At 29.8% G+C, this 71334-nt stretch overlaps 8 protein-coding genes across 12 annotated transcripts; 3 read left to right on the forward strand and 5 right to left on the reverse strand.

Annotated features, from left to right (window-relative positions):
* Window positions 1-1958: 1958 nt before the first annotated feature.
* Window positions 1959-6377, forward strand: LOC112707055 (actin-depolymerizing factor 1). Of its 2 annotated transcripts, none has more exons than XM_025758613.3 (7): window positions 1959-2401; window positions 2885-3150; window positions 4244-4280; window positions 5342-5512; window positions 5679-5815; window positions 5885-6027; window positions 6149-6377. In XM_025758613.3, the coding sequence occupies exons 1-5, from the start codon at window positions 2399-2401 to the stop codon at window positions 5691-5693; spliced, it is 492 nt and encodes a 163-aa protein (XP_025614398.1). In that variant the 5' UTR covers window positions 1959-2398; the 3' UTR covers window positions 5694-5815; window positions 5885-6027; window positions 6149-6377. The 2 variants fall into 2 exon arrangements, with proteins under 2 accessions (XP_025614398.1, XP_072057800.1); XM_072201699.1 differs by having other exon boundaries at window positions 1977-2406.
* A 13749-nt stretch (window positions 6378-20126) lies between these two features.
* On the reverse strand, window positions 20127-22656 carry LOC112707057 (putative cyclin-D6-1). Its single transcript, XM_025758616.3, has 6 exons — window positions 22130-22656; window positions 21964-22044; window positions 21717-21812; window positions 21425-21644; window positions 21212-21342; window positions 20127-20898 (listed from the first exon to the last, which is right to left on the reverse strand). Exons 1-6 carry the CDS (start codon window positions 22307-22309, stop codon window positions 20641-20643), a joined length of 966 nt encoding a protein of 321 aa, XP_025614401.1. The 5' UTR covers window positions 22310-22656; the 3' UTR covers window positions 20127-20640.
* A 7486-nt stretch (window positions 22657-30142) lies between these two features.
* On the forward strand, window positions 30143-31921 carry LOC112707058 (cytochrome b6-f complex iron-sulfur subunit, chloroplastic). The gene is made up of 5 exons (XM_025758617.3): window positions 30143-30820; window positions 30901-31133; window positions 31224-31341; window positions 31414-31596; window positions 31683-31921. Exons 1-5 carry the CDS (start codon window positions 30590-30592, stop codon window positions 31782-31784), a joined length of 867 nt encoding a protein of 288 aa, XP_025614402.2. The 5' UTR covers window positions 30143-30589; the 3' UTR covers window positions 31785-31921.
* Window positions 31922-33327: 1406 nt separating this feature from the next.
* LOC112707060 (equilibrative nucleotide transporter 3) lies at window positions 33328-36483 on the forward strand. 4 transcript variants are annotated; one of them, XM_025758618.3, is made up of 10 exons: window positions 33328-33493; window positions 34170-34231; window positions 34330-34434; window positions 34607-34762; window positions 34849-34992; window positions 35077-35182; window positions 35277-35449; window positions 35532-35692; window positions 35787-36045; window positions 36132-36483. In XM_025758618.3, the coding sequence occupies exons 2-10, from the start codon at window positions 34196-34198 to the stop codon at window positions 36237-36239; spliced, it is 1248 nt and encodes a 415-aa protein (XP_025614403.1). In that variant the 5' UTR covers window positions 33328-33493; window positions 34170-34195; the 3' UTR covers window positions 36240-36483. The 4 variants fall into 4 exon arrangements, with proteins under 4 accessions (XP_025614403.1, XP_025614404.1, XP_072057801.1 ...); XM_025758619.3 differs by having other exon boundaries at window positions 34395-34434; XM_072201700.1 differs by having other exon boundaries at window positions 33484-33627.
* Window positions 36484-37664: 1181 nt separating this feature from the next.
* Window positions 37665-39044, reverse strand: LOC112707061 (uncharacterized GPI-anchored protein At4g28100). The gene is made up of 2 exons (XM_025758620.3): window positions 38180-39044; window positions 37665-38086 (listed from the first exon to the last, which is right to left on the reverse strand). Exons 1-2 carry the CDS (start codon window positions 38753-38755, stop codon window positions 37772-37774), a joined length of 891 nt encoding a protein of 296 aa, XP_025614405.1. The 5' UTR covers window positions 38756-39044; the 3' UTR covers window positions 37665-37771.
* Window positions 39045-42009: 2965 nt separating this feature from the next.
* LOC112705273 (uncharacterized) lies at window positions 42010-43883 on the reverse strand. Its single transcript, XM_025756108.2, has 4 exons — window positions 43578-43883; window positions 42775-42952; window positions 42358-42642; window positions 42010-42275 (listed from the first exon to the last, which is right to left on the reverse strand). Exons 1-4 carry the CDS (start codon window positions 43881-43883, stop codon window positions 42010-42012), a joined length of 1035 nt encoding a protein of 344 aa, XP_025611893.2.
* A 5701-nt stretch (window positions 43884-49584) lies between these two features.
* LOC112707062 (transcription factor MYB102-like) lies at window positions 49585-50978 on the reverse strand. The gene is made up of 3 exons (XM_025758622.3): window positions 50741-50978; window positions 50517-50646; window positions 49585-50441 (listed from the first exon to the last, which is right to left on the reverse strand). Exons 1-3 carry the CDS (start codon window positions 50874-50876, stop codon window positions 49763-49765), a joined length of 945 nt encoding a protein of 314 aa, XP_025614407.1. The 5' UTR covers window positions 50877-50978; the 3' UTR covers window positions 49585-49762.
* Window positions 50979-55740: 4762 nt separating this feature from the next.
* On the reverse strand, window positions 55741-57642 carry LOC112707063 (coumaroyl-CoA:anthocyanidin 3-O-glucoside-6''-O-coumaroyltransferase 2). Its single transcript, XM_025758623.3, has 2 exons — window positions 56893-57642; window positions 55741-56761 (listed from the first exon to the last, which is right to left on the reverse strand). Exons 1-2 carry the CDS (start codon window positions 57585-57587, stop codon window positions 55966-55968), a joined length of 1491 nt encoding a protein of 496 aa, XP_025614408.1. The 5' UTR covers window positions 57588-57642; the 3' UTR covers window positions 55741-55965.
* Window positions 57643-71334: the final 13692 nt, after the last annotated feature.

Genomic DNA, 71334 nt, shown 5'->3' on the forward strand with positions numbered 1-71334 from the left:
TTTATCATTTTGACTAATTTTATTTTTATTATTATTATTATTTAAATTATAAAAAATTATATTAATAAACATATTACTGCCTATTACGTTAGTGTAATATAAATAAGGTAATAGGAAGTTGTATTTTTTTTTTACGAGAAATAACAGAAAATTGGTGCAAACCTATTTATAAATGGAATAGTCATATATATAAATCCGTAAAAATAGGAGTGGATATGATCGTCATAATGTTTTAATTTAACATAAAACTCGTCTACGAATATTTTACTATTGTTTTATTAATTTCAAGTTGTAGCTTAATATTTCGTATTATGTAACAGATTATAATTCAGATGTGAATATAAGATTGTTAAAAATAAAATAGAAAAGATAACAAATATTTATTCTTTGATTACTACTAAAGAATTTATTTTAGAAAAACACAGACTTTTAGTCAAAGTGCCTTTCGTAAATATTTACATTGCATGAAAAATTTGACCGAATTATCGAGAGATCAGACTGTAGATTGCCGAAGTTGCAATAACAGGAGTAATTAAAATTATTTTTATTAATCGAAGCTTAAACAAGAATTAACGTGTTTCTCATCGAGTCGTTTTTATTCGGAGTGATAGAGGTAGTTGTATGTTAATTAAAAGCCGGATGTGGTCATTATTAAAAATGAAAACATATTAAATATTATTATACGTAGTATTGTGGTTGGTGGACTTAGACACTAATATTAATATATGGTTCTCTCTCTAGAGGTTATGAATGCATCAAATACGTTCAAAGTTAGGTATAAATATTTGATATTTCGGTTTCATAGAAGACTAACTAGTAGTGAAGTCAATTTCAATTAATTAGTTAAAAAATAAATTTATTATATAAAAAAAATTATCATTCTAATTTTTAGAATTTCAAAATAAAAAATAAAAGAAAGTATGAGAAATTAATATAATTAGTGTACAATGTGTATAATAATGTGTATAATGAGAATATTTTAAAAATTAACATTAAATAATAATTAAATTAATTAATTATAAAGTTATTTCCAATTTTAAATACAAAGCAAATAAGGATTACAAACAGTTACGAACATCTCCAACCGATCTTTCTCTCTCTCTCCATCCTCTCTCATCAATGATGCACCGCCACAGACACCGGCCTTCGTAGCTCATAACTCCGGCTGACACCGACATGCGCACCACGAACGCCCATCAGCACCGTCGTCGTCCTCCGCTAATGCCGTTCAGATGCAGTTGGAACCTCGCCGCCTGTGCACGCCGCCACATCCGCACCTTGTGTTGCTGTCCACCCCGCAATCGAAGCCGACGCCGCCACATCCGCATCCCCATCCCGCATTTGCATTTGATTGGATCATGCATGAATCTCGTCTTAAAACCGATCAAACTGTGGCTGCTACTCCTCACAAAGAAGAAGGATGAGTTGTGTGTAAAGTGTTCAAGAATAAAGTGACTTCCATTATGTGTAAGATTAGTGATCATGATTTTCCTTTCTGCACTTGGTATAATGACTCCTCTTTCATGCACCAACAACCAAATCACTTTAACAACTCTTGTTCTTCTTCATCAAAGCACCAACTAATCCCTAATAGTAATAATAATAACAACTCTTTGCTAAGGGAGCTTGGTCATGGTTGCTTCTTCTCACTACTAGAAAATTTGTTATTACAGACGAATATTTCCGACGGATTTTATCCCACGAAAATACAGATGGAATTTCAAAGGAATTTTTTTGTCGGAAAATAAAAGAATGAATTAGCATAAATTACAGACGGAAAAGAGAATCCATCGATAATTCTGTCGAAAAAATTAATTTAATTTTGTAGAAAATAATTACAGATAAAAATTCATCTGTAATTAAATAGACAAAAACACTACGTTTTATTAAATTATCACAGACAAAAGATTTATCTGTAATTTAAAATTTTCCGTCGTAAATAATAAGCTAAACCTACCATTGCCCGAGCTCCATTTACAGCACACAAATCAAACTAGATAAATCAGTATTCCTCACCCTTCTTCTCCGTCAACACTGATAAACCAGCTACTTCTTCTCCTTTCCTCACCCACAGCGCCACCGCCGGCCTCCCTAACCGCCATAGATACCTTATCCTTCTTCTCCTCTTTTTTAAACACTGAATCCGTAGAACACAGCCCGTCTCTCTCGTTCTTTATCGTTCGCAGAACAAAGCAAGCTCAAGCTCCACCACCACCGTCCTTCAAGCTCGCATATCTTCTCAGAGCTACAGCCATCATCTCCTCCAGTCAATGCCGCGGCTACCTTCGCGCAAGCCCTAGCTTCTCAAATACATTCCTATATCTTCTCCTTCCTTTACTTCCCTCTCTTCAAGTTTCAGCCACACAAGTCAAGTTTCAAAGGCAACGCGAACGCAACCATGGTATGGTCTGGCCTCTTCGTTTCTCCTCTATTTCCACTTCTTATCTCTTTTCATAGTGCTTCAATTTTCTAGCTAGCTCCTTATTATTTATTTGTTAGTTTCGAAATTCGTAAATATTTTGATCATCGGTTTAGGCACTTTGCATTTGTGTTGCTGATCTTATCGACTTCTTCCACATCCTCGATCTGATCATTGTATCATTCCCTTTCAGATCTGATTACTGATTTTCGTTCCTAATTTTAGTCTTGCTAACCCTAAAATTCATAACATGCTTTGGGATCTCATCCACGGAATCTTCCCCTCTAATTTGTTGAATGGATATCAAATTAGGGGTGAAGATCGAAATCACTTGATTTTATTTTTTATTGAGAAACTATTAGCTACTCAAGTGGCAACAAGATTAAAGTATGCATGAGTAATGATTCATGTGGGTATCTGCTTGATCATAATTACTTTGCTTTGGTGTGCCTTTCAATCTCTCAGGCAAATGCAGCTTCCGGAATGGCGATCCATGATGACTGCAAGTTGAGGTTTTTGGAGCTCAAGACAAAAAGGACTCACAGGTTCATAGTTTTCAAGATTGAGGAGAATCAGAAGCAAGTCATTGTGGAGAAGCTTGGTGAGCCAGCTCAAGGCTACGAAGATTTCGTGGCTTGCCTCCCTCCTAGTGAGTGCTGCTATGCTATATATGATTTCAAGTTCTTGACCGAAGGCAATGTCCCCAAGAGCAGGATTTTCTTCATTGCTTGGTAATTAGATGTTTTATTGTTTGTTTGTTCATATGCCTGCTGGTTACTTTTGCTGTTGATTGATATTAATTTGATTTTCGTGTGCCTTTGTGCTTTTGTGATATTAATTTGATTTTCTAGTTATAAATTAATCTCTAAATAGTTGCATTGTGTTACTTATTCCAATTTTTCTTGTGTACTACTTGAATAGCATGATGAGATTCAAAATTTTAATTTTCTTAACCTTGTGCGTTTCTTCTTTTTGACAATTTTGTATAGGAATAATACATCTAATGTGATAGCTAGTTTGGCCACAGATCTGCTGGTAAGTTATTTTTTTATTTTAATTTACAATGTTCTCTTTGCCTCGTGCTCTCTCCTACCAGGGAGCTAGCTCAACAAGTATGCTTCTTATCCTTTAATGCATAGGTTGTTGTTTCATTGATTTTAGGCTCTTTATTTTTCAAAACCAGTGTCGCACTTTGCCTATTGCGTAGTTCATTGAGATGCAGCATTACATTCAAATATGTTTTGACAATAATAGATATTTCAATGCGTGTGGTAGCTTTGATTAAGTGTCTGCCTAAATGGAGTTATTCCTACTTAGTCAAAGGACTATAATGAACATTACCTCCTTGTTATTCACATATAATTTTATATATTTGTACACAAACACAGAAACCATGAGGCGTGATGGACTTCAACCTCCTATTTCAATAGTGTGCAAAGTACACGTCCTTAGATATTAGCATATATCCCTCTTTCAATAGTGTGCAAATTCAATATCAATTCATTAATTTTTTTTTCTCCATACAATGACTCAATATTCTTATTTATATTTCTAACAAACTCTAATAGACTAATAAACTAATTAAGCAACTTAATATTGATTAGAATTTAGAATAGAAGCTTCTCTATTCAATTAAGTTACTCAACTTCCCTTGAAATTTGACTATGCAAGGTCCATTCCTAAGCAAAGTGGGCACTACTGTTTCTTTTATCTAGTGATGGTGCTACTGTTTCTTTTATCTCTTTCCCGTTCTTATCTTTTCGGTGGGTTTGGTCTGAATGTGAATCTGATCTTTGCTTCTTTTTTTCTCTCTTGGTTCTTCAGGAATCCGACAATATCAGAGGGTGAAGACCAACGAGAGGTACTCTGCAGTTCTAATCTGATCAATTTTAGTAATGCAGAAACCTTAAAAATGTTTTTGTTTCAATTCTTATAGAGAAGGAGTTCTATGATGCATTGGATAATTTGCTTGAGGTGTTGGGGGTCAAATCTCCATTTTTCCTAGTTGTTCAGGTATCTAAATTAAGCATGGATACTATACATCATTTGAAAGTTACATTGAATTCAGTGAAATACTATGATGCTATTTAAAGAATGAGAGCGATACAAAACAGACAAAATCTCTCGGTCATGGAAGAAAATATGCTTATTCATACTTTTTTCTAGTCTACAAAACTTTTTCCTTTAGCTGCACTAGTATATAGAACTTCTAATCAATGATTAGTAGCTAAGAACTCATTTTCTAACACCAGAACTTCTAATCAATGACTAGCTGATGTATCCTTGAATTATTTTAATGAATATTTAGAAATAAATATAAATAATAGTTGGACTGTTAAGTTATCCAAGATAGTGTGCTTATAGGCCTTTATGTTGGATTCAGAGTATGAAGCTCATGTTTTAGATTTTGGGGCTGCTAAGTTTCTCAAGCCTGGTTCATATAGTTGGACAACATTTACTGGTACTTTTGGCGATGTTGCTCCAAGTTACACCTTTTCCCTTATAACTTGAAATGATAGTGATCACATCATTATTCACTTGTTCTGTTGTTTTAGTTTATATTTCACTTTTCTCTATTAAGATAATAAGATCTTTATATGGTAAATCTTTAAAATGGATTAAGCTTATGCAATACCTACTATCTATTCTATATCAATGCTCTACACAGTGGAGTAAAACTTGATTGTGCTTGTACTATGGTTACTAAGTTATTAGTATCCCCTGATTTTGCAAATACACTTCATAGGCCAGTAATTCATAAATACACAAGAACCATGTTATATCTAATTGGAATTAGCTTTTTGAATGATGGCGAAGTTGCTCAAGATACCAGTTCCGATACAACTTAATCTGACTTCGCTAATAAAAACGGAGCTGCTACTTCACTTTTTGTTTTGATCTGGTGCTGTTGGTTTTCTTCAGATTCAACACTACTACTTGTATCCTTTTCGAGGGTGCTTCCAAACAGCTTCTTTCTGGAGGATGTTGAATAAGAATTGCGACAGATTGGTGCCTCAATTCTTCCAGAGATCACCCACTGCTGTCAATTTTGCAGCTACATGTGCCAAGGCATTTCCTTCTTTAGGAATCCAGGTAATGCCACATTTTTTATGCCCCCTAATAGCTCCCACATGTCTTGAAGAATTTGTTGACTTAATTGTTTGGCATAACTTTTGATTATCAATCTCTATAATTACCTATTCTATCTGAAAGTATTTTGCCACTAATGGTGCATTCCTGACTACTTCTACTTCTGCAGCGAGATTTGTGTTAACGAATACTCTTGCTGCCAAATTAGTGAGAAATCTTTTCATGTGATTCCTGAAGACTGCTGCAATTGCACCTAATGATGCATCCACATTAGCTTTAACCCAATTTGTAGGTGGCGGTCTCCAGGTAACTGCTCTTACTCTTCTCATTGTAATGCTCTGAACTTCACTAATTAGCTGATATTTTCTTTAATAGAACTCTTGCTTTAAATGTTGAAACTGAATGCTCGTTTGGACAATATTGAATTTGTGTTCCAAACCATGCTGCTCTTGTCCATGGACAAAATAGAAGAGCATGCTCTATGGTTTTCAGTACCTGCAAGCAAAATGGACATAAAGGTGAATTAATTATTCTCTTTTTATATAGATTTGAAAAAATTGGAATAATGTCATACGATGCTTTCCAAAAAAATATCTTTATGATTGTATGATTAACTTAATAAGTATTTGATTTTTTCAGAAGAATTTGAAAGAGGAAAGAGAAGAAGAGTTGACACCGAAGGAGAAGAATAAGAGTTGACACTGATAGTGATCTTGGGATATTTTTTTACTATTTTTTTTCATTATGGTTTAGTAACTTTGGAGCTTACTTAGCTTCCACTAGTAATTACTTCTCATGTAATGTATTCTATTTGTATTATTGCATGGAAATAATTGCTTCTTATTATAAAGAAAGTATTTTGTACTTACTGGTGTGTTTTTCTATTTGTACCATCAATAAAAATTTGTATTTATTAAATTTATATTTATTTTGTATGAAAACAAGTTTATTTTACAATGAAAAAATCTAAAAAAAAAATATTTTACTTTACTGATGAATTTATCTGTCTGTATTCAAAGTTTGGGATGATTTTCCAAGGTTTCATCTACCGATGAAAAATCTATCGAAAAATTTGTCTGTAATTAGAGACGGAAAATCTGTCAAAAAATTTGTGTGTAATTACCAACGAAAAATCCGTCTGTAACTACTGATGAAAAATCTGTTTATAATTAAAGACGAAAAATCTGTCAGAAAATTTATCTGTAATTACCGACGAAAAATCCGTCAGAAAGTTCAAGGTTTTAGGGAAATGGATGGAGAATTTACAGAGGGAAAATCCGTCTGTAACTGATAAAAATCCGTCGGTAATTTTTCAACGGAAAAAAATTTGTCGGTAAATAATTTCCGAAGAGGCCTTAAATGAGGGACAAAATCCGACGGTAATTTCATCGGTAACCAAAAATCCGTCTATAATAAAGACTAAATCTGTCTGTAAATCTGTCTGTATTAATCCATTTTCTAGTTGTGTCTGTTCATTTATTTCTTTTTTCTTCTATTTTAATGGTCAATTTAGTATGATTATTTTAGTAGGTATACAGATGGTTATTGTAATTTTTATGTAGATGATTATTTTGACTGGATTGGGTTTAGTTATATATAATTAAAATAAGTTGGATGTTCAATTCATTAGATATGCGGATGATTATTTTTATTCTTAAGTGGATGGTTATTTTTTATAAGGGTGAGTGGCATGTGAAAAGCCAAACAGCAAAGGTGAAGTGGGATGATTATTGATGAAGGTGGGGTGGCTGTCGGTTGAAAAAAAAAAAAGAGGGTATTGGAGTGAAATATTTTGGTAAATTATAATTTTTAGATAGTTAATTTTTTGAAATAATTAATTGAATTTTTTAAAAATTTGAAATTTAAAATTTGATATAAAATAACTAAATGAGAATTTTTAAATTTAGAGTAATCTGTGGAATGATTTTTATTATTTATTCTAGGCCAAATAAACAGCTCATTGTACATGTTGTACAAATACTAAAATCCCAAAGAAAGTTGACTTGTAATTGACACCTAAATTTTTTCTTAATATTTGTATCGTCGTAAGTATTTTTTTTTTTTTTTTTGTGGTTATAGTTTGGCCATGAATATTGCTTTCATCCAATTAGGTCAGCCAAAACGTAACAAGTTCTAGTGTTCTACTAGGATTGTTTTCCTTCGGACCTCAAGTTTTAGATTTTGGGTAGTTTTTCAAGATTTTTCTGGTTGAGCCAGGATCCCATATCCACATCTTTGAAGTTTCGTTATTTGAAGCCCGGCAAGCAACATTTCAATATCACTGGACACTGGGTGCCAACCTAATTGAATGATGTGATATGTGAATAAGTTAAGTGGTCCAGCTTATAGTTTTCTTAGTGTGTTCATGTTAAAGGAAATAAAATAGACAAAGAAAAAAGAAGATCGTATACTTAACAAAGGATTTGAATAAATTTGATTTTGCAAACTTAATTTCGATGAAAAGTAAGTTTGTGTTAACATGATTTATGTTTAGCAATTTTTATATCAAAATGGATTATAGTAAAATAAATGTTGTTTAGATTATATTACTTAAAATCACTTTTAGATGAAAAATTACTAAAAGATACATTAATTTAAATAATATTTTATATTATACTATTATTTTATTTTATATTTGAATAGATGTTATTAAGAAACATTATTTTATAATAAAATTAATATTTACTTATTAAATTAAAATAACATATAAAAATTGACAAAATATATTTTAATACATAAAAATACTAATAAATGTAAAATTAAAAGATAAAACATTAATAAAATACATAAAAATAATAAAAAATATCATAAAAAGTTTCATATAATAAAAAAATTAGATAAACTAAAAAACAATAAGAAATAATAATATACATGAAAAAACAAAACACTTAAAAAATATTTATTATATAAATAAAATAAATATAATAAAAAATAAAAAATATGAAAAAGAGAAGTATATATTTTATAATATCGAACAAAAAAAATATTCTATCATTTTTTTAATATCGTTAGTATTCTTTAATTTAGTATTATTTTGGACTATAAATTTTTATTAGTTATGAATTTTTGTTACTTATAATTAGTATATAATAAAAACGAAGATAAAGTACAGTAAAAAGTACAATAAAAAAACAAAAAAAATTTATACAAACATAGTATATAATAATTACAACCAACAACATATATTATATGAACAAAAAAATTATAATAAGTAAATAAAATTTATATGAATAAAATCAAATAAAAAAATTTATATACAACATAAATATATATAGTATAATAAAAGATAAAAAAAATTTATATAAACAAAATATAATAAAAATATCATAAAAATTAATAAAAATAAGAATTTATATTAACAATAGTTGTCATATGAATAAAAAATACAATAAAAATATAACATTAGAACACTAAAAAAATAATATAAAAATATTTATCATGTAAATAAAAAAATACAATAAAAAACATAAAAATCAAAAAATGAAAGAGAGTATTAAAAATAATAAAAAATTAAAATATTTACCTTAGCGTGTGATTGAAATAAATTTAAAAGATTTTGATGAAAAAAATTAAAACAAAGAAAATACACAAAGAATTACTGTGGAAATTATATGGTTACTTGCATCATTTTTATAGAATAAAATGAAGGGTAAAATTGGTAAAAAAAAAGAATGAATTTCTAATCTAATTTCTCAACTATAATCAATTTTTTCTAACGTAAATACAGAAACTAGAATTTTTTGCTTTACATAAATGTACGTTAAAAAATGAAAGTAATTTTGGATTTAAAATTTTACAAAATTTTAAACATAAAAATATAGGACGTTCAAACCAACTTTTTTCTCCTCCAACGTGAATTCTAAACGGCCATAGTAGTTCAATAAAAGTTACTACATTCTTAGCAAGCTCTCATTTTGATGGCTATATATCAAATAGCTAATACACCAAAAAAAATGTCCCTCAAAATCCAAAATATTAGTTCCATATACTTGACAAGTTTAACCCACCAAAAAAAAAAAATTGGAAGCAAACTAATATTTTGAAAATGAAATTGCTGTTTACTATTTTGTTTATAATAGTTTATAGCTAGCTTATTATAACATAGTATCAATTTAAGTTTATAAGAGAAATAATATTATAACATAGTATCAATTTAAATTTAAAAAAAAATAAAATGGTATTATAACAAATCTTATTTAGCTTTAAGGGACTATTTCATAAATGAATCAATCTTTTATCATCAAGAAAATTAACATGGTAGTAATTATAAACTCAAATCACTACCAGAAATGCGGTGATTAGCCACGGAAAAAACCGTGGCTAAAATCAAGAAATTCCGTGGCAATTAAGCTTTAGCAACGAATACATTTCTGTGGCTAACAAGGGCGACGCCTTTTCAGTTAGCCACGGTTTTCGGCCGGTTAGCCACAGTTTTATGATCCGTGGAGACATCTGACTGGCCACGGTTTTTATGTTATTGGCCACACTCTAAACCGTGGCTAAATGACAACATTGTAACCAACAAGTATAGCTTTGCCACAATTTTTCCGTGGTTAATATTGGTAAGCTGGGCTTTTTTGCCACATTTTTTCTATGGCTAAACATTATTGGGTTATTTAGCCACGGTTTTTCCGTGGCTAATCATAAAAGATAAATTAAAAAAAATATAATAATAATAATAATAATAATAATAATAATAATAATAATAATAATAATAATTAGAACAAAATTATATCATACAAAATTAAAAAGATTAGCCATATCCATATAAGTAGTATTTTTAGTAATAAAAATATGAAATTTAAGTAACAATGTTAAAAAACAAATATTCTGAACTAAATGAGTTTAAACTATTACAAAATCAAGTATCGGAATGTATCATTATTAGATCTCTAACATTTTCATTGGAATACCTGCAAAAACATTCAAATAAGATTGTGTTATCTCTTAATTCATGAAAAAAAAGTCCCAAGACATTATTTAAAATAATATTTTAATGTACTTAAATAAAAAAGTAGGAATGCATACCCAATAATGCTGAGTTTTCATTTTCACAACATAAAACATCTTATTGAACTCGTCATCAATCAATATATATATTACTAGAATAAGCAAGCCTGTCAAGAATAAAGGTAAAATAGAGAGTGATATTAATGATATTTTCTCATATTAAAACCTAACTATAGTATTATTTAACGAGACAAAAGAATACTATTAACCAGATATTGAATTGCAATCAAAACCATTTAGAGACAAAGAACTTAAAGTAAAAATAAAAATGTGTTAGAAATTACCAAGGTCAATATTTTAAAATAGAAAGTTGAGCTTACCAGGTAACTATCGAATAAAACTTTCATGCGGACCTCCTAGGGAAGTGTACCTTGTTCCCCAGCAACATGCATCTATTACTCTAAGTTACCATTATTAACATATTTATCCATTAGCAGCTTAAATATTGAAACAAACACTAAAACAAAAATGCTATTGATAATACAAAGAAATAGATAATTAGATACTATGTACTCGGGAGTTTGAACAATTTAAAAGAAAACACAAACTTGTATGGAGATCCCAGCATGGACAAGAATCAAAGTTGCAGCATTGATACACGCAGATCTAAATCTAGTTCCTATACAGGAATATTGGAGAAAAGTTAGTGAATAGTCAAAAAAATAGTCTTTTAAATAAAAAAAAAGAATAAAGATTCGAGAGAATATTAGATAAACATAAAAAGGGGCTGCTTAGGGTTTCTTCCATTCTTCTTTGTAATTCAGGATTGCTTGCAAAATCTTGATTTTCGCTATTTTGGAAACTTCTTTGGTGACTCAACGCTGAATTTACTAAAGATACAGAGAAACTGAACAATAGTATGAACCTGTGAGGGAGTTCTTCCGATTTTCTAGTGAGTGGGCTTTACTTTGATGCTGAGTGAAAATTACTTTTAAGTTTTCCGCCCAAAATTTCACTTGTATTATTATAAAAGTTCATTTGAATTTATTTCAGCAATTGAGATTTTTAATTTAAATTAATAGTTAACTATAAAAAATATAAATTATAATATATACCATATTTCAAAGACGGTACATACTACTTATTGTTTCAAAAATAAACTTACGTTAATTTATGTTGGATATTTTTTTTACTAAATTGATAAAAAGATAATGAAAAAAATAAAAAATAAAATTTAGGAAAACTAATGCATATTGTGAATTAAAGACAAAAAAAAGAGTACTCTTTTTTATCATGAATTTTATATATACTTTTAACGTTTATTCTCAATTAATTAAAGCAATAAATATGTACTCTTTTTATGCTATTTCAACTAATGCATCTTCCGGTCACAAAAAAAAATTAATGCATCTTCGGTTACTCAATGCTAAATTTACTAAAGATACGGAAAAACTGAACAATAGTCTGAACATGTGAAAGAGTTCTTCCGATTTTTTAGTGAGTAGACTTTACTTTAGTGCTAAGTGAAAGTTATTTTTTTTCCGTCCAAAATTTCACTTGTGTTATTGTAAACGTTCATTTGAATTTATTTCAGTCACTTAATTAAAATTTTTAATTTAAATTAATAGTTAACTATAATAAAAAAATATAAAATTATAATTATATATCATATTTCAAAGACAGTATATACCAATTAGGATTATGAATTTTGACTCAAATTTAAAAAAATAAAAAAAATTGCCGGAGAAAAAAAATTAAAATTTTGTAACTATTTCAAAAATAAACCTACGTTAACTTATGTCGGATATTTTTTTATTAAGTTAATTAAAAAAATAAAAAAATAGAAAAATAAAATTTAAAAAATTAATACATATTGTGAATTAGGGACAAAAAAATATACTTTTTTTTTATCATGAATTTTATACTTTTATTATTCATTCTCAATTAATTAGAGTTATAAGTATGTACTCTTTTTATATTATTCCAACTAATGCATATCTTATCAATTGAAAATGGCTGAGAATGAGAGAGAAAAAATTATCGACAAACTAGATAAGTTTGCACCCTTAAAAATTAAAATTTATTATTAAGGTTTAAATTTAGAAAAAGGAGGAACTGCATATAAATTTTTTGAAAGGGATGGAAAGAAACACTAGAAGCGCGTAATTTGAAAGTAAAAATCGTTTGATTTCGCCACGGTGAGCATTGGTTTTGTGGCAATTGAGAGAATCCAATTCAAATTGGCCACAGATAAACAAGAACGTGGGAAACTTTCGCACAATTTAACCACGAAAAAGCAAAACGTTGCAAGTAATTACGACGATCATGGAGATTTGCCACTGTTTCTTGTTCGTGAGTATTTTTCCGTGGTAAACTACCGTGTTTCTGGTAGTGAATGTTAAACTTTTTTTAATCATCTCAATTAATCTTGTCTAGTTTTTCGCACCATTAAATGTTAAAGTAGGACAAAAAATAAAAAATGTAAAAAATATTTTATATAATAAGAAATTACACTTAACAAGATTAATTAAAAAATCAATCAAGAGAATTTATTTTCTAAAGTTAATACGCTTTTTTTTTGGTATAGTCCAGAGTTAATACTTAATACCAACTTTTGCATCATGTTAATTCAAGAATATATTTAGCCTTGAATATCTTAGCAGGTTAATCTGATTTGGGTTCGTACTTTGTGCTCGGGCCTGGCCTAGTTGCATTGTTCTACACTTTTACTACTGGATTATTATTATTATTATATTCAAAATTTGTGGATGAACTTCGTTTGTCCGACTTGGGTCCTCACAAAAACGTGCTACTACTAATAAGAACCACCTAAAAAAACAAAGCAAAACTCTTTCTATTATTGTCCGAAAACATTTTTTTGTTTTTGTTTTTTAAAATTTAGCTGAGAATAACACATGTTAACATTATTATTAAGAAATCAATTTGGATAATTAGTCGAGTTATTAGTTTACCTATCCACTTCGTTGAGAGTTTAAATTTTATCTTCTATATCACTACAATGAAAATAAAATTTAGCGACAGTTTTTTAAGAGATTTGTCACAGTTTTAAGACACTGATAAATAAATTTACGATAATTTTTAATAGCTACTGATATAACTACTGCTAAATAAGTAGTTATTTTGCAGTGATTTTTAAGTGTCGCAAAATTATGCGAGCTTTTTTAAAAATTTATAGTTTCATATGAGATTTAAAAAAAAATTGATAAATTATAGGGTTTCTTAGGAATATATTTTTTACTACTATAACCTATTTTTTATATATCAAATTTATTAAACTTGAGACATTTGTATAAAAAATACTAAATAGACAATACTAATTAATAATATATAAACTCATAGGAAGTTAAAAAAAAGTTGAAATACATGTTAACTATTTTTGTCCTTAATTAAGATTGAGAGTGGATTTTTTTCAGTGAAAAAAAAAATTGAATGGTGTCTAGTGTTTGATCTCACCTTTTATTATTATTTCTCTCTTATTTAATTTTGGTCTTATTTATAGAATTAAAGGTAAAAGATCACACTTTATTCTCTTAACAAGTATTAAAAAAATGGAGATGATCCATTTCCCTTTAAGATTCTAGGATATATTGGCACAATAATCTCATTTTCCAGATTATTATCTATCTTCTCTCCTTGCAAAATAACGGTACATGTACCTTATCATTGTTAACAATAATGTTATTATAAAGTTCTTTGTCAACAAATAAAGAGATTTTTCATCAAAATTATTCATATTCTTTCTATTCATATCTCTCATAATTTGACCTTACATAACTATGACCGATATATTGGATTTCTATGCTCATCAAGGTCATTGTGAATATTACAAAACCCCTATATTATCAGTCAATAATTCATATATAATAAACTCTTATTTCCCCAATTAATTTCCCACACTACGAATAATGTAACATCTACAAGGAGATCGATTACTTAGGGGCGCTTGATGCGTATATATATAGCTTATGAAACTTGTGCAACGAAAAATTCGATCATACCATTCTAACTAAACAAAATTAGTGCAATATATGGCCATGTTTTTTTATAGTAGTTTTGTTATATTATGTGTATTACACACACACACACACACATATATAATGTCAAACATTGGATGAATTCACATGTATCTAACTCGTTGAATATATATACATAAACAAAACATTTTTTCCCCGGGTCTTAATAAACGCTGATGATAATCATGGTTGAGCACAACATGCATGGAGACAAGGATAGAACACAGCTCGTATTTATTGAGGTTGGAGGCTTATCATAATGTGGCCACGATGTCAAGTATCAAATACATACATATATATATCTCTAGTCTTGCGGTTCATGTGACTTGAGGCAGGTGCTGGGTTCCACGACTTTAATTGCCACTGAATTTTTGCATGCATGTTGCCCTAGCAAGACAACTCAATACCAACAAATTCTGAAAAGCTTATACATACAAATAAACCTTTCATCACCCATATGCTTCTCCCACTGCATTCATTTTATGTCTATATATGCGTGTATGCTTCCCAATTGACCAATGGATTTCCAGTTTTACCTTCTAATAATAATAGGTTGACTCAGACTGTAAAGAGATGTAATATTAGTCAACTCAATTATGATAAGTTAGTTATTTTGGATTCGGGTTAGTTAGGTAGTTTTTCCTTTTTCTAATTAACTCTAGTTTGTTATAGATATTAACCCTAGTTTTTATTTTTCATACATTGTTCATCATTCACTTGAGTTTGTTGTAGAAACCTTTACACAGATATATGTGAAATAATGTTGGCATGGTGTTTGGTAGAAATTAAATACACCGTAATAATTAAAAATAATTAGTTAAAAACTTATAAATTTAACTAAACCTAATATGTATTTTAAGGACATATTAAAATTATTAATTAAAAAAATTTATATAAAAATTTATAATAAAATTTAAATCTTCAATATATTTGTTTTGTATTTATTATTAGAGTAATTACTCAAATCAGTCTCCAAAAATTTTAAAAATGGACATTTTAGTTTTAAAAAAAATTAATACACATATCAGTTTCTAAAGTTTTACTCTGGTAGACAAATTAGCCTCCAGTTCATTTTTCGGTAGAGTAATTATCCAAATCAGTCTCCAAAAATTTTAAAAATAAACATTTTAATCCCAAAAAAATTAATACATAGATCAATTTCAAAATTTTATTCCGACAGATAAATCAATCCTCATATAACATATTTGGTATTACTTTTTAAATTTTAAAAGTTTTATTATTTAAATTATATTTATGTTTGTGATAAAAAGATGATGTGAATGTCTATTTATTATGGGCGGTTAACATTTTCTAAAGTGAATGACATTAAAGAGTTATTGAAAAGCAAGCATGTTAGATGTTACCTTTATAATAGTGGAATGTAGTTTCACATTTGTTCACACAATCAATAACAAAATCTTCTCTTTCTTTATACTATTAATACTCTCTTTTCTCTCTTGTTTATATATACGATACTGCATATATTAAAGATATATATATATATGAATCACTTCTATTAAAATATTGAGATAATTATATGGGTGAATATTAATATTGGAGTATTCTATTTATACTTTTTTATTATATCTTTCGTATTTATTTATTTTATAATAATTTATTTATATTTAAGTACAAATCGAATAGAAATTTTGACGATCCAATCTACAATAATTCTTATTTGCATGTAATACAATTCTTATCTATTTAATAAATCATCTTTTTACTTTATTAAAATTTGTCAAAGATAAATCTCACAAAAAACTCCTATTACTTATAGCGGTTTATGTATTATCACACTTTTTTAGAAACGGCTGCTTGCATATAAACTATGAAGAGTGTTAGGAGTTAGTAATTTTTGTGATTTGTAGCCATCAAATAGTCATCAATGATAATTTTAATAATATGAAATTAGTGTGAAATTTTATCTAATAATTCACTTTTTTTTTCTAGTTATAAAGTTACTGATCATAGACTTTTTCACAAACTATTACTATTTATAGCGATTTTTATATGCACCATTTTAAATGTAAACCGCAATTATCAGTAATAGTTTACGGTAATTTTGAAACCACTAATACTAATAGCGTAGATATATAAAAAATTATAATTGCGTCTTGAGTTTGAGAAAGTTATAATCTAATAATATTAATTTGTAATTATTTTATTCAAGTAACTATCAAATATATATCTCATATATATACTTCTTTTAGAATGGGGGAGGTTGAGGAGACTAGCAAAGCCACTACTTGTCCCTCTTTAGATCCATCTCTGGCACAGCAATTAAATAATAAAATCTTACAGAATTTTTACTTTAATAATAACCTTAACATATATTTTTAAACACGTGTTAACTAAATTCAAAACATAATTAGATCCGTTAATAATTTAATTTAAAAAGTTAATTAGTATGCAGGCCCATGGACGTGAACATGTCTATTTGTTAAAAGCTAATCAATCTCATCGCTATGTCGTCTTGTAGCTACTATTCTTTCTTGCTTTTGTTGGTTGGTGCTTATACAACACAAATTTATTTGGTTTGGGCTTGTAGCTACTATTTTTCAAGTTTGTTATCCTTTAAGATAGGATAGGACAGGAAATGACTCAAATGAGTGAATCAATTTAAGGTATCACTTTTTACATTATTCTTGGTAGTTCTTTAGTTCTTTTCATGTCTAGATATGCTTGTACCTCACATCGTAGTTTGTAAATCGGTAAATCCTATAGCTTGTTATGTTTCACCAAACAATATATCGTGTGTTATGCACTCATTAGTAAGTGTTATGTAGATTTTTTAGCAAATTTAAATTGGTTCGATATCTACTTATCCGAAAGCAAAACTTACTCAATTTTAAGAATTTTAGTTTTTAATTGTGCATTAAATATTTTTATTGGACTAGTGGTAAAAAAAGGACGTAGAAACAAAAGATAAAAACTACAAAATATAGAATGAAAAGATATAAGAGAAACGAAATAAATGACTAAATTTAAAGAAAGTAATAAATTGCTTTTGACATGATGAAATGACTTTAAAATTCAAATATAAATGCAGGAATGTTAAAAGAAAAAAAAAGAAAAACTTAGTAAAAAAATAAATTTACAAAAAGAAAAATATTACAAGAAGTTTAAAAGAAGTGTAAAAGACATGGAAGGAATCTAATCCTACAGAAAAAAAAGCTCTTTGCAAATTTAGAAAGTCACTGGAGATCTGAATGCATAAGAGTGTTTTTTGAAAATAAATTCCAACCCTTATTCTTTTCAAGTTATGTCTATTTAGCATTTCAACCAATTAAAAATGGTGCTCCACATACAAAGAAACTAAACATAACTGCTCCCGCAACAACAATAATGTGATAACCATCTTCAACTGTCTCGATTATTTGTCTTCTCATTGCTTTGATCATAGATCCTCATTTTCGATATGCATTTTCGATCACCCTTCGATGATCCTCATATAAATTTTTTAAAATATTTTTATATTTAGCGGGTATATCTGATATATGATCCGATCCGATTCGAGAATACGCGAATTAAATAGGATCCAAGTTTAAAAAATGCAGATAATAAATCTGATGAATTTAGTGCAGATCGAGTCAAAATTTTGGCCATATTTAATCCGCGTTCATCCTGATCAAGACCTAACTGAATCTAGAAAAAACTTTACGTGAAGAAACTAAGTTTAATCACCCTATTATAAAGTTCTTATCTAGAAGGAAGAATAGTTGTGGCTATCAGTCATACATATCTTATTTGGACAACCCAATAAAAAAATTCCTTTTGTTATCTTGGCTCAAATAACTCCTATTAGAGATATAATTATTTATATTGTTTTTTTTATCACTTTAAATTTTTTAAAGAAATTATTTTAGAATATAATATTAGAATTATATATCTGAAACGTTTAAAATTTAATTATTAGTGAATCTTAAAAATAAAAAATAATAATATAATATAAATAAAAAAAAATTATACAAAAATTAAACAAATAAAAAAAATCTCTTACTTAAAAAAATGTTAAAATATAACTATTTATATTGCTTCCTTAGTTTACTACTTTTTTTAATATAATAATATTAATGATGTATACTCATGATACAATGGTTCGTTGAGTTAGAAACTTTAGCAAGGTCAGTTGCATGCAAGGTACTACGTATAGTTTCATTTAATATAGTGGGTGAAAATTTAGCTACAACCTAACGACGAAAAAAACAAGGTTTTGATGAGATAAGAATGCATTGACCTAATAATTTGGATTATCCATATATATAGAATTAATTTCCTTTCTTTGTGTGATATAATTATAACAAATTGAATAATTGATGAAGCTAATGATAACACCAAACAACTCTTGACTATTTTGGTGAAGCAAGTACAGAGAGGGAGGGAAAAAAAACAGAAGTGTGTGTGAAACATACATCAATATTATTACCCGCGAATTGAACCCCAGCTTTTAATAAATACACATGCTGAATCAAAAAACTTTACCTTCATTAGTCAAACTAGGATTTCAATTCAACAAACACCGCTTTCATGTTAGCTAGGAACCTGACAATGGTATTCAAAAGTAGAAAAAGTATGGCATTATAATCATCAAACTTTTTCTTTTTTAAATTTTCCATCGCAGGGGATACCTAATTTAAGTAGTAGTAACAGGTAAGAAAACTGCGCCAACAGTAAGAATCTTTTCGGTGAGAGCAGTTTTATTTTTAATTTCTTTCATCATTTGAATTGACAAAGCTGCTACCTACTATATATATAGGTGAAAGTGATAAAATAACCTCAGACCCAAAATCAAACTCATGTCGACTTGTTTAAAGGATTCTTTCTAAATAATTTCTTTTTTTAATCTCATTTACACCAAAAATACGCACTTATCTTGTTTATAACCTTTCATGTGCAAACGAGATGTTTAGAAGGATTTTTTTTTTTTAAATCTCGTTAACATAGTAGAAGTGATATATATACATATAGTTTTTGTGTGCAATGTAAAAATGAATTAAAAAATAAAATATAAAAATATAAATACCTATAAAAATACAGACATCAGCAAATAGATATTTACTTTAGCTATTTAAAAAACCTTTGTTTATATGATGTGTGGAACATTTATTAATTATCACATCCATAGTATTCATGCTAGATCGATTCAGATATATATATATATATATATATATATATATACACAATAATATATTTACATTTTATAAAATCACACTAATTTTTCCTTACTAATTCAAAGAGATTAATGTAAGTATAACATGTATATAGTTAAAACTTAAAAGTGCGTGTAATTTAGCCATAGACAAAATAAAAGCAAGAGAGAACAAAACTTTTATTAAAGGGCAAAATTATTCGGTAGAAACCAACGCACAGTGGTCCCTCACGTCTATGTGAAGTTGCTATCAACTCGCAGGTACTATAACAGAGTTCTCATAAAAGAAAAGCTCCGAAACAAATATGTTTGACAAAAAAAAAAAAAATTGAGTCACCGGGACCATCCAAGTTATCACTAACACCTAATTCTCATAAATGAAACGGTCCTAATCTCTTGTTAATCACCTGCATAATTAATTAATTAATAACGGTTTTGGTCTCTCAAAATAACAATATTTATATAGGCAAGTAGGAATAACATATATAGTAATACTAAATAGTATTAATTAATTAAGGTACTACTGCGGCATATACATTTTTATTTTGTTCCTTCACTATGATACTGTATATTATTTATTTATTCCTTTACCAGAAGCAAATAGACAGAACCACCACCACACTTAACTACAAAACAGACACACAAAAATTCAACCCCTACAATTCAAAGTTATGTTTTGTCTTTTTGTTTGGTCTCCAAGAAAACCCAAAGAAAAAAAAAAAGAAAAAAAGAAACTTAGATATCTTATCTTCCCATAGCTCTCCTTTTTGTTTGAAGCAGCAGAGATTTAAATGAAGGGCCGTACCAAGATCACGTTACAGTGATTCTGTCCATCAAACTATTTACTCATGGATCAGTACATTGCTCTCTCAATATCTCACCCTATTATATATCTTGTCCTTAAAGACATTAATTAATCACTCTCAGAATGGACCAGAAAGAGGAGGATTAATTAATAAGTGATGATGTTATCTTCTTGTTGTGTTATAATTTTTCAGCTAGCATTGATGGTGAGAATGGAGGGAGTGGTTGTTGTTGTTGTTGTTACCATAAGCAGTGAACTTTGATCTTCTTTTGAGGTCCTTATTGTGTGTGGTGGGAGCAATGTTGGTTTTTTCACTTTCTTCCAAGCTCAGAAAATGTTCATCCAATACATTAACCGGTGTGTCTGAACTTGAATTCACATTCAACACAGATGATTCGTACTCCTCTCTACCCATTTCCTGTATCACATTATAGCACTGCAACATGCTCTCCTGCATTTTCAGTAAATTCAACAGTATCATACCATTTAATGTTACATTTGATTCTAAACTAATCACACACAACATGTTATGTCTCATGCCACATTATTATTGATTGACGAGTCAGAAAAAAAAAATTGACTTTAAAATTTTTTACTTGCAATTCATTTAAGTGAACAAACAGAAACTTTTATAAAAGAAAGCAAAGAAACATTCTTTTTACTCCACTGATATTAACCCCGGGTGATTCCATTAATAATAATAATAAAAAAAAGAACATAGAGAAACTAAAAGAAAAAGGAGCATTAAGTAGTAGAGAATGTACTTTATTTACATATGAAGAATCAGATATTGCTCGAAAGAAGCATGGATACTGAAAGGGAAACAACTCATGTGAAGCAGACAGTAGAGCTGATGCTGCAATTACAGATGGCTTGAATTCTAAAACCTTTATCTCTGCCAATCACACACAAAAACATTCATTTATTCACTAATTGTTTAAACAATAATTGGTTAAGTTAATTATATGATTATGTACCTGTTTGTGACTTCAATATGATCTGGGAGGCCCTATCTTTGAGTACCTGGTTGAATGAAGGGTCATTGATGCCCAACAAGTTGATGAAGAAAGGGATGAATGAGAATGGTGTTATGGAACGCATACGCCATTGTAGTGTCCCCAACACAATGGCCTCCATTCTTTGTATTGTTTGTGCCTCAAATATGACACCACCATCACCATGATTGTTCACAAGAACCTAGTATATGTAACACAACGCAATGTAACTAATCTCACTACTCTTTGGTTTTCATAATTAGTAACTATTTACCTGAACATCAGTGGGAGAATACTCTATCTTTAACATCTTAGCAGCTAGAGAGAAGCAAGAGATTGCAAGAAGCTTGTTGGTCCATGGCTTTGGTTGCTATATGTCCACAAATACATAGTCTAATGTTAGTTAAAATATTGTTCATATATATAAGAGTAGTAATTTAACTACTGAGTGAGGCCAATGCCATTGTTTTTTAATAGAAAAAGATATATAATAGTAATTAAATAATTTAGTGTGTGGTTACCAATATGGGTTGGTTGGCAAGATAGCGATCTAGATAGTTGGTGGCAAGGTAAGGCAGAACCGGATCAAAGGTGCAGGACAACTGAAACAGAACATAAGGAAGCAATTGTTTCAAAGAAAGAAGAGAGAAAAGAGAGTAATAAAGTGATGAATTAGTGGTTGGTTACCTGTGATATGAAGGAAATGAGATGTGTTCTAAGAGAGATATCAAAATCAGTGGCCTTGAGAGTGTGGAAGTAATTGGAGGGAGGGATGTGTTCAGATTCAATGTGGAAGAGGGAGGAGACAGCTTCAAAGGGAAGGTTATGGTAGTTCTCATCAAAGGGGTTCTCAAGCTCAAACTCCATTATTAAAAGAAATAAAACAAAGCCTTAATTTGTGTGAAGAAGGAAGTTGTTAAGGAGCAAGAAGGACATGCATCAGTGTATATAGAGACAAAGAAAGAAAGAGAGATGACAATTTTTCTACTTGAAATCAAAGGTATATAATGTATGAATGCAGGGGACTTGTTTCTCTGTTTAGTTGTCTGTGTGTGATTGGTAAATAAAAGATAGAAAAATGGAGGGGGTTGGTCCCTACTCTTCTCTCTGTGCAGTGGTCACTGCTCAGGGCTGCATGAGATGAGAGCAATAGCACTACCATACCATCTCTCTAATAATCAAATCAATGCCTTGCCATCAAGTTAGGTTAGGGAGTTATTACTCAAACCCCAACACCTCTTATATATACACATATTAGTTTTTTTTTTTAACAAATTAACAAAATATTTAAACACATAAAACTATTAAAAGAAGGCCTATATAAAAATCAAACAAACTCAGAAAAAATTTTTATTTGGAGAAGAATGTTAAAAATATAATCATTTATATTAACTCTGTTATCGACTTAAACTTTTAAGATTAGTAATTTCATGATAACTATAAAAAAAAACATAAATCTAAGTTATTTTGGTATTACCATCAATAACTTAAATGATCAACTAAGACTACTTTATTCTCTAAATAATTGTTTTGAAAAATCATTTCATTTTTTTCTAATTAAATATTTTAAGTGAAAAAAATAATCAACCACTTCTTTACTTTTTCTTTATAAATAATTATTGTGCAAGTCTCAAAACGTTGCTTTATTGTACTTGAATAAACAAACGTTGAACACTCAATATTTTCTATATTATTTTCTTTATATTAATTACTTGTTTGATGCTTGCCATTTTATTATTCTAGAATGCAGGGGAAGCTAGCGCTACACTCCAATGATATGAAATACGTGTATATATTATTCCGTATTGGTAATAGTAGTAATAATACGTGTATATATTATTTCTTAGTATCATATTTGACTTTTTTATTTTCTCCCTCGTGTGTTTTTTCTTTTCGAAGGTGAGTATGTGAGTCGACAGTCGACACACCAAACATGGTGGCCTTGGTGGGTACCCATAACAACACGACATATTTATTAATTTGAGTCTTTGAAACAATCTTATTTCATATAAAGTTAACAGTAATTTATTACACATATATTACTCTTGAAGATTGCCTTTTAGAATAAGGTTCTAGGTCTCCTCGTCTAGATTCATGTTCCATATTTCTATTTCATTCTCCTTAATGGATCCAGCAAGTGTATTTGAAACCCTGTTACAATGTTTTGGGATACGGTTACAAACAGAATTATATTGAAACAACTAGAGAAATTTTAAGGACAACTCATGTTAATTTTAACTTGCCGCTCCTCTGGCTAAACAGGGGCGGAGCTTGAAAAATTTTTTTAGATACCAGAAATCTTGATAAAAAATTATATAATAATATTTATATTAAAATAAAATTTATATATATAATTATTTTATTTTTAAATTTATTATTAATACGTAGGATTACATATGATTAAGATTAACTAAAAAAGTAATTCTGATTTTGATTAGTAAAAAAATTTGTTTAGGTTAATAAGCTAAATTAATTTTAAATAAAAAATTAATTTAAAAAAATCAATTTTTACATGAAAAAAATAATTTTTGTACATAAAAATTTATTTGTATTTAGAAAATTAATTTTTTAAATCTAAAAACTATTTTTTTCAAAAAATTGATTTTTTATTTAAATTATATAAAATCTATTACAACTTATAAATTATTTTTTAATATTTTAAAAGATTAATTTTATTTTTGATAATATTTATTTCTTAAAAGTCTCAAGATTAATTATTTTTATTATAAATCAAATAATATAATACAATAAAATAAAATTTTAAATTTCTAATAAAATAAAATATCAAAATTTATTAATGTAAACAGTGTTGATACTATAATGACATTAAATTTATAAAGTTGATTTAAAAATAAAATAATGACTTTTTATTAATAATTGATATTATTACTAATTATATTATAATTTTTATTATTCTAAAAATAAAATAATACATAAAAATATATGAAAAATCAAATATAATTTAGTATTAATTTTATAATAATATTTAATTCAAATATAAATATATAAATTAAAAGCATATCAATTTAATTATTAAATGAATTAATTTTATTTTTTTAAAGTAAAACTATTAATATTTTTACAAAAATTTTGGAGGGTGATGCCCCTTGTCTAAACAAAGCTCCCCCAGTTAAATTAATGAACTGTTTTAATGCATTCGAACAGTTAAATTAGCTTTTATAATGCCTACAAAATATGATACTTTTCTTGTTAGAGCAATGTCCCCACCTCTGTCAATGGTTAGTAATTAGTATAAAACCGTCGATCTTTCATTATTATGTGATTTCATATTGTCAATTCTAAGGAAGTAGTTTACTTTATTTATTTATTTATTTATTTATTATTTGCTTTAGTTAATTCTCCATATCACTTTAAGATTGGTCAATTCCCTACATAGGACTCACGTATAGGCCTGTTCTGTAAGAAATAGACCAATGATCATTAAAATCGTATTAATAACAAACCAAAATAATGTACAATAAGATTACCAAAAGAAGAATAGGAGTTAATAATAATGACACTCTTTTAATTAATCAGAACTTTGAATACATACAACAAATGATCCCAATATTCCAATTTGTCAGGAAGCATAGCCAAACTTAATGAGCAATAAACGGGTGCAATGGGATTTGAATTTCAATGATTAGAAATAATGAACCATTATATATATGTTTCCAGCATAAAGTAGTGGGTAGGAGATGGGAATTGATCTGTTTCATTCTCGAAAATGTCTACGACAGTCTGAGGATTGAGCAGAAAAATAACAAGTCAAATTCTTATCATGATTCATGAAGTAGTAGGCATGTTCTGTTCTGTTTTAGCCTAGTTTATGCATGGTCCACGGTAATCATTACCATAATGCAAAAACAAAAAATTGTCTTAATAAGTAAGGTTATTATTTTCATATTTGATCCTTTGACTTACATTACAACTTTACATATATATAGTCAAAGTTTGGAGTTACATCCACCCATCCTCTATTTAAAAAATTCTTTCTTTTTTCGGTAATAGTTATTTTTATGACGTGGTTAGACTAATTAAATTATGATAAAAAATTAATATGTAGTTATTTTTATGTAAAATTATTAATAATTTAAAATGATTAAATAATTTAATGTTTGACTAAGTTACATATGTTAGTTATTAATTATAACTTTATATAAAAATAATTATATTTAAATTTTCAGCTTATATATAGACTATTATTGTCTTATAAAGTTATTTAGTGGAAACAAATGGGATAAATTATTAATAATGCATGCTTATATGTATTATTTCTATCTTAATATTTTTTTTTTTATCATTCGTGTATGTCGTTTGTGATTGTCACTTATTTTCAGGCCTGTGCAGTGCAGGGCAACTTAATTATATATAATTTTAAAGTTTAATACCACATGGTGGCTAATTAAGTAGTCTCTAAAAAGATAAATTAAGTTATAATGGTCATGATCTTGGGGAGTGAACGAAGTTTTCAATTATGATGTTTAACTGGATTTCCGGGCACTAATTAAGATCAAGGTCAAACATATATATCTTCCTATATATACGAGTCACACAACAATATGAGGACAGGTAAGCATTGAAATCTTATTTCCATACATTCATTATTCATATGTTTGTCATCCACGAAAGAGTATGAAACTGATAAGAATTAAAAGTGGTCATGTTTTTTATGCTAGGTTGGTAGGTTTTGGATTTGGTAGTATTCTCTAAGAAAAAAGTTATTTGTAATTCTTTTTAAAATAATCATAAAATGAATTTTATTTCTTTTTAAAAAGGTTTCTTGTATTTTTTTTTAATACTTTTTTTCATTGATCCATTTGTTGGATAATTTGGTGCATAATTTCAACATTTTTGATAGATCCCCTTTTTATTGTTGTTTAAAATTTTGTTCTATCCTTCTTAATTTGAGAAGAAATTAAAATAAGGTTCATATATATTAGAATTGAAAATATCGAAACTAGTTTTATCTGAAAAAGAACATTGTGGTTGAAAATGAAGAAACTACCAAAATAATAACACGATAAAGATATGAAATGCATGTAACATATTCTATATTTAGAAAATTAAACTGTTGTTTGTCAATGAAGGACAAGAATTCTTGTTATGTTTGAAATAGAATATACTTATTAGTATCCTAGTAGAGAACTTGCCCTGATGTAATTGTTGTGTTTAACGATAATTTTGATTTATGGTAATTAATTTGGATTGACTGAGAAGTATTTGAATTTGAGGATGTATAGGATGTGCTTGGTTTATATTTTTTATTTTTAAGATTTTAGAAAAAATTAAAAAATATAAAAATAAACTATATTTTCTGTACCTAATGTTTGTAATTTTTTTAAAAATATTTCTATATTTAATTATATTTAATTTTATCCTTAACTTTTTTACTTTGCATTAAAATTATCCTTAAATTTTAATTTCATCTAAAATTTTAAGAACAAAATAAAAAATATTTAAAATAATTTTAAAATAAATAAAAAATATTAAAAATAAAATTGAATCAATAAAAAATATTAAAAACAAAATTAAATAAAATTAAATATTAAAATATTTTTAAAAAATAAAAAATATTAAAAATAAAAAAATACTTTATTTAAAATATAATAAATAAAATTATATTTTCTATTTTTAATTTTATTTTTTATAAAAAATAAAAACACAAACTAAATACTCTTTAATCTTGCAACTGTACTAATAATTCTAAGTCAACATTGTAACAGGTAGTGTGTGAAGCTAAGTCATTAAATAGCCATTAAATATGGGGATAGATTAAATAACTATGGGATAATTAAGTGAAGTGCTACAGTACCGTCATACTCCCCTATACTTACAGCTGTGCAAAATTGAAAACTTTAAATTATTACATGAACCCTATTTTTAGCCCAAACATGAAACATGGAACCATCCCGTGAGACCCTTATTACTAAACCTACTCGTATCCAACAGATACGACTTACGTATATGACTATATGTCTCTTTATGCGCCATTCATTCCAACTTTCCAACTCATATTCTACTATCCCCGTATCCCATACACATACATCATATATATACATCCATACATACACTTCCCATTTTGCACATATTCAATCTCTGTTAAAAATATTTGGCTACTTCAACAACATTTATTTTAGTGCAGATTTTCACTAATTAAGCACTTAATAAGTTTTAAAATTAACATAGTCTAAATACTTTAAATAATCTTAAATTATATTCTTGTGAAAAGTTACCTATATTTATGAACACACACAAATACAATAATGAATTATTACACACATATAGGATTATTCTAATATATGTCTATGTTACAATAGTAACGATGGTTATAATATTTTAAAAAATATTACTAAAATTAAAGTAATAAATTTTTTATTATTTAATAATTTTTTTTAAAATATTACTAAAAAAATTACCAAAATATAATTAAAAATATAACTTTAATTTAATAATACTTGCATAGTTATTATAGCCACCATAAATATAAATATTCTACAATCTCCCATATATATATATATATATATATATATATATATATATATATATATATATAATAGCTTTAAAAAAGAAAAAGAAATTGGCTATCAATAAGAGAATGGGGACACCGTGCAGCTTTAAAAAGTTTCCAGTATAATAAAAGCCAGAAAAAAATTTTCTTGTTGTGTCCAAATCTTGGTAATTTTTTAAAATTTTATATAGTAATTATTGTGGGGACATATTTGGTGTTCTCCCCCTCAATACACCTGTGTGGTAAAAGGTGTTGGAAAAACCAAAAAATGCAAAGTCCCACTCTGAACCCTGAAGAAAGAGCAAAAACTATCATATGGTCAAGTCATTGTTAAGGGAAAAAAAATGGCACAACCTACTACGGTTCTCATCAAATCAATTACACCTTCTTTTGAGAAGAACCATTCATTTATCACTTTGGGGGCCTAAATCTGAAACCCACATGGAGGCATGCAGGTCCTTCTTTTATTCACACTATGTGCGACCTGAGGGGTGCAACAACAACAACTAACAATAATAATAGTTACTATATTAAGAAGCATACAAAGATATTAATGACAAAACTTTATTCCCAAGATCTCTCCAAGCATTGGAACAAGTAGAGACAATATTAAAATTAAGACACATTGTATCTCTGCCATGCATTCATAAAAGTAAATAACGATCGGAATAGTGTATGTATCTCATGGTTGCAACTCGTGAACTCTTGGTGTGATGAGTGGTGACTTTGGGGCGCTCGGTCCTCGATCAAAGAAACTTAATATATGATATTGGCTTATGAGATGTGATAAATCTTTAAATATACATATATATCCACACACAATGAGTTTAAGAAATATTTCTCCATAATGTAATTATTTGAGACACCTGCCTGTCTCTGTGTGTGGCTCATAATAATCAATGCATACATTGGTCAAAGGTACATATAATTGTCATTGTGGTTTTTAAGATGTGGGAAAGCTAGCGAGCTAGTTCTTGGGAGGCTTTGGGATCCTGGCTTTATCACTCACTTGATTAATTATTTCATCAAGTCTTTAGGCGATAAATAAATAAGGAAGACAACAAGGTAATTAGCATCTCTTAAACTCTCAAAAAAATAATTTGTTAAGTAGAAATACACAAATTTATTTTTATCTTATGTTAAAATTTTTATTGGACCGTCTTCTCAAAATTTTTATTTTATTTTAATTTAAATTCTGACTGTCTTTTTTTAGACATGAAAAAACATTGTGTTAATATATTGTAATGGCAATTTGGAGATGTTAATTTTTTTATTTTAATTAATAAATCTTATCTTTAGATTTGACGTTAATAAAATTTGTTAAGAAATCTAATGGTTAAATTCTTTTTGAAATTTAAATTCAAAATTTTGTGGTGCACAAATAAAAAATTCCAATTTGTATTGATGTAATTTTTTTTACTATAAATTAAGTAAAAAAATCAGATTAAAATATTTAAATATAAAATAATAAATTTGAGAATTAGAATCCGTCTAATATCTTTGGCCGTTGGTCCACAAAAATGCATTACACCCCTCAATACAATACAGTGTTGGCTCAATAGACTAAAGAGTTTTAATTGAGTTAAGTTGGAGACATAAAAATTAAAAAGGTTTGAGACATTACTAGATGCAAAACGGCTTTTTCATGTGATTTCATCACTTGGAAAAAGACTTTAAAGAACGTTCTATTTCTTTGTGGTTGCTTCAATCTTGCTCTATCTATATCCCCTGTGGTACACCTTTCCTTCCTTTTATAATATATATCTACTTACATGAAATAGCTGAGGACTCTCCTTTTGCTTTGCTTCTTTGGTTTTATCTCCTTTGACGAAACCCTTAGATTCTCCTCTTTCGCTGCATTGATGCAAGAGAAAGCCTAAAGACACCCAATGTGTATTCATTCCTTTTTCTCTCTCGTTTCAACACTATTACCCGCCCCTTTTCCTCTTTCTCTTATCTCACTTACTCTCAACAATTATATATCTTATAAAAAAAAAAAAAAGTAAATTTAATCAAAGGACTATAAAATATTTCTTATAGCTGGTAATTAGATGAAGAATTCCAAGTTGTAACATTATAAAATACTTTTGAAGGCAACTCCACGCTTAATATAAAATGAAAATTCTTTACGGAAGAAAAGAGAGAGTAATATTATAGAACAACATGAGGGTAGTGAGTAGTGAGAGAAGCGCATGATGGATTGATAATAAGTGCACGAGGCACGCCATACCCCCCATGCAGATAACAACATCATTCTATGCCTTTGTGTTTGCAATGGAGGACATAGACAACGCAAACTAGTGGGCCTTTTCCTACCTACTTATTTGCGATACAATAATCTACAAATTGCAATGAAAACCCTACACATCTATCAATAACTTGTCTTTCTTTTCTCAATAGGTTTGATCATGCTGTTTTCTTCCTTTTCATAATTCTTTGGTATCTACTTACATGACGTTAGGTGAATACGAGTCACTTTTTTGGACTGGACCTAATTTATTAATTTTCTCTTGAATCTTGTAAAGGTCCAAAGAGCCAGTGTGTATATGGTTTTCGGTAATGGTTCACAAGCAGAGAAAAGGGCCGAAGCCCAAGATAAAGAGGGTTAGGCCCAATGTTGATTAGAGTAGACCCACATGAAGCATTATCCTCTGACCAAAAAAAAAAGCATTATCCGAAATTGGGAAATGAAGATGTGGCGATGTGGCAGCCACGTGGCAAGAGCACCTTATCCAAGAAAAACCGTTGCCTCTCGTTTAAGATTTTTAACCCATCATCATATCATCTCATCATCCTCGATTCATCTTCCTCTTACTGTTTGTGTAAGCATGGCTTCCACCACACTGCCCTCTATAGCCCCTTCGCAGGTAAACCTACACACGGTGTTTTGAGTTTGAATAAGGAATCATAATTATCATAACATGTTGGTTGGTTGTGTTGATTTCAGCTATGTTCTAGGAGGCGTGGGGTACTGTGCCCCTCATCGTCATGTTCAAGGAAAGAGGTGAAGATTGGGAAGGGAAAAGGGATGAGAGTGGTATGCATGGCGACGAGTATTCCAGCTGACAGAGTACCTGACATGGGGAAGAGACAGCTCATGAATCTTCTCCTCCTTGGTGCTGTTGCTCTCCCCTCTACTGGAATGCTCATTCCTTATACCTATTTCTTCGTCCCTCCTGGGTAATTCATCTTTTTTTTTTCTTTCTTCCTTCCTTCCTTTCCATTCACCATCATATAGAGAGAGAGTTTCATGCAAATGATTGATTACAGTTCAGGATCTGCTACTGGTGGTACTGTTGCAAAGGATGCACTTGGAAATGATGTGCTTGCAGACCAATGGCTCAAGGCGCATGGACCTGGTGACCGTACACTTACACAAGGATTGAAGGTATACACTATACATACATAGTTTTTCAAATTTTTCATAATATGAATGTTGTTCATGAGGTGTATTTTACAGGGAGATCCAACGTACCTTGTGGTGGAGAAAGACAGAACACTGGCAACATATGGGATTAATGCGGTGTGCACTCACCTTGGTTGTGTGGTGCCGTGGAATGCAGCGGAGAACAAGTTCATCTGCCCTTGCCATGGATCCCAGTACAATGACCAAGGAAGAGTTGTCAGAGGACCTGCTCCTTTGGTAAGCAAATTTTCAAAAATTCTTCACTTTTCTATCTGTGACTAGAAACAACACTAGTGAATAATTTTCTTGTTATTGGTGGACAGTCTCTGGCATTGGCGCATTGTGATGTGGATGATGGGAAGGTGGTGTTTGTTCCATGGGTTGAGACTGATTTCAGAACCGGTGACGCTCCCTGGTGGGCTTAGACTACTCTTCTTCCATTCTCACACCTCCCACATACACATATCATCATATGTAATCTATAATTCAAACTCTATCTCTTCTTCTATTCATATATAAACATGCTAGTATATAACATAAGATGGAACCTCATAATTCTTCTCTTGCATGTCTTCTTCACTTCCCCTGGATGCCATTTCCGTCTCTGAATTCCTCCCAATTTATATATTAAACTTTGTGTAAATACAAACTCGCTTAATCTCTAATACTTTCTTCAATAACAATTGGGATGCAAATGATGAGATAGATTCAAATCTATTAAAAAACCAAGTTCATTTGACTCAAGTGTGAATGAATCAAGTGCTTATACTAAAAGCTTAGAATAATATAATGCTGTCAAGTTTGGAAGTGGTAGCGGAATGAAATTTTAAATTGAATTAGTATCAATTTAGATTGGCTTATTTGAGTAAAGTTTTTTTTATTAAAAACAAAATATTTTTATTAAATCTTAAATATATTTTAAATTATTTAAGTACAATACGAAATGTAAAAACGTGATCTATCGATCCTTTAGACTTTCAAAATTTTACTGGAAATAGGAGAGTGGGTTGGTGGAAATAATTTGAATAGTATATATGAAGTTAGTTAGTAGTTTAATTTCCACCTTCACAACCTCATTGTCGTTCCTCAGCGTTGAAGTAATAGCCATGTGAATCCAACGAAGGGACTAATAAATGATTTTGCAATAAAAGAAAATTGAGGGATTTGAAAATTATTTCCAGTACGCCAACTTCTGTGGCATCTTGTACGTCATTGTAAATGTTGACTTATAATGGATACAAATGAATTACTAGTACTATTATTAGCAGTAGTAATATGTGTAACGGATGTGGATACATAGAAGAATAATGATGCATATGCCAGCCGATTGATTTGAATAACACTATTACACTAAGTGTGAGCATGATGGCAAAGTCAACGGTCCCATCCCAACTGCGAAATATGAAGTATGAACGCAAACCATGAGCCATTGAATTTCACGCAGCATTCATATTGATCCATTTATTTATCTACTTAAATAAATATTGGAATTTGAGTCTTAATTTACACTTATAATAATTTATTAATCGACGATAAATTTTTTAATAAAATTTAAATTCGTAACAAATTAATTTTTGATTTATCAAATTAAAAAATATCATATACAATAAAAAATATTTATGTATGTTTATTTTATATTTTATATTAATAATTAAATAATAACTGATTTGTAGTATAAATATAGCTTGATTATTTAATTTATTATGGTCATCATCGTCATCGATATGACAACTATTAGCATAATATTCAAAATGCTACTAACTGAAGAAAAAACTTGAATTAAGAAAATGCTCCGATAAAAAGAAAGAAATTGAATAAGAAAGAATTAATAGGATAAAAAAAATAAAAAAATATTAGATAAGAGAAAAATAAAAAAAGATATAATTTAAATTATTAATTTCATACTTACCAATTATATTATTATTATCTCTATTTATAATAAATAACACTAACTAATAGAATTATTCAAATTGAAACTTTGGACTCACTTTTACTCGTTATGGTCAAATGTTGTCCACCAACATGGTATCAAGAATAGATTAAGATTCTGGTTTATCCTAGCTAGAATGCGGAATCAGATTTCTTCCACTTCCATATGCTTCTTGGGAGAACCTTGCACGCAGTGAGTTGTAGAGTAAGTTTTTTCTTCATTAGTTAATCTGCTTTGCTTTCACTCTGTTGCACGCCAAATTATACCTTCACTACATCACACAAACACAATTGATATTTGATTTTCTACTTTTTAAATGGCACTATATGGAATTGCTGGTAACTTAGCTTGGTCTGCCCCCTTATCTGTATATAATATATGAGTATATGTATATGTATGCCATCATAAATTTTATTTATTCTTATTGATTGTTATTATCTTCAAGGAAAAATGCATATTTTTCATATAGGTGTATATTACCATTATGGCGCTTAGATTCTACTGATAATATGCAGATGCCACCAATTCTCTATATACTAATTAATTACTCTTATTTATATATATAGGCTCCGTACCCTCAGCTATTATTGATTAAGAAATAGTATATATTCCAATCAAAATGTTATAATTATTATCAATTTATGACCCCCCTCCTTTTTTTTATAGCATTTTCAACGTTTTCTGTTAATCAAAAGCCATGCTATTTCTTCTTTTTTATTTTCTGGGGTGATGAGAGTTATATGAGTTGCACATGGTCCCAGGACTGTTAAAGAATTCAATTTACAGATATTATGTGGTGATGGCTCATTATTATATAGTAGATAGTAGATATTATAAATAGATTAGGCTTCTTCATAAGTATAAATTTTCCTTCTTGTAGATTGAATAGAATCATCCACTGTAGCCATGGATAACAGTAGTGATGTTCCAGCACGTGTTCAGGTTTGTGTAGGATCTACTACTAATTATATTGGATCTTAGGAACACTAAAGCAAACGAAATTGTAGTTTCCATTTTTCTTTTTTATTTGGTATTAACAGGGAAAATATCTTGCAATATTTGTCTGCTGGCTTCTTGGCAATGGATGTCTTTTTTCATGGAACAGCATGCTGACAATTGAAGATTACTACGTTTACTTGTTTCCGGTAACAATTTTTTCATGTATTTTTCTGTTGATGGTGCTTCTCATACATCTTAATAAAAATTTATAGCAAACTTTGATAGTTAAGTTATTAAACTTTGAATAAATCTATAAAAATAGCCACGTATCTTTGTTATACACTATTGTGTGATTCTCATATTCATTTGGTTACGCAGAAATACCATCCTCCTAGGGTGCTTACTCTTGTGTATCAACCATTTGCAGTTGGAACACTTGCAATACTGGCTTATAATGAGGCCAAAATCAACACAAGAATCCGGAACCTATTTGGATACACACTCTTTTTCATAAGCACTTTATTGGTCTTAATTGTAGGTCCTCTTAAATTAACTTGTTTGTGAGTTTTGATTTCTTTTTAGGATGGTTTTGATTAAATCTTCCTGTCAATCTCCATTAGTTGGATTTAGCAACATCTGGTAAAGGAGGTCTTGGAACTTACATTGGTATATGCGCAAGTAGCGGCGCTTTTGGGGTTGCGGATGCTCATGTTCAAGGTGGAATGGTGGGAGATTTGTCTTACATGAGACAAGAATTCATTCAGGTTAACATGGGTAACATAATTAGTAATTTAAAGTTTAAACATGTAATGCATTTTTTTAAATCTGGTTTAAATTTCTTGTTGCAGTCTTTCCTTGCTGGTTTGGCAGCATCTGGTGCATTAACCTCTGCTTTGAGGCTAATCACAAAAGCTGCATTTGAGAATTCTAAGGATGGTCTTCGGAAAGGAGCAAGTAGGTTCTAGTTCTACTCATCAACACTCAAGTTACAGCTTCTTGACATCATAATCTTCTGTTTCTCTTATTGTTTTTTTACCTTTCCTTGCAGTTCTATTCTTTGCCATATCAACATTCTTTGAACTTGTTTGTGTTCTTCTCTATGCCTTTGTTTTCCCCAAAATACCAATTGTGAAGTACTACCGTTCAAAAGCAGCATCTGAAGGATCCAAAACTGTTTCAGCTGATCTTGCAGCTGGTGGCATAGAAACATTATCTGAAGAAGTAATAGCCTTTTATTACTTTCCATTGTGCTACACAAATTTCTTATTTTTCAAGATTGAACTTAATGCAAATTCCCCCCCAGGTTGAGGGATATGAAAAACAACCAGAGAGGAAGGGAAACCAGCAATTGTTACTAGAAAACATGGATTATGCACTTGACATGTTCCTAATATATACTCTCACACTATCCATCTTCCCTGGGTTCCTATCAGAAGATACTGGATCACACAGCCTAGGCACATGGTAACTTCATAAACAAGTTCTTCCATCAATTTTCCTCTGCCTTCATAACTAGACATGAACTCAGTATCATCTGACATTTCCAAATACATACTAGGTATGCTCTTGTTTTGATTGCAATGTACAATGTATGTGATCTGATTGGAAGATACATTCCACTAGTGAAGAAGTTGAAGTTGGAGTCCAGGAAGTTGATAACAATAATGATTCTTTGTCGGTTCCTACTTGTTCCAGCATTTTATTTCACTGCAAAGTATGGTGACCAAGGTTGGATGATATTCTTGACATCCTTCTTGGGCTTGTCCAATGGTTACCTCACTGTATGTGTTCTTACATCTGCACCAAAAGGTTACAAGGTGAGTTTTAATTTTAATATTAAAAACAAGTATACATCATACAGACAAGTTGTGAATGTGACACTGCTTTGGAACTTTTGTTGTAGGGTCCTGAACAAAATGCATTGGGGAACTTGTTGGTGTTGTTTCTCCTTGGAGGCATTTTTGCTGGGGTGACACTTGACTGGCTGTGGTTAATAGGAAAAGACTGGTGAAAATCAATGCATAATAAAGTCATGTGAATTTTTCTGATGAAAGGATTAGTTTCGCCTATTCTTTCTATGTTTTTTTTTTTTTTTGGTCTTGGAAACAAGTGTTTATAGTTTTATTTATTGTGGTGTAAGGCTAAACTGCATGCAACCTTTTTGGGTCATGCGCAATTGTGAATTATCATCAATTTGGGTTTATTAATCTACTTGGGTCTAAGGCTAATGAAAGATGGACAGCTTGATAAGCAAAGGAATTTAGTTTGAGCCCACATCAACAAAAGCTTTGTGAATTTATTTTTAAACGTGGTTCCGTTTATGTATATTTTTTTTATTTGATTAATCTGATGGACTTATGGTAACGTTTGAATTGAAGAAACAAAAAGTGTGACATGTGCCTCAATTGACAGTTTAATCCAGAATCAGCCGAGAGAAAGATCCACAAAAAAAAGCAGATAATCACTAAGATTTTACGGAACCACCGTTTACTTAGATTGTACAAAATTCAATGGAAGATAAAGATACTTAACGATATTTTTTTTAAAGATATTTTTTAATAATTAAAATTTAATATATATATATATGATTAATTAAATTGTATTATTTTAAATTAATTTAATAAAAAATCAATAAATTACATTTTAAATTAATTTAAATTAATATTTTTTATAAAAAATAATTATAATATTTTTATTATAAAAAAAGACTAAATTATTATTATTATAAAATTTGTAAATCTTAATTTTTTTATTTTTGTGTGATTATAAAATTAGAATTTAGAATTTTTAAAATTAAAATATATATAATAAAAATATTTTAATAATTTTTTATAATAAAATTATTGTAGTTATTTTTTATAAAAAAATATTAATTTAACCAATTTAAAATTTAATTTACCAATTTTTTAACTAAATTAATTTGTCTGATTTAATTTTGATAAAAATAATATGATTTAATTAATTATATGTATTAAATTTTAATGACTACAAATGATCTTTAAACAAAATATTTTACACATCTTTATTTGAGTGATTTCCAAATTCAATATCTTGATCCGTTTCTCTATTAAAAATATGAATCTTAGCTTTGTTTTCATCTACCCTTCTCGACCAACATACTCACTAATCAGTTCTATTCTAGGAAGCTGCTCCTCCCTCCCTACAAAAGTACTTTAGGAATATATACTATATAAAAAGACCAACATGGTACAAATCAATTAATTAAGTAATTAACTAAATCATATGATGAACGATATAAATCAAGTATTACTAAATCATCTGTATAAATTTAAATAATTTCTTTGAAATCAAATTTGATAAATAAAAAAGAATATAACTACCATGGGAGCTGAGAAGCAGAAATGTAAAAATTGTATGCATCTCATGGTGTCACAGCACAAGCAGCACGTAGAGACGAAAAAAAAAAAAACGTGAATGAAGATCCAAAATGTACGAGCATAAAAGACAAAAAGTCAGAATGAATCCGCATTGTATGTTTTTTGTCCAATAGCTTCACGGGACGAGAACCTGAAAGCGTTGATTTCAAACTGAGATAATGAGGACGATGGTTACAACAATATTAAGTACGAGTATCCAAAATAGTTTCACGGGGTGATATGAGGCGTGGTCCTTTTCTAGTTGGAGGGAATCAACGGCCAAGGGCATGTTTTCCTGATCAGGGCTGCATTTTGATTGGTGCGGATGAGCACTATACATGATGGCGCGCAACACCGCAGACACCGTTGGTATGTATGCGGTTTTGTTCTTCCTCAGCAGCCACGTCAGACCCATTAGCTGGCAGTCTCGCTTCAACATCTTCCGCCCCCTCTCATCCTTCTCCTTATTCTTCCCTTTTAACTGCCTCCCAATTACCAAATTAACATTAACATTTCAAATATTTTAATGTCAATATTTAAAAAAATATATATATATTTAGAAATGTATAGTGACCTTTTGAAGGGAAGAAAGGCATTTGGTGCAACCAGCGTAGGAAGAGTTTTGGCAATTCTTCTCCAAGTTGACAACAGCAGAGGTAGGGACAAGACCACCACCGTGACTGCTTCCACCGGAAAAGTTAAACGCCGCCGGGCAACTCAACGAGCTTATCCGGTGAAGCCTGATACCGCAGAAGCACGTTATGGCGTCGCAACTCGCGTTTGGTTGCGGAATCAACACGCTCCTGTTCTTCAGTGACTCCTGCAGCGTCTCCACGCACTTCTGAGAGTCGTCGTCCGGCATCATGGGTAGGTCTCCGGCCGAGGCCGGAGGAGGAGAGGGGGGAAGCTCGAGAGCGGACCTGGCGTGAGCGGCGAAGAGCCAGGCGGCGAGAACAGGGCAGCAGCGGCTGCGGTCGAGGGTGTCGCCGGCGCAGGCTTGGTTGACGCCGCCGAAGAGTTCGTCGGAGAGGTCGAGGTGGCAGATTTGGGTGTCAGGTTGAAGGGGGAATGAAGGGACGGTGGTGGAGGAAGCGAGAAGCGGTAGTGAAGAAGTGATGAAGAAGAGAATGATGGGAGTGAATGATTGCATCTTTTTAGTGTGTTTGAGTGAAACTGTGAAAGTGGTTCTTCTTTGGTGAGAGTAGTAACTTAGTAGTGCTGTAGGGACATAATATTATGATAGTAAGACCTATGGAAAAGTCTCTCACAAAATTTGGCTGCTTCTCTCCAGATATTTGGATGATCTTCCTTTATTCTTCTAACAATCAATTGAATAAGAAATTCGTTTTCAACTTTAGTTAATTTTAATACATACACTATGATGATCAATAACACTGTCAGATTTTTTTCTATAATAAAATAACAAAAATTATTACTTCCCCAAACATATTTTTTAACTTTAATTTTTTAGATACGATGTTTTTTTTACATTTAAACCCAACGAGTTTTATAAAAATTGGCAAATTCACCTAATTCCCTGGCAAAGTCTATAAATTTTATAGAGTTCATCTAACCACGCGAACTCGGTATAAAAATTTTTATTGAAACACGCATTTTAATCCATATCATTGTCTAGAAAATAGTATATAGATTATACAGGAGAACACAAAAATACACGAACAACAAGCATAGTTTCTTCAAGGTTTTTTTTAATTATAAATTAAAAAAATAAGCAATATTTAACAATGACAACTATTATTATCGTTTCTAAAAATACATAGATATATCGAAATAAGCCATATTTAACCAGAATTTTTTAATTATAAATTAAAAAAGATTCTTGAAGAAGCTATGTTTGTTATCCGTGTATTTTTGTGTACTTCTATGTACTGTTTGTAGATCTATATACTATTTTCCAGACAATGATATAGATTAAAAGTGTGTGCTTCATAAAGCTTTATATAGAGTTTGTTGGGGTTAGGCGAACTCTATAAAATTTAGAGTAAATGCCTTTTTGGTCCCTAACGATTTGTCCGATGGACTTTCCACCCCCTAAGAAATCTAAATACCCAAATCGATCCCTATCTATTATGATATCTGTACGTTCCGGTCCTGCAACCGGTTCCAAACAGGTCACTGGCTGATGTGTCAGTAACTTGTCCACATGGGTTTCTCTCCTTCATAATTGGGACAAATCGCCCCCTTAACCTTTGTTGAAACGTTGTGTTTCATTATGAGCAATTATCTCCTGGGTGTTCATAGTTATTTAGGGTTTTTTCTTTATTCTTCATTGTTTTCAATTGTGTGTAGAGTGAAGATAAGGACTTTTCTCCTGAAGAACAATATGGTTATGAAGTCAGAGACTCTTCTTCACGAACCGTGGAGGAAAGCAATGAAGTTGGGAAGAATTTGTGCTGGAGTCCGACTCTGGGTTCCACTGGGAGTATAGGAGAAAAGGCAAACCAAGGCAAGAAAATATTTGTAGCACCCAGATGTCATTGTGGCACATATGCAATATTGTTTCAATCTAGCACTGCAGAAAATTCGAACAGACTTTTTTTTGGTTGCTCTTATTTTAAGGTAATCATTTTTCAATTTTAGTTTTGTTTCAAAATTCGTTGCCATTACCATGGAGTGTTATTTGTTGCAGACCGCAGCTCCACATTGTAAATACTTTGCATGGCTTGATGAATATGTTGAGTCATATTCACATAAAGCTTATGCCAATCAGAATGGTGTGGCTGAAAGTTTGAAGACGATGGAAGAAAGATTGGAGGCACTGGAAGTAATGATGGCAAAGCAGAAAATTAAAAAAATATTTGGAGGCGCAACACTAAATGCAGAACCTTAACCACTTTTTTAATTGGAATTGCAGTTACACTTATAATTTCATCAATTTGCAGTGGATTAATTGAAAAAAATGTGAATTTGATTTAGTGTGCAAAGTTATGTAAATAGAAGACAACTACTTAATAAATTATTGTTGAAATTCATAGCTTGTATGAAGACAACAACTGATGTTATGATTATTTACTCTAATTCAGTGATACTTAAATTATTTTATTTCATGTAGTTATTAGAATTTAAAATAGAGTATTGAGATATTATCATATTGTATTATTATGAGTTTGTGAAACACATGTCTATGAAGATAACAATGTAAATAAATATTCAAATCTGTGAGACATTTGGAATTGCACTCCAATTCCTGAGAGTTTCATAAAAGTTGAAACCAACATATAAAGTGATTAAATGATTCACAAACCAAAACATGAGTGTTTTACAAAAAGTTCACTCCAAAATATGAACAGCTCCAGAGTTTCACTCATAAGACCATGTGTATTTTTTCAACTTGATACTAAAACAAAAACAAAAAAAAAATTGACTGTATCTCTAAATCAACTTTGAGTATTATGTAGACTTCAAATCAGAACCTAATCATAACATCAACACTATAACCAAAATAACTAAGATAGAGTCTCCCCCTAAACCAAAGTTCTACATTCCCTAAACAACATAATATCCATATAGCAAGTTTGATCACTGGTTTTTTGGTGGAAGCTTCATTCCTGGAGTTGGAATGAACTTGAATAACCTTGATGAGGTCCCAGTGCTAGCTGCTGCCAAAGTTTCATTGGAGATTGCATGAGAGGTTCTCTCTAAGCCTTGTCCTTCTGGTTGGACTTGTACATTGTGAGGAGGTTCGTTGGGTTGCATTGGAGGACCTGGGGGCCTTCTGACACTCTGTTTGGGCCTAAACTTTGGAGCTGCAGAATGGGGCTGAGCCTTTGATGACTGAATTGTGGCCTGATTCATTGGAGTAGTTTGATCAATTCCTGAAACCTGGTAAAACAATAGTGAATCACATTTGGGCTCCAAAACTACATCTTTTGTGTTTAAAAAAAAAAAGTTAAGAATTATGGTGTGTCTATTTACCTCTGCAGTTGGGGCATTTTGTGAAATATTTATCTCATCTGGCTCTACATGCAGCTTCTTTGGTATTTTTTCTTGTTTTTCCTAGTCGTATCCTGTATGACAGAAACATGTTTCGCAGCCACATATGTTTTCAAATATTAACTCAGTGTGAATACTCAAAGACACAACCCAAAATGTATACGAGTTACAAAATACTTGTCTAAAGAAAAAAACTTACAAGAGAGTCCAGGTTAATAGGTTCAAGTTCTTCAACATGTATGTTATTTACACTACCATCAATACCAGCCACATTCCCTATAGGGGGAGGGGCAGGAGCTACATTTTCAGTCATTACAACCAAATCTTTGCTAGCCGCTTTTGCCTTCTTTCTTTTTGGTTGCTAGTCAGGTTTAGCTGGTGCTTCCTTGCATGTTTTATAATAATGCCCCTTCTCCCCGCATGTGCTACACGTTACCTGAAAAGTTCTTCTCACTTTGTCCCCTTCACTGGAGGGGGAGGGGGTGCACCAGATTCAGTCCTGCGTTTCTTTGGACGACCAGCTGGTGTTACTATCCTGGGGGGTTGTGGCTTTGGATGGTCTGTCTTCTCCCAAAATTCTTCGCTGTTCACTAAATTTACACACAAGTCATATGTTTTCCTCACAGCATCCATAGTGAGATAAGGGCTCAAAAAGTCTTCGGCAGCCTTAATTCTCAACTTAGAGATAACAGCAACTGCGTGGACACATGGCATCCCTATACAACAGCAACAAAAACATGAATATGATGCGCTAAAAATTGTGAAAATAACAAGACAAGAATTATAATTAATGTTTACCTGTCAACTGCCATGCATTGCTAGTGCATGTATGTTGTTGGAGATTGACGCCCAATTTGTGTTTTTCCCTAGTAACTTTAAATAGAATCCTGTCATTATCTCCGCTCCATTGTGCATTCCATTTATGACTCTGTGGTTTAATGTGCTTGTCAAGTCTCCACTGCTGCGCTGGTGCCAGTTTTCCAGTGCACCTCCCTAGAATCCTCTTGTGCTTGCCTATCTTTTTCATTATTGTACACCTTATCTCTTCACACATTGTTAGAATCGGCTTCTCCCTAGCCTCAACTATCATAGAATTTCAAACCTCACACATGTTATTGGTGAGGCTGTCATTCTTCGGACCATAACTTAAATATGCCTTGCACCAAACTGCTGGGTCAAATTGATTCATATACTCCCATTCTCCGCGACACTCACTTTTAAACTTCTCCATTGATGCTTTGAACTGCACCTGAGTAGTGCACTTGGCAGCATGCCATAACAGTCCATTTACCTGCTTGTTATTGAATTTTTGTTGAAGATTCTTCCAAATGTGCAACACACAATTTTTATGGTGTGCATAGGGCATGACTTCCTTTGTTGCACGCATAAGTCCCTGCATTTTTGGTTTAAAAACCAAATATGTCATTTATAATTGTTACATACATCTAATTATAAACCAATTGCTGGCAATAGAAGTCACTGGTATAAACCAATTATAAGTCATAAACTAATTATAAGTCAATTATGTTGTGCAGAATTGCATTTATAAAACTGAAAATGGCATGTCAATTATAATTGTTACAAACATCTAATTATAATCCAACATGTGCAACAGAAGTCTATAGCCATAAACTAATTATAAGTCAATTATAATGTGCAGCATTGCATTTATAAAACTGAAAATGGCATGCCAATTATAACTGTTACAAACATCTAATTATAATCCAACATGTGCAACAGAAGTCTATATCTAATAAGACAATTATCGTGTGCAGACTTGTATTTATAAAACAATATCTAATCATCTAAACAATATCTACACTATAATCCAACTATACTCTACAGAATTATAAACAATATTAGAATAGGTTGGCAAATGTTGTTACTTTCTGTTGGTCGGACATGAGATTCCATCCGCGCATTTGATGGTCTCCCAAATCATCCTGAAGCCGAGTTAAGAACCACATCTAGTTCTCTGTATTTTCTGCTCTTGTAACAGCATATGCAATAACGAATACATGGTTGTTAGCATCAAGTGACATTGCAGTTAGGAGTTGGCTTCCATAATATCCCTTTAAAAAGCATCCATCTAGGCCTATTAGTGGTCTACAACCCTTAACAAACCCATTTCTGCACGCATCTAAGCATATGTAAATTTTGTCAAACAGCGGTAGAGATTGCGAAATTGGGTCAACACACATGTCAGTCGTGCTTCCTGGGTTACTCCTGTGCAACTCTTGTAAATAATCCCACAACTTCCCATATTGTGCCTTGTCATTCCCAACAACAATTTCCCTAGCTGCTTTCAAAGCCCTTTGGATCATTTTTGGATGGACCTAAACATTGTAGTCCTGTTTCATATGCTCCTTGCTTCCCTCGATGTCAGCTTAGGCTGTGTTGCCAACCTTTTTTCCAGCTTATCTGTGACCTATGCCCTATCGGCCAAGTTTCTTCCACAATCCCTTCCACATGTATGCTTGTTGTGAAATGTTTTTATCTCAAATGCCATTGTTTTTTAGTTCCTTGCCACAGAGGGCAGTTCTCCTCCACACATCTAGCCCTGACCCTCTCCTTCTCATTCTTGATATACATGCAATCTCTTCCATCCCAGACAAATACATCCTTCAAGGCCTTCTTAAATCTCTCTATACTAAAAAATTGCATTCCAAGCTCAAACTGAACCTCTCCATATTCATTTTCTTCATTGAAATCAAGTCCGTGCATTGTTCTCTCATCCTCAGAAGATACCGGATTATGACACTCTTTAGAAGCATATTCATAATTGTAGTCATCACTGTCACTCTTCTCATTAACCACTGCTGGACCTCTTAGTTCATCTTCTACTGGCCCTCCCATATCTGTTTCTACTGGCCCTTGGGTAGAACCCAACCCACTAGGAGGTGTCTCAATTCAATTTTCTTTACTAGATTCACTGTATAGCACATGTCTCTTCCTCCTCCTCCCAGTATACCTCTTTGATGATTTCTTACCATTTTTCTTAGGTGACACTTTCTTCTTGTTTGATGGAGACACTGATGCTTTTTTCTTTGTTTTTTTTTTCACGTCTTTTTGGTGACTCAATATCACTACTATCAGTCTCATAACCAGGAGGAGGAGGCTTGTAAGCCTTATCCTCGGCACTCTCGTATCCATCATCTGATGAGGATTCCTCTATGACCACAACGGGCTCTTTCTCTGGTTCTGGCTCTGGTTTGACTGTCATTGGTTGACTTACCGGGTGCTCAAAGTAGATGTAGAACTCATTTCTATCTGGACAACTTAGGGTGACTTTACACATGTCATTAATATCCTGGTCACCCTTAAGGATATGAAGCCCAAACTCCAGGTTTCTTGTTGCTGGATCAAGCCAGTAAATTTCTTTGTATTCTAAATAACCTAATCCCCTGAAAAGTTCTTCCAAGTCCTTCTTGTTGACAAAATCAACATCCATGGGTGGAAATTTCTCAATCTTTCCATCTACATATCGTAACACTCCATTTGGATCTTTCTTGAGTATCCCACCATGATGAAAAAAGGGATAACAAACACAAACATCTGTAAAAATCTAAACTATAACTCAGTAACAGAGCTAAACTTCAAACTTAATCAACAGCAAATAGACTAAAATGTCTATCAGTTAAGAATTCTTAACTCATCAATAAACAGAAAGGTAGAAACTTTCAAAGTTAACATCACTATTATAGTTTTACAACAACCCTAACTCATCAAACAAAGCTAGTGCTTCACCCCATCCACCCATAATCACCATGCAGAGGAGAATTGAGTTATCAAAGCTAATTTCACTCCCACTATCTGACACACTCCTCAACTTGACTACAGTGAAAGATAAAGTAAGTAGAAGAGAACGAAAGATTTCTTACCGTTTCAAAGAAACTTGTCAAATGCAATAAATGTCTTCCCACATAGTGGTGCAGCACGATCGCACATCCTCAACGAAACGCTCTTTTGGAGGGAAGGAGAAAGGTTTCAGAATTAGGGCCAAATGTAAATGAAAAGGGAGAGGAAGGTGTTTTATGGAATAACGCTCTTGTTGAAACACAACGTTTCAACAAAGGTTAAGGGGACGATTTGTCCCAATTATGAAGGAGAAAAACCCGCGTGGACAAGTTACTGACACATCAGCCAGTGACCTGCTCGGAACCGGTTGTAAGGACTGGAACGTACAGATATCATAATAGATAGGGATCGATTTGGGTATTTAGATTTTTTAGGGGGTGGGAAGTCCATCAGATAAATCGTTAGGGACCGAAAAAGGCATTTACTCTAAAATTTATAGAGTTTGCCGAGGTTAGACGAACTTGCCAATTTTTATAGTGTTTGTCGGGTCAGGCGAACTTACTTAAATGTAAAAAAAAAAAAATCATATTTAAAGAATTAAAGTCCAAAAATTATATTTGGAGAAATAATAATTTTTTTATTTTTTTATTAGAAAAAACCCTCCAAATTAGTGAAAGATGTATGTATTTGCCTTCTGTCAAATGGGTGGTGGGTTTTCACATTTTACCCTCATCAAAATCAGGTTAGTAAAAATGATTAAAAGATATATATTTTTTAAGGTTAAATATATTCTTTTTATATAAATTTTTTTAAAAATTTTAAAAATATTTTTAAATTTTGATTTATTTTAATTTTATTTGATTTATATCAAATATATCTTAATAATTAAAATTTAAAAAAGTTTTAGTTAGGATTAATTTAGCGACAAATTTATAAAAATAATCTTTAACATAATTTAATAGCTCTTAGTTGTCAAGCGTATTACGGGATATTAGTCCTAAATTTTTTACTTACTTTACAAACAAAAAAGATATTTTACTTACTTTTTATTTAAAATATATTTTCTAATAAAATTAATAATAAAAAAATAAACGGGTTTGATCTCGTTCTTTATTAGAAAAGAGCCTTTTCCATCTATTTAACTCCTTGGTTCATAAAGAAATTAAAACCAAATAATATGATACAGGGCTTCTGATCATTTCAATTGAAGATTATGAAAAAAAATATGTATTATTTTGTGCATTAAAAAATATATAGTTTTTACTACTATTTTGTGTATTAAAAAGATATAGTTTTTGCTACCTAAACATGATATATTATTTTGTATATACACAAAATCATATATATATATATATATATATATATATATATATGATGATGATGATGATGATGATGATGATGATGATGATTATAAAGCTAAAATTTAAATGTAAAAGGATGCCCTTTAAGACGTTCATCACTTGTGTGCTTCACCTTGCGCGGACATAGAAGAACGATATTATAGTAATAGAATTACAAAGATGATGAAGAACGTAACTACGTAAGATTCCACGATGTTAAATGTTATGGATTAGTATTAATATCACGTGTTATTTGCTATTGTATGAACAAAATGTAGAAGACTATATATTGTTGTTTTTTGACATGTGACGAGTCTCTCTCTCTCTATGGAACTAATGGTCCAAAATATGAGGAGGCTCCACATTGATGCCACTTTTTCTGTTTTCCTTTTTGGACAAATGATGATAACTTTTTCTAATTGTCAACATAAAAAGTTTACTTTTGGACTAAGCTATGGTGCAATATATATACACACACAAAATGAGAAAATTAATTATTAATGCAAAATAGATGAATTTTCCTTCATTTTATAGCAAATTAAATGTTGTTTAATGTAATAAGATTATAAGACTATAATTAAGGAAAAATTAATAAACATATTATCAAAGAAACAAATTAATCATTTAATTTTAAGGATGTAAACCTTAATTAAACCTTGAACACTAAATCTTTATTTGGCCTTTTGATAATTAAGTTGACTATTGATATGATTGTTTCCCCCAATTTTTTCTGGAAGCTAAGATGCGTTCCGTGTTTGAAATCTCTCCAACAGGAAGCACAAAAGGAAACTACTTTTGGAGCTTAAGAGTTGTGTTTCAATCGTGGGTGAGTGAGGAACAAATCCACCTTATCGTAATGTCTCATATCTAAATGTGAAAGTAAAAAGATACCCTATAAAATACAACCTTCTACGCTTGCATTATAAAGTGAGTTGTTCATACACATGAAGTTATGGACACAAATATGCCAACACCACAATCTCCACAAAATGGCAAGTTCTTTCGTTTCCCACTTCTCGTTGAAGCAATTCCTACAGGATTTTTTAGAATAATTGAGCATGTAATGACAAGAATTCACTTTTATCGCCGCATTCATAAGCATAATCATAATCATAAATAATGTCAAAGATCAACTTTGAAATAATGGCACACGACAACTCACACTCCCTGTGTGCCGAAAGGCAAATAGAAGAAGGATAATATAAGCTAGCTAGCGATGATGATTGAAGACTATAGATACGAAATTATTAAAGCGCATGAAATAGAGGTAATTAAAGCGCGCGTTTTCGTTGGTCTAAAAGCATCATCATTATTCATGATCTTCAAAAGTGTGTGGTGTACTGTGTACACACACATGTACAACTTTGAAGCAACTTTGGATAAGAATCTGGCATGTGATGGAAAATGATGTTTCCTGCCAATAAAAATTAAACTCTATGAGAACCATCCTCACTACCCACTATGCAATCTCTCTATTTTTTGAAATGGTCTTGCATCTAACCAGGGACGATAAAATGGGCTGAATCCGCCAAGTCGGCTCGCCAAATTTACCAAAAAGCAGGTCGAATTAAGATTTTAAATTCGCTAAATTAAAAAATTCATCAAATTTGCGAATTTTGACAGAATGAACGACCAGTCTACTGACCCAAAGATTTTTTTAAAATAAAAAAGTGATTAGCGCTACAAAAATTATAAATTATATAATTTTTAAATATTTTTTATTTTATTTTATTATTAATTTTATTTTACATTTTTATATATATATTTAAATTATATGATTTTTTTTAAATAAAGATAATTTTATTGATGGTATTATTTTAAAAAATTGTATTAAAGTTAAAAATTTAAAAAAAATAATAAAAAAATAATATTATAATTTGACTATTTTTTATTTATATTTATTTTTTAATTATTATTTTTTAATTAATTTTTTAAAAGAAAATGTTAAACGTGATAACTCGATCGTTGATCCGTCAATTCATCATAAAACAGAACGAAATAACATTTTAAATCCACTTTATTTGGTAAGACAGACTAATGCACCTCATATTTAGTTAAATTTTCATAGAATAAAATAGAATAAAAAGAAAAAGAGGACTACCCACTTTATCACCTCTACATTTAAGTTACTTCTATTTTCTACGAGTATATGAAGTAATTATGAAAAGCTTCAAGAAATTTAAGTTGTAAATTGTCTGTTTGTTGTCTTTATATTGAAACAAAGTTTAATTTTGGGTTGAAATAATTATTCCTCCAACTAATGGTGGAGCAAGATTGTTGATAGTTTTCTTTGATAATAAGTTGTATTATATAAATTTTTATTAAAAATATTATTTATATATTAAAATTAATCATTATATATTTATGTATAAATAAATATTTTTTAATTTATTTTTAATATATATTTTATATTATGATATATATTTTATATTAATAATTAATTTTAATGACTAATTTTAATGTATACGTAATATAGTTGATAATTTATAACATTCCCCTTATACAACATTCCGTTACCATCTAATATACCTTTTTTCTCCTTTATTAGGTGAGAAAAGTTTAACTTAGAAATTGACTCATAAAAAGAAAGTGATTATTATGAAAATTGCAAAGATACAATAATAATAACTATTATTCTATTAGAGCAATGCTAGGGGACCAGTAATTTTTGTGATTGTTAGCCATCAACTAGCCATCAATGATAATTTGATGGTGTGAGATTGGTGTGAGATTTCATCCAACGGTTTACATTTCTCTGCTGGTTATATGCTGGCCAAAATTCAATAAAACTGCTGGCCCCTAGAATTTTCCATTCTATTATATTATATACATAATTAGTAACTAGGTAGGGAAAATCTATGGGGGAAAAAAACTAGAGATTGTAAAAAAGAGAAGCTGTTTATAAAATAAAGACATTTGTTATCAACACAGGTATTGACAACTGGAAATTGAAGAAAACAAAGAAGTAAAATAAAAACCAAAGTACAAATTCTGTATGGTCCAAAATCAAATATTACAACAAAAGGAAAAAGAAAATTGCAAACTACTTTAAAGTAGATATATATTTACAAGAAGTCATTAATATCAAGACTCTCTGGAATCTCTAATTTGAAAACCTCACTGCAATAGGTGTCCCTCTCTTCCTGTTCTATGTTGCTGCTATTCACATAAGTTGATGATGAAGTCAAAGGCGTTGTTGTTGGGGTCGACAGAGGCGTTGACATAACCGATTCATACCCCATGTTTTGATCACTACTACCATTGTTTATGTACTGTAACAATTCATTCTCGAACAAATCAACTTGGTTTTGCTGAGACACATTCAAATTCTCCCCAAGATATGAAGAAGGAGTAGTAGCAAATGAATTATTACTCACCAAGTCAATCACATTGGTGGTTTGATTTGGTATCTGAAACTGATGATTCAGTAGTTGTTGAGAATCGGAATTCGCCCCAGCATTGATCAGTTGTGGTAGATTCTGTGTCTGATGAGATAATAGGGATGCAGTGGCTACAAGCTTGAGCAATTCAGGGTTGACCAACAAGCCTTGCAGATTCAGAATTGATGAGGGGTTCCCTAAAGCTGATCTTAATACAGAGGACATGTCCAGTAGATCAAGTCGCGGCGCATGAGTAACCGGATCAATCCCCATTCTTAGCAGCCTTTTCCTTATGTGTGTGTTCCAGTAGTTCTTTATCTCATTGTCCGTTCTTCCTGGCAATCGCGCAGCTATAGCGGACCACCTAAACGCAGAAACATTATTACTGTCTGATATATTTGAATAAACTGTTTAACATAATACGCGTTTTGAGGCTTACTTGTTCCCCATGAAGCTGTGAAGCTGAATGATGGTTTCTTCTTCTTCAAAGGAGAATCTTCCTCTCTTGATATCAGGTCTTAGGTAATTTGTCCATCTAAGGCGGCAACTCTTGCCACATCTTTGCAGACCTATGATTATGATTTTTTTTAATCTACATGAATGAATGAATAATAGGAGAAAAGAAAGTGAAATAAAAAAAAATATTATAATAAATAAACTTACCGGCATTCTTGGGGAGGGATCTCCAGTTTCCAGGTCCATGTTTCTGGATGTAGTGGACAAGCTTGAGATCTTCCTCTGGTGTCCATGGACCTTTCTTGAGTCCATTATTCTTGTCACAACAAGGTAGTCTTCCCATTGTGGTAGCTAACAAGCACAAGAATATTAATTTAGTATTTCAAAAGGGTATGTAGGGTGTGTGGAATAATGAAGATTCTACTGAAAAGGAAAACTTGGCTATGTGTTTTTATAGCACAAGAGGAAAAAGCAGGGGTTTCTTTTATGTTTGAAGTCAACATGATTTGGCGCCGCCCTACTGCCACGTACTCTCTAGTCTCTATACATTCATTTTGCATTTCTACGTATATGCTATATCCATACGTATATGCATATATTCAGTGGCTAACTAATTTTTCAAAGTCATTAATTTAACTCATCAAATACTCTACTAATGATGACAAAATATATGCACTAGCTAATTAATTCGATCTTATCTTGTAATTTTACCGTATTCATTAGTAATTGGTAAATATTTTTGTAACTGTTAAAAAGGGTAAAGACGTACATATATACTTCTACCTAAAGTAGTCTTGTTCAGTATATTAGTAATTAATTAATCAATTATATTATATACCGACTAAAATTAATTATCAAAATTAGTTATTAATATAAAATATATGTTAAAATATAAATATATATTAAAAAATAAATTAAACTATATGTATTGTTTATAAACAAATATATTAATAATTAATTTTAGTATATAAATAGTATTTTTGTTAATGTATAGTATATATATACGAATGTAAACTTGAACAATCAATATTGGTTGTATATAAAACAAGGAATGAAGACAAGGGATGGAGCTGACTCTTCTTGCATGGTGAGAAAGTTTGAGTTTGACCTTGGTTTTAGTCTTTTAGATTCATCCTGTGCTGCAATGGACGGTAAGGTTGTTAAGTTCCCTTATCAACATTGGAGAAAATGTGTTTTTCTGTTACATAACTTACTACTTGGTTTTAGTAGGGTTTCATTTTTCACCCTTCTGAGCTTTCATTTTGAAATTCTCTACACGCTAATGTCACGTCTTATAAGTTGTAAGGTTCTAACTTATCCTATACATTACCGTTACCTCTTCTTTGATTGCCAAGTTTTTACATTACACCAGTCGGTCACTCAAGATAGGAAACTTCTTAAATGGGTATCATATGCGCATTAAAGTATCAATTTCAATCGGAAAAGTATGAGAAGCCAATGAAATATTTATACAATGTGTACAATGGAGGTTTATGGAGTATTAGAGATATAATCATTAGTGTTACATTTTTCTATTAGCTGAAGTTTTTGGGATGAGTGGTATCATGATATGGTATTAAAGCGCTAGATCCGAAAGGTCAAGAGTTCGATCCTTCGTGAACCCAAAAATTCGAGAAGATGTTTATTATTCCTTGTACTCGGATGTTTATTCTAAATAGTATAGGAGATGTTCATTTCATAACTCAATAGCCATTGTACACATTGTACAAAATAGTCTCCCTAGCGGGATGCATTTCAATCATAACAGATAAATGTTTATATGATTTAAATTTATGCTATCAAATTATTTTATTAATTGCATAATAATATACCAAGTCTAATCATAGTATCATTCATTCTTGAATAGATTTGAAATTTTACACTTTTTTTTTTTTTTTTTTTCATAGGCCAAATCATTGACATATAATCTATAAACATATGGTTTTAGATCCTAATCGCGATCTGAGCACATTAACTTATTTGGTGTTAAAATAAGAATTATATTTTTGTTTTCACTGCGATTTATAAATTTAGCATCTCATTTCGTTTTATGCATATTTTATAGCTTATGCGTGTTTCTGTTACTACATTAATAAAAATAACGATTATATGTACACTAAAATTTAATATTAAAATTAGTTATTAATATAAAATATATATTAAAATATAAAATATACATTAAAAATAAATTAAATAATATATATATATTTATATACAAATACATATATAATAACTAATTTTGATAGTCAAATTTAATATACAAATAATATTTTTGTAAAAATAAATATTTTCTACCTCAATTATTTAAAAGGTTATTTAAATAATAAATTGTTAATTGATAGTGTAAAAATAGGGGACAGTTTTATGAAAAAGTATAGGATACTAATAGATTATTTATTAATTTATTGTCAATAATAATTAATTATTATATTTTAAATACATGTATAAAGAGATACATACAGAAAATATATCTATAAAAATATTTTTATTAGACACAGTTAAACAAAAAATATTTTTATAGACACATCCACAAAAATACTTTCATTAAATACAGTTATAAACAAGAGTTAATAGAAATTTACAAAAATATTGTTAGTAACATAATGAGATTGTAGTTTTATAGACAATTTTAAAAATAAAAATATTAACTAACTAAAAATATTTTATATTCCTTTTCATGTCAAGAAACAAGTACGAGTAAAAATATATTATTAACTACATATTAATAACTTAAAAAACTTTTGATTACTCTAATTTTTTAAAAAAACTTTTGCATCATTAATATAATAAAATTAAATTCATAAAAATATCATAATTATTATAGTTAATATTAAAAATATAAAAAGCCCGCGGTGTTTTAGAAATTATTAAAACTTCTTTTTTTTTTTTCCAAACAAATCATTGGGTTGTTAACTAAATGATGTGTCACTTCTCATACAAATGTCGAGGAATGTGTGGCCAATATTTCTTGGAAGAGAGCTTGTTAGCGAGACAGGTGTCTTTCTGATTCCAAAGAGTGAAGTCAACGCTTCTATAAACTGTTGACATCTGTGTTGTGCGGTTTGCAACAAGCAAGGTGAAGATTATTGATCCATGATGAGTTTGTGCTTCGCGACCACACATTCAAAAGAGCCATTTGAAAATCAGGTGCAAAAATCCATCAACCTTTCATCTAACTTAATGTGGGATTTGCAAGTCAAATGCTATGTGTTAGTTTCATTATTTTCTTCTCACTTTTTTCTTTTTCTTTATTTTTCTTCCCAAAAAACATGACATTATTATATTAACAGTCGGAGATCTCATACGATCTATTAATTGCTTGCTCATTGTGAAGTCCTTATGATGTGCTTCATTACTGGAGAAATGGTGGCTTCTTTTTGCCCTTGCTTGCACAGAATAATAATCTATATAGAACAGCCATTATTATTGATTATCTGTTCTCATGTTGAACGATGCATAATAGCGTCACGTATAAACGAAAAAAATATAAATTTTTAATTTAATAAGATTGTCCATAAGTGATAATTATTGGTACCTGTACATAATATCATATGCTCCGTTTAAGTAACTTGAAATTCTAAATGCAAATTTGTTTTAATAATGAGTCTTCTATTATTGCATTCCTTATACTATATTTTAAACAGAAAGAGCTCTTTTCCCCTTTAACTAATCACTTTTTCCTCCTTAAAAATAATCCTAAATTCAGGCTTTGCAAAGGCTTTAACTTGAGCCATACATATTATTATTAGTAGCAATTATTAGAGCAATAATTATTTATCACAGAGTCTTTTGAGTTTGCATGAATTTTTATATAATTTTTTGTTTATGTTTTATGCTGAATTATTTTTAGGATTCAATAAAGATCAAATTTTAAATTTTTCGATTATAAAAACTGCACTTCTTCCAAAATTTAAAAGATATACATAAATAATTATATATTTATATATCTCTAACAGATTTTTTTATTAGTTTAAATTTGTAGGATACGTAATTTTATAACATTGTAAGCTTCTATGATTTAATAAAATTCAATAATGATTTTCGAAAAAAATTTCAACATAATTACATAAAGCAAATTAGAAAAAAATATTTATGCACAAGATTTAAACTCAAAGAGGTTTTTATTAGGTGAGTTCATTTGTTTTTCTTGTTATAAACTTAATTACAGGATTAGTTTGAGAGATAATCTATCTGTGTCCCAAAAAGAGCTGAAATAACCACACATAGCTTATAAAATAATAGAGTAGTCAATAACAAAGTGTTATAGTCTCATAGACATAGGGTATATACTATATATATAGACCTCGCAACAATACGCCTTCGCTGGAGTTTGTAACTAACATATTACATTGAATTCTGTACACACAATACGGCACTGCTGAACTTAATTTATAATTGTATACATATTTAAAATAAATAAATAAAATAATTATGTCCTTGTTGATGTAATAGAAAACGTAGCATATATATAGTTTACTCTATTTTACACTTAGTTGTATCATTTAGCAATCAGAAAGATTGATATCTTGCATTCTCTAAACATTATAATATATAATAAGCAAATTATTATATATGCATGTTTCCGATCCCTTTGTGTTTCGTCCAACATGTGGTTATCAACCGTATCTATATCTATACCGAAGAATCCGAAATCTGAGTGAGCGTGTGTGGGCTAGAAAACAATCATGCGTCACCATTATACCTATATATATGTTTTAAATTTGTGCCCTTATAGTTGTTTTAATCACATATATATATGATCACGTAACACCTTGACATGTCATAAAATTAGATGTTTTTGGTGGCGAATGCATATGGTTTATGCCTTATACCTAAAATAGTAGTGTGATAATTCATTGAACAATAGGTGTGTTTATAATGTGAATGTTGTGTGATATATTCAAAACCCCAACAAACTTTGAATTTAATTTGGTTAATATATATTTTGGCGTTGTGTTGGTGGTGTTGGGTGGTGTATGTGGTGCATGGTAAAGGTACCACGTAGAGGAGGATCACGTTGCTCTCTAGAGGTTCACAACATTTTTTTAGTTACGGGTGGGAGCTTTAAAGATACGATGACGCACTTATTTTACTAATTGGGAATTATTCGGAACTTAATTAACAGAGATTATTGAAGCCTTGTTGCCACAACAACTGCACACGTGTTCTGTATTCTTTTTTTTTCTGGTAAAAAAATAGACCGAACCTGTTGCTCAAAATAACAGTTTTATTTGATCAATTGGGCTTTCAAGCAATGACCCAAAAAATAAAAGCTAGATATGTGCTGGCCCACTACAGCTTTCTTCATTTTATTATTCTTTTTTATACTGAATTATTTCAGTTAAATTTTTAATTGAGCAACCTTAAACCCTAAATCCTAAATCCCTAAACTTTTCCTTTTTAATAATCATCTTTAACTAATTAGCTTGTCTTTAAGCAAAGACTTGAAGTCCTTGTTGAAGCTTATGTTGAAAACACTGAAATTCAGCTTTTGTAAACACCATCCCAAACTCAATCCCTCCTTTTTCAGTGTCACCAGTGTCCGCAATTGACATAACTCTGAAGGAATGCAGCATTTCCACTTTAACAGGCCTTCCAAACCCAAAATCAGTGTCATACACACCGAACTTGTGGGACCCAGCCACAAGCAACCCACTATTCCCCAACACAAACAACTTGATAAACGTTGACTTCCAATTCTCCGCACCCCTAAACGGCTCCTCCTTCATGTCGTTTACAGCCTTGTCAATAACCCTTGCCGCATTCACAAACCCACCTTCCCCTTTCAGCTCCTTCCTCTTCAGCCTTGCATGGCATCTCGTTATGCAGTTTCCGAAGTAATTCTCCGCAATCGGATACTCTAGACGCTCTCTAACATCAGCTGCGAAACGAATACAATCCTCTTTCGCATCATTCTCTTCTTCATCTCTGTGTTTTGTTTTAACCAGGGTACTCCATAAAAAAGCACATGTCACAACGAAAGATGATAAATATTGCGGCGCTTCGCTTCTATTGCTTTTCTTTAACTCATTCAGCGCAAACCTTTTCATTCCCTCCATCTCTTTTCTACCAAATACGATTGTCGCTTTAACGTAGTCCTCTTCCTCTTCTGCTCGAAGACTTCCTGTTTGACTTTGACTAACAACTTTGTCCTTGAAACTTTGCCTCTCGCCGAAATAATCATTCAAGAAAATGGACTCCAGTCCCTTCGGATCCTTCAACACTCCCCTATCATCAATTATTCAAAAAACATCATATAATGCTATATATGTATAATATTAAATTTGAAGTTAAACAATTTTATCCTAATGTAAAGTCGAATTAATATAACTGAAAGGACCTAAGTTTCCGATTGCTACCTATCGAAGCATGGCGGTGGTGGTAGGTACTTGTCTAGAAGCGTTGATTCAACTTCTTCACCGTTTCTTATTATTGTTCCACAAAGAGAAGACCAAGATTTCATGAATTGACCACAAGACCTATCGTCCATGACGTGACAATAATTTATGGCAATGCAAACGCCACGGTTTGCGAAAACCGTGGCTTTCAAGGCCAAAATTGGAAACACGAGTGTGTCATCGTCACCACTATCATGATCATGATGCATGGCTTTGCCTACCAGATTGGGAGCCAAGGTACGCAAATCATTGATGCTTTTCGGGTTGTTGCTTGCTAAAAGGTTGAAATCCAAGGAAGACTCGACGACGGTGAAGGCCACGGAGTCTTCATTTGTGCATTGAATGAAGGGCTTGTGTGGCGGTGGTGGACAAAGGAGGTTACCGGCAAGAGGGAAGAAACTTTGGAGGGTGAGTGAGAGAGAACGCTTGAGATATGGAAGGGTAGTTTGGTAAAAATGGTTGGTGGAAAAAGGGTATTTGTAGAAGAATAAGCGTTTGACATAGATTGGACCAGCTAAAGGTATGTCAAGGAATGTGAGGGGAAAAGACGTATTATTGATTTTGGCATCATTTTCAATGGATGCGACTACACCAACTTGAAATTGATGCTCAACTAGCTTATTAATATTATCGCTAGAATTTTCCATTTGTGCCATTTTTAATTGGTTCAAATTTAAAGGTAAGCTATTGATATGATGAGAAGCAACGATGTTGAAGAGGGTATATATATATACACACACATTTACTTATATACTGCACGCCAATATCTTGCTTGCTTTCGTGCTTGATCAATTCCAAGTTCAAAGCTGACGTTAGTTAGTGGAACGTAATGTTTCATTTTGCGGTGACGAATATGAACATGGAATACTTATTTAACTGTAAAATATTATTTTCCTTTATTTTATCAACCTATGCTATACGAAACCCAATTTATGATTCTTTTACACACTAGACAAGAAAGAAAAAAGAAATTGAGAAAAATGTGACATTGAGTAGTCTATAAGGTAGCGTTTGTTTTGAGGTACTGAGACAGAAACTGAGAAATTGAGACTCAGTATCGTGTTTGTTAGTTTAGAGACTGGTACTAAAATTTTTGTCTCTGTCTCTAAAATTTCAGTATTTCAGTACCTCCAAAAAGTAGGGACATAGGGGACTGAAATTTTTAGAGATAGAAACTGAAACTTTAATAACATTTTATATCTAAAATACTTTCATTTCAATTAATTAATTCAATTTTATCCTTTGTGCAAATTAAATTAGAGTTTCATTCTTGTTTCAATTCCTGTCTCCCATTTTGCACCAAACAGAATACTGAAATTTATTTCAATTCCTGTCTCTTAGTCTCTGTCTCTCAGTCTCAATCTTTCCGTCTCTGTCTCTCCACCAAACGCTACGTAAGTGATGAGCGACTCTATTCTATTCTTCTCTATTATTTATTATATATTATTAAAACCAAATTTAATTTCTTCCATTAATAGTATAACTAACGTAATATATTTTTAAAAGATCTTTTATTTATTTTATTTAATTCATTTAAATATATTAATTAATTATTTAATTTTATTAACATAAATATTAAATTATTCATATTTTGTTTGACCATATTAACTATAACTAATCAATTACATTAATGATTTGATTTAACTGAAATAAATAAATTAATTTTATTTTTAATTTGTCTTATATATTTTGATTAATAATTTTTTAAAATATTATAATTAACTATTTATTTTATTTAATTAAAATAAATATTAAATTATTTAATATTTTGTTTGACCACACTAGTTATAACTAATTTAAAAATTGAGTAATAAAATAATTATACTAATGAAAATTATTGTACCTCTTTTTCTTCGTCCTTTTAATTTATCTCTCTTTTTATAGAAATCATGAGTAATTATTATATATAATAGTACTTATACATAAAAAATAAGTATAAATTATATCCTATATTTTTTTAGTAAAATTTTTATTATTTATCTTAAAATAGAAAAAAACATTATAAATTATCTTGAACTAACAAATCTGTTATCATTGTGAACAACTATAGAATTTTGAAAAAAAAATTATAATTATTTAATGATTACTTCATTTAGTTTAACATATTAGTTCTTTTAGTCGAATATTACCTTAGATTTTTATTGGACTCAAATATTTCAAGAAAAGACATCTAAAAGGGTGCAACTCTTCTTAATTAAAGAACGAATAAATTTATATGTTTATTACAATCTCTAACGCCTTAAACTAAGATAAAGAAATAGATTAAAAAATTAGATAAAAAAATAGCATTTTAAAAGAGTTTAAAAATGATATAGCTTGAATATTGGATAAACTTTTATATGTGCATATTTGGGGCCATTATTTTGTTAAAAAAATATATTTTTTTAATAAAAAAATATTTTTTTATTTTTTAACGTGTTTGGTAAATTTTTAGTAATAAAAATAAAAGCACTAGTAAAATAAAAAAAAAGATCTTTTCTTGAGAAGCTGTAATTTACATCTTTTTCTAAAAGATCTTTTTTCTTTTAAAAAAATATTTTTTATGTAATAAATAAACAAAAAGTACTTTTATATTGTTATACCCAAACATAATTGATAGATAAAAAGACCTTTTTACATGAGATATCCAAACACAAAATTACTTTTACTTCTCTATAAAATCTTTTAAAAAAAGATAACTCAAAAAAGATCTTTTCTTAAAAGTTCACCCAAACAAATCTTATATCTGTTCTTATTATTTTATATTTACTTTTTTGTTTGAAATTTTTTAATATTGTTCCTTTGTATTTTGGTATTTTAAAAAAAATAGTTTAATATATTTATTTTTTGGTCTAATAGTTATTTTTTATAAAAAATTATACTAAATTAAATATAAGTTAGTTCTAAATTAAAAAGTTATGCGGATTAGTATAAGTAATACGGTATTTAATTTAATATTATTTGTGCAATAATATAATTCATTGAAAATAAATGATAAATAAAATTAAAAAAATAATTAAAGAAATAGAATGTTTGTAATTATTTTAAAATAGATAGTGAAGTAAGTTTTAGGGTATTATTTTATTTAAATTGTTAATAATTATAAGAATAGAAGATCAATAATTATATTAAAAATAGACCCTGAAATAAGTTTGATGATGCTAAATTTATTTGAATTGTTAATATAATCATAAATGGCAACTTTGCACTAGGATATTCTTAATAATATATATATATATATATATATATATATATATATATTGAATTAATATATTTTATTTTATTTTATTTTAAATAAAAAATTGAAATTTTTGAATAATAATCAATAATATCACCTCTATTTCTATTATAACAAAAGTTTTTTTTTTTTGAAAAGATCTGCATCAATAATTATTATCTTATGTATGAGCAATTTAAAAATTTAGACACAATTTTTTCTATTAGAGCTAAGACAAGAAAAAATTATGAAACCATTTTTACTTCAACTCAAAAATAAACAAAATATATTGATAAGTTTTAACGGATAACAAACCTTGGTCGTCGTATTGCTGTGATTTTAAGAATGAATATGATACTAAAATATAAAACACTTTTAGATAGATTTTAATAAATACAGTTCTCCATATAATTGTTTTTTTTTTTGCTATGATAATAAAAAAATAATTCAAAAATAGATTTTTTATTTAAATATATTTTAACATAAGAGTAAGAGAATTAAAAATTTTACTCATAAATAATAAAAAAGGCAGTGGCTCCCTAAATTTTAACTTTTTTCTTTTATGTGTAAATTTTGATTTAGTCTCCAACCCTTAAAATTTTAATTTTAGTTTCTTTATATTAAAAAAGTTAAATTTTGGCCCTTCCCAAATTTTATCCTAGCTCCGCCATAATTATCCTAAAAAATCCATATTTACTAATACAGTAATTAAGCGTTGTTACATTTAAAAATTAGTATATTAATACTTATACATTTAAAATAATACATATGTAATAAATAATGAATTGTTTAATATGTTCAACTTCTATAAAATATTATGTTGACTCCTATCTTATAAAATTGAGTATACTAAACGTTTTCCTATCTAACATAATTGTAGAAAGAGTCTTCTCTTTACAATACTTCCATGGAAACTTTTAAGCCCGTTGTATACTGCATCTTCAAGGAAAAGAAAGTTAGCTTTTACTTGGCATTTTCCCTTGCATTATTATTTCCAAGTATGTCACTACACAGCATCTGATCTGTCATGCATATGTGACCAATTTAAACGTACATTGGAATTTCCGAGTAGGATCTAAATTTCTACAAATTACGACAAGAAACAATAAATGAAAGATCGACGGAACGTTTACTTGATCTCTTGTAATGTTCTGCGAATGGGATAGGAGGAAACTACGAAATTTCTAGCTAGCGTGGTAGAGAGAAAGAGACACATTAATATATGGGAAAGTTTTGGGGCCAGCAGTTTTTTGAAAACTTGGCCAGCATTTAATCATCAAGAGAAAATTGAATGATCCCACACCATTGGATTTAATCTCACACCATTAAAAACATTCTTGATGGCTACTTGATGGTTAAAAAACATAAAAAATGCTGGCCCCTAGCATTGCTCTTAATATATTATTTTCTTTAAAAAAAAAACAACAATTGAGCTAAAAAAATGGGAAGGAATTACACTAATTTTTCTTCAAACGAGTAATTATTTTTTGACGAGTACATTTGCATAATATTTTACAAGAAAAATAAATATTTTATCAAACGAAAACTTGCTTAGAAATATAAAAGTGCAAGAAATAAATTATATTTATTTTAATATAATTATATAAAATTATTTTGTCATAATAAAAAATGTTAAATTACTTAAAGATAGGAAAAAATTAATTATATATGCATGTGCACATTATTCTACGAACATTTATATATAACTATTTTTAATTAAATATATCCTAATTGATTACTTATTATAGAAAATATTGATTAACTTTAATAAATGGAAAATTATATATTCTTAATTAGGTTAAGCTAACTTATTATTATGAAATAAGACTTTATGTAATGCTTTTTTTTATCATTATTAATTAAAACCTTGGTAGTTAATTTTATCCTTAAAAAATATAACATATTCAAACGATTCTGCAATAAAAATTATTTTAGTAGCAATAACGTAATAATTACTAACTTTTTAATCTCTATTTTTATAATAATTATATATTTATTAGTATTATTATTATTACATATTATAATGATAATTATATATTTTTTATTATCCTTAAAAAAATATTTATCGACAATTATATAATTATCACTAAATTTTTTTAGCAACAAAGTATAAAACAGTCAAATACGGACCCAAAAAGAAAATAGAGGTGCCACTTACCCCACAAACATGTTGAAAAAAAAAATAAAATTATAGATGATGAGTTTTATAATAAAAAAATTATAGTTATTTTGTTAAATTTGATTTTTGGTATAGAAACTAAAAATAAAAAATAAATTAATTCAATAAAAAATAAAGTTATAATTAACTTTTAACACTAGGTAAGCAGTTAATAATTAAATTAAAACTTAATTTTTTAAATATAATTAAAATTATATATTAGTGTTTTTTAAAAAATTAATTAAGATAAAAATACATATTATCTATATATTAATATATTGAGATTCTTTATTAAAATAATCTTATCTATACTGATAATTGTTTTGGTTAAAAAAATATTTATACTATAAATACTATAATAACTAAATTTTGTCAAGTAAATAAAAAATAATGAATAGTCAAATAATTATTTAAGAATACATAGAGAATAAAAATATTTAATTAAGTTAAAAATAAAAGGAGAATAATTATAATTTATTTTTTATTATTCTAGATTAATATACTTTTTATCAGATAATTAATTTATTTGAAAATTTAAATTTAATATATATATATATATATATATATATATATATATATATGTTTATGTATATAATTCTAGTTTATTCTTGATAAATATAAATTAAATAGCTTTAATTTTAAATTATAAATATATTTATATTAAAATATTATTTTTATATATTTTTGTTTTTAATATTAAATTTTTTAAATTTGTTATTTAAAATGGCTAATATTTAATTATTAATAAATATATTAACAGATATTTTTAATATAAATAAATATAAAATAAATAACTGTTAAAAGTGATTTTTTTAATAGGGCATGTGAATAACGTGTCATGTGGTGGTAACAGAGTGAAACTTTAACTCTAGTTCTGCTTAGAGATAGCAATGAATAAGGACAAGTACTTCTCTTTTGCCATCTATTCTCGTTTAAAAAATATCTCCTTTTTTTTTATCCTCGTAGTAGATCTCTGTTTAATTGTTCTCGTAGAAATGACAGATACTCATAGGTATTTATCGATATAATTTTCTTAAAGAAATTAAAAAAATAACATATCAATTATAAAATAAATTAATTATTTAATATAATACAATACAATAAAATACAACATGATCCAACTTAAAAAATAAAAATTCATAACATATCTATTATAAAAAAAATAGTTAAAGAAAATATAAAAATCTTTCAATATAATAAGATAACATAATTTTTGGTGGTCGAAACGAAATTCAAATTAGAAACAAAAATTAGGATTATTCAATTCATGCAGATAAATTTAATTTATATGCATATAAATTTTGATAATTTACTAATTTCATATTGGCACGCAGGAAAGATACGAAGCAAATCTCTACAAGACTACCTATACCTTATCTTTATTTTCATTTATTCGTAGGGGTGAGTCTCTAATCCCATAAAAATGTTGCAGATGTTCATTTAATTAGGTCGCAATTGTATTGAAGTACTGAAACAGAGACTAGAAAATTAGAATTTAATATTATATTTATTGGTGTAAAAATTGGTACTAAAATTTCAGTTTTTATCTCTAAAATTTCAATATTTTAATATCTCCAAAAAATGGAGACACAAAAGACTAAAATTTTTAAAAATAGAGACTGAAATTTTAATAACATTTTATATTTAAAATACTCCTATTTCAATTAATGAATTCTAATTTTATCATTTATGTAAATTAAATTAGAACTTCATTCTTATTTCAATTTCTATCTTTTATTTTACACTAAATACAATACTAAAATTTATTTTAATATCTATTTTTCAGTCTCAGTCTCTGTCTCTCTTTCCAATACTGCTTTAAGGATAGCAAAATATCCCCTTAGGGACAGGGACACGTTGTCCCCCTTTCAAAAAGCACCCCCTTTCAGACCCTGTATCTGCAACAGGTAACAGATACCCAATATCCATTTGATACCCATTTTCAAAGATATCTCTGTGGATTTTCTTAAGAAAACAAAAATGAAAATATAAATAGAAAAATCAACCAATTGAACTTCTTATTTCAAAACAATGTAGATTTCATAACAATTTTAAAGGTGCAGTCAGCGACAACAAGGAGCAGATAGCAATGGGAAGATGGTGATGAGCAAAGGGCAACGAGTAAATTTGTGGCGCCGACAATTTCACGACGAGCAGGTGGACTGGTGCACGAGAAGGCACTCTGACAATGACGCTATCTAACAGGCTGGCGACAATCTGACAACGATGAGAAGACTAGATATGCTGATGACGATGATGCGACACCACAACAGGCAGTTCGATGACAGGAGAACATAACTCGAGGAAGAAAAAGAAAAAGAGGAATATGGAAGGTGAGGTGCATGACCTCGCCGAGAGAGTTTTTAAAGTGAGTAACAGAGATGGCAATAAAGAGCATGAGAAAATGAGAATGAGGCATTAGGGCAGAAAGCAAAGACTAAGAGCCTGTGATGTGAAGGATTTTTTTATAAATAAATAAAATAAATAATTTGTAGCGTTTTGACCAAAATGTATCAGATCTCTTATCTCGTTTACACTGTAAATGAGATAAGGTCACACAGGAATAAAGTGTATATTTCGTTTACATTGTAAACGAGATACGTGAATAATTCTGACGTTTACACAGTAAACAAGATATGTGAAGACAAATTTTCAACAGCTATAAATGGATGTGCAACCCTTTATATTCTTCACAAATATTTCACTACTTCTTGTCTACCTATTTCTTCCGAAAATAAGCCATAGTAGATATTTGGTTGTAAGTGTGTATAAAAGTTTGAGTAATCTATGCAAATTAAACTAAATAAAAGGATAACTCCCTTACCTCATTCCACAGTAACTGATCCAACTCCCGACGCTATCGCAGGACTCTCTGCTCGTGCTGGTCGCTGCTCTACTGTGTCATGCCGATCAATCTGTAGACATTTGCAAGAATAACCACCATTCAATTAATTTGTCATAATATTATTTTGTGAAAAATGAAGAACAGTAAAACCAAACTAAACAGTTACATCGCGGCCATAGAGTACATGTAAATCTGTTGCTTAGGTAGACACCACTTAGGAAACCTCTCGTATATCGAAGATAGCAGCAGAGGAGTGTAGCTTGTGATATCTGTGGTGGAGCAGTGTGCCGTAGAGTATAGAAAATGGTACTTGCATGTTAGCACTCCAAATCCCCAAGACATATATCGGCACCTCTGAAAGTCATCCAATAGTAGGAGTCACCGGAGATGAACCTGATTATTGGAGTTGTCGAACACAAAATCTCTGAGTGGCAACACGTCGCTGAACCTAGCCTCCGTGACCCTCAAGTACAGGATAATGGCGTCTGGTGGTGGGAGTGTGTGACTCGCTCTCTTAGAAAGAAGTAGACGAGGCATCTAATAAACAATAAAAATACCAAATTAGGAATGCGTAAATCTATAAAGCTATAATAATTTTAACGCAAAATATTCTACTGACAAACGTATATATAACGAATTAATTTGACTTATAAGTAAACTATTTTAACAAATAACTACAAATATTTAAATTATAAATTTATTTAAATAAAAAATTTACTTAAATAATAAAAATGTTTAGTAAAATAATTAATTTAAATATCTATATAATATAATGCAAATGAAAATGTTCGTAAGGTAATTAATAACTAAACTAACAAACATCTATTTTATTTAAGTTAAATAAAATTATTTAGTTAAATAGTGAATAATAAAAATCATTTTGCATCTCCTTCCTAAGTTAGATTAAGTGAAAACATTTACTTGAATAACTAACAAGTACACTATCAACTTGATAACTTAGTTTAAGTAACAAAAAATTAAAAAAAAAAAACCATTTACTTAAATATTTAGTAAATCGAAACATAAACATTTTGCTACTTAATTAAGTTTATTAAAAATTGTTAACAACCTAAATTAATAACTAAATTAATAAACATATGATTAATAATAATTTAGATTAAAAAAAAACAAACGTTAACAAATATTTAATTAACAAATTTATTTTAAAGTATGCATAACATCATATTCTAGCATAGTAGTATTTAAACTATTTTTAACTATATATTCATTTGCTTAATATATATTGCATACTACCTCTATAAAAGTATCCTAAGTATGACAACATATTTATAATTTAATATAAACATAAAATGAAAAACAACACCAATTTCAAAATCGGTTGTCCCTATAATGTGTCAAGTCGCGTTCAACTATTCAATCTGTTAATATCTGCACCGTGATTATCAGCGCGTGCCATATTCTTTACGTAATTTGAAAATATGATTAGAAAATGATAAAAATAGAAAAAAAATCAATAAATAGAAGTGAAAAGTTCTTAACCAGGTCCATGGACGATATATATATATATATATATATATATATATATATATATATATATATATATATTCACTTTTATCTTGTTTATAATATAAACGAGATAAGATTATACGTATCTCGTTTACTAAAGACTTTACACAATATATGTACAAATGTGATACGATCACATCATTTTATATCTTATGTCCTTATCTCATTTACACTGTTAACGAGATAAGAGATCTGACGCATTTTGATCAAAATGCTACAAATGATTTATTTTAAAAATAAAATATTATTTTATTTATTAAAAAAAATTCGTGATGTGAACGGAGTGACAGTGTGAGAAAAATGACAATAAGGTTTGTGAAATATATTATATATGTATATCAAACATTTTTGTAATTTTTCATTTACATGTATTAAATGAGTATTTTTATTAGGGATGTTTAAATTTAAACCGATTTAAATTAAATTATTAATCCAATTCAATCTAAATCGAAAATTGATTAAAATCTCACTAATTTAAATTTGATTGGAATCTATTTTTTGCAAACCGCTAGATCGGATTGGATTTCAGATCTACTTTTTATAATCTATCCAATCTAATATAAACCGCATATATGTGCTATAATATTATTATTTTATTATTATATTTATAAGTATATTCATAACATGTTTAATTTGTTATATATTTTTATATTATTCATGTATTATTATTTAATAATTATTTTTGTTTTCAAAATATGATTTATTTATTTATTTTAATTAACCTATAACTTTATTTCTATTATTATGTTATCGTTGGTTTTTTAAGATATTGTTAAGACTTGTTATATCATTGTTGGTTATTTAAAATTTGATATTAAAACTTATTATATATATTTATTTTTTTTTAATTTACAAAACCACAAATTTAATTCAATCCAAATTGCACCATAAATAAAGTTAATATTCAAATTTCAAATCGAATGAGTTTTTGACTCAAAACCGATTCAAAATGTGTCATAAACACCCCTAATTTCTACCTAGTCCTGCACTCTTGCCCATTTATTTAAAGGATACCCATCTTCCGCCTTGTGGGAAAAAAATTGGCCCTCACACTTATCACTGGTGAATAAATTTTCGCAGATTGTCTGCCCTACTAAAAAAGATTATCATTCTCAAAGAAATTATTTTCTTTGTGGATGCACTGGTAGTGTATTGGCTGAATATTGGCCAAGGAGGGAAATTGCCGATGGGTGGAGCTCCGCCTCAACACGCCAGGGGCGTGGTGGCTGAGCAAGAGACCCACGTGGCGGCACGCTTTCAACACGCCAGGGGCGTGCTGACTCACCACACGGGGGGGGGGGGGGCGTGGTACCTGGTGGTTTCGCGGAGTTCCAATGCTGCTGCTGCACCACACGGGGAGCGTGTTGCAGGCCTGCCTGCATGCAGGGGACAGCCCCCACCCCGGAAACCAGTGCCAGTGTTGAACCTTCATGTATATATGCACTCTTCGTGCTCTTCTTCTCCCATTTCATCACACACTGAAGCCAAAAAATAAGAGAGAAGAAAAGAAAGAAGCGTTTTCCCAGCTGCTGAAGCCAAAAAAAAGAGAGAAGGAAAGAAAGCAGTGTGTCCGTGCAAGTGTATAGGCACTAGTGAGGAGAGTGTAGTGAGTAGTAGTTATACGGTGAAAGAAAAAAATTATTAGTTTAAGAGATTAAAAAAATGGTACGTAATTATATGTCGCCCGAATAACATATTATCAACTATTTGGATCATCCTATTTATGTAAGTTGGCATATTTTAATTTTTTTCTGTATTTAAAATTTATTTTTTATGTATTTATATTTTTTAATGTATATGTATTTTGTAATGAGAATATTATTTTGTGTATTTTATAAAGATTTTAGTAATATAATAATAATTTTTATGAAATAAACGTTAATAATAATAATAATATGTAATTTTTTAATAATTTTTTTTAACTTTTGTTGTTATGAATATAGTCAAGAATAAAAAAAATATTTTGAATTTTTTAACATAAATATGCCTATATTAATAAATAAATAATATTATAATAAATTAAATATGTAAAATGTATAAAATATTTTAATAAATAAATATTATAATAAATAAGGAATTTAAATTTTTAATAAATAAATAAATAGATAAGTTATGTTAAATATTTTAATAAATAAGATATTAAAATAAATATGTGAATGTTTATTAAAATATTTATAAGGATTATTATTTAATTAATGTAACATATATCTTTGTTGATACAGCCTAATAGGAATTTGTTGGTGCGTAAACTGGATCCGCCACAGACGTGGAATCCGATGGTGGAGAACTACTTACGCGCTACCGGATTCTACCACGTCTTTAGAATTGGAGTCATAAGAGGATTTCACCCCATGTTAGCTGCTCTGGTTGAAAGGTGGAGGTCTGAGACCCACACCTTTGTATTGCCGATCGGTGAGGTTACAGTGACATTAGAGGATGTCGCTCATATATTCGGCCTACCCATTGATGGAGAGCCTGTCAGTGGATGGACAGATAGTAGTAGCGACTTCGTTCAAAGTCAGGGCATAGCAATATTCGATCGTGAGCCATCAGTCAGTCATAATGCGAAGTCCTATATAAAGCTGGGTTGGGTTCGACGTATTAGAGACGCAGAGCTGTTGGACACTGAGGAGTCCATCAGGCGATACGTCAGATGTCAAATCTTCTATTTGTTAGGGTCGACTTTATTCACGGACAAGTCGACCGCATATGCCCATGCGAAATATCTACCATGGCTTCGCGATTTCGAGCGGATCCATACTTATAGTTGGGGGGGTCAGTATGTCTGGCACATCTTTACAGAGCACTATGCCGTGCATCACGATATGATACAAAGGAGATGGATGGCCCTCTGAATCTGTTGTTTGTTTGGGCATGGGAGCGAATGCCGTGTCTTGCTCCCGTACCGAGACAAACGCTTTCACCGGCCGAGATACCAGTTGCCAGCAGGTAAAAGTCTTATTTTAGTTATGTGTTATATTCATGATGAATGTTTGACATATGATGAGTTATTTAAATTTTTTCAATTAACAATGTTTCAGATGGAGTCATTCATAACGGACCACAGCGTGGTCATCGAAGACAGTAGAGACATTCAGGCATGATATAGACTACATGCAGGAGGTAAATAGTTATAATTCTTCTTATTCGTTTTTTCAACCATTATTGTTAGGGTTCTAATATACCAATAATACTGTGGCAGTTTGAGTGGCGGCCGTATGACGGGTTGATCGTCCCCGATGACTTGCATCCTCATCTTGAGGTGTGTGACATCTTTGCTCCATTGTTGTCGTTCGAGTGTGTTGAGTGGCACTGATAAGGAAAAAACAACAACAAGGATAGATAAATGGGGTTTTTTTCCTACTAAACCTCTAAGAAACCTGTTCTTAGCAGCCTAGGTCACTGGAAGGGTTTTCCCTACTAGACCTTCAAAGAACCTGTCCTTGACAACCTAGATTAGAGAGATGAAAATTGAATCATTCAATTTTTTCCATGCAACCAGCGAAGCAAATCACTCACCTCACTTAATCACACAATAAAAATGTGCTTAAAAGCAACTGAAATTTATTCATCAGAATTATTCCAAATTGTCTCACCAAAGGTGTTTGAATAGACCCCTAACAAATTAACTAAAAGATAAGATAACTAATTTAAATCAAATTTGATCTTATTGGATTAAATCAGATTTGATTTAAATTTTAACATTCTAATGATAACTAATTTAAATCAGATTTGATCTTAATTGATTAGATCAGATTTGATTTAAATTTAAAATTCCTAAAAATACTACTAAGCAAATCGGAAGTAAATCAAATCTTCCAACAAACTCTAACAGCAAAACAAATTAAAATAAAATATTAAAAAATTCGAAAATAATAATAATTTATGCCTCCCACAGAATTTGAAAAGCATTATTGGGCTTCTTGCTGTCCTGACTTAGCCCAATGGGCCTTATGAATTGTTGTCCTTTCAGCACCACTATTTTTGAGACGGACTCTTGGTCTTCTTGATGTCCAAGACTGGCATGGCACAATTCTTCTAGAATTCAGATCATTGAATATGACAAGATTATCATTCCGTCCCTCAGCTCTAAGATGACGAAAATGTCCTCCTGACCACGTATCATTCTCTCCCTCTTCAAAAAGATTCGTCCTCAAATCTTGCATGAGATGCTCTTCGTCCCTCCAAGGAATCCAAACCCAATCTCCAGGTTTAAATACCATTGTTTGATGGTTCTTCTCTATCCACTAAATTGTAGCTTTGTCCCTCATGTGTGCAAGTTCAATCTTTCCAACCATGGTTTCATCATCTTGTCCAAAGTGTGCAATTTGTCTTTCTTCCTTTTCATCCATATTAATGCCTCCATAATTGACCAGTGAATATATAACGCTTAGAAAATTTGATATAAGAACACTAAGAATTTCATGGATAGATGTATGAGAAACTAAGGACTTTGTGGATTTCAATGAGACTAAGGCACTCTTGTCTAAGTTAGAACTTTCTAGATCTCTCTCACAAGTGTGTTTATTGAACTCAGTTTCTTTTTCGCTCATTGACTCCTGTCGCTCACTATTCTCATCTTTTCTCTTAAATCCCTCGCTTTCAATCAAACATGATTTCTTTTCACTCAAACACTCAATTTCTTTCTTAATTTCTTTTCTCTCATATTCTTCAAAT

The sequence above is a fragment of the Arachis hypogaea genome, chromosome 8 (genome assembly GCF_003086295.3).
Source record: "Arachis hypogaea cultivar Tifrunner chromosome 8, arahy.Tifrunner.gnm2.J5K5, whole genome shotgun sequence".
NCBI lineage: Eukaryota > Viridiplantae > Streptophyta > Magnoliopsida > Fabales > Fabaceae > Arachis > Arachis hypogaea.

What these genes read in the sequence shown, in the direction of transcription:
- LOC112707055 (XM_025758613.3), top strand. An exon ending in AGGATTTTCTTCATTGCTTG is followed by an intron (nt 3,151 to 4,243) that starts GTAATTAGATGT and finishes TTGGTTCTTCAG; the next exon opens with GAATCCGACAATATCAGAGG. An exon ending in AGGGTGAAGACCAACGAGAG is followed by an intron (nt 4,281 to 5,341) that starts GTACTCTGCAGT and finishes GGTTTTCTTCAG; the next exon opens with ATTCAACACTACTACTTGTA.
- LOC112707061 (XM_025758620.3), bottom strand. Translation starts at nt 38,755, where the DNA reads ATGCAATCATTCACTCCCATCATTCTCTTCTTCATCACTTCTTCACTA. An exon ending in GCCTTTCTTCCCTTCAAAAG is followed by an intron (nt 38,087 to 38,179) that starts GTCACTATACAT and finishes ATTGGGAGGCAG; the next exon opens with TTAAAAGGGAAGAATAAGGA.
- LOC112707060 (XM_025758618.3), top strand. Translation starts at nt 34,196, where the DNA reads ATGGATAACAGTAGTGATGTTCCAGCACGTGTTCAG. An exon ending in ACTACGTTTACTTGTTTCCG is followed by an intron (nt 34,435 to 34,606) that starts GTAACAATTTTT and finishes TTGGTTACGCAG; the next exon opens with AAATACCATCCTCCTAGGGT. An exon ending in TGAGACAAGAATTCATTCAG is followed by an intron (nt 34,993 to 35,076) that starts GTTAACATGGGT and finishes TTCTTGTTGCAG; the next exon opens with TCTTTCCTTGCTGGTTTGGC.
- LOC112707062 (XM_025758622.3), bottom strand. Translation starts at nt 50,876, where the DNA reads ATGGGAAGACTACCTTGTTGTGACAAGAATAATGGACTCAAGAAAGGT. An exon ending in ATCCCTCCCCAAGAATGCCG is followed by an intron (nt 50,647 to 50,740) that starts GTAAGTTTATTT and finishes TCATAATCATAG; the next exon opens with GTCTGCAAAGATGTGGCAAG. An exon ending in CACAGCTTCATGGGGAACAA is followed by an intron (nt 50,442 to 50,516) that starts GTAAGCCTCAAA and finishes TTCTGCGTTTAG; the next exon opens with GTGGTCCGCTATAGCTGCGC.
- LOC112705273 (XM_025756108.2), bottom strand. Translation starts at nt 43,883, where the DNA reads ATGATCCAAAGGGCTTTGAAAGCAGCTAGGGAAATTGTTGTTGGGAAT. An exon ending in CACTTGATGCTAACAACCAT is followed by an intron (nt 42,953 to 43,577) that starts GTATTCGTTATT and finishes CCAAAAATGCAG; the next exon opens with GGACTTATGCGTGCAACAAA. An exon ending in CAATGCATGGCAGTTGACAG is followed by an intron (nt 42,276 to 42,357) that starts GTAAACATTAAT and finishes GCTGTTGTATAG; the next exon opens with GGATGCCATGTGTCCACGCA.
- LOC112707063 (XM_025758623.3), bottom strand. Translation starts at nt 57,587, where the DNA reads ATGGCACAAATGGAAAATTCTAGCGATAATATTAATAAGCTAGTTGAG. An exon ending in CCACCGCCATGCTTCGATAG is followed by an intron (nt 56,762 to 56,892) that starts GTAGCAATCGGA and finishes AATTGATGATAG; the next exon opens with GGGAGTGTTGAAGGATCCGA.
- LOC112707057 (XM_025758616.3), bottom strand. Translation starts at nt 22,309, where the DNA reads ATGGAGTTTGAGCTTGAGAACCCCTTTGATGAGAACTACCATAACCTT. An exon ending in TCATTTCCTTCATATCACAG is followed by an intron (nt 22,045 to 22,129) that starts GTAACCAACCAC and finishes GTTCTGTTTCAG; the next exon opens with TTGTCCTGCACCTTTGATCC. An exon ending in ATTCTCCCACTGATGTTCAG is followed by an intron (nt 21,645 to 21,716) that starts GTAAATAGTTAC and finishes TACATATACTAG; the next exon opens with GTTCTTGTGAACAATCATGG.
- LOC112707058 (XM_025758617.3), top strand. Translation starts at nt 30,590, where the DNA reads ATGAAGCATTATCCTCTGACCAAAAAAAAAAGCATTATCCGAAATTGG. An exon ending in CCTCTATAGCCCCTTCGCAG is followed by an intron (nt 30,821 to 30,900) that starts GTAAACCTACAC and finishes TGTTGATTTCAG; the next exon opens with CTATGTTCTAGGAGGCGTGG. An exon ending in TATTTCTTCGTCCCTCCTGG is followed by an intron (nt 31,134 to 31,223) that starts GTAATTCATCTT and finishes GATTGATTACAG; the next exon opens with TTCAGGATCTGCTACTGGTG.